Raw genomic sequence first — 66,830 nt, 5'->3', positions numbered from 1 at the left:
TTCCCCAGTCTGACAGGTTTTTGATTTTCATTCTCTTTCCTTGAGTTCTTCCCTGTCGTTTTTTTCTTAACATTTGGATCAAGTAGTTATATTTATATTAAAAAAAAGAAAAAGGAGATTTTTCAGTTTGAAATTTTGAGGAGGGGTACCTACCTCTCTGTTCTGTCTCCTCGGCAGTTCCCTCTTATTTCTGTGGGGGTAAGTGTTTTGTCTTGGTAAATTTTTTCATTTACAGATATTTTCTCTGACTCGGCACTCCGTGCGGCCGTGAGCACCGGCGTCTGCGCACTTTGACTGACTGTCCTGCGGCCCGGCGATCTTTTCTCGGGCCTGGGCGTGCCCGTAGGGAGTCTTTCCCGCCGGCGCCTGGGGACTTCTTCAGCGGGTTGCGAAGGCTATTTCGGCCCCCCCGCGCTGCAAATTACTTTGGCCCCTCCCGTGGCGTTCCTTTCACAGCGGCGGCTCGATGCCGCGCTTTCTTCGCTGCGAGACCTGTGGAGAGCCGGGGTCTCGTTTTTCTAAGGAGGGGGTCTGTCAGCGTTGTCTGCCCGAGGGCAAAGGTGCCGCAAACTTTTCGGGCTTACTCCCGGCGCCCCCCTCCCCCCAGCCCGGGAAGCGCGGGCCGGCCACTTCCTCGCCAGTGGCGGGAATGGCGGCCATTTTAGAGCAGGATTTTGCCGCAGCAAACACGCCGGAGGTAGAATGCTGCCTTCGGGATGTCCCTCGCCTAGCCCGGAGCTCTGAAGGGAGTCTTCCTGCTTCTTTTCCTCGGGAGGTTCCTGCTGCGGGCACGGGCCCCGGCCTGCCGTTTTTCTCCCCGGACTTTATCCTTCAGCTGCATACCGCATATTTACAGGCTCTAGCAGACCCGAAGGGGGCCACAGCAGGCCCACCTCCGACCAAGGTCCCTAAGCTCTTCCCCCCTGGTTCTCAGACCTTGGCTGGGGTAGTCCCGGGGACCTCTTCGGCGCCACCACAGCCTCGAGCTGTGGGAGTGAATTCCCCGACGGGATTGGACCCTTCAGACCCTCCGGATCCGGCGCACGCGGAGGGCCAGGGAGACGGCGACGACCCGCGTGCTTTAAGAATTTTTCACAAGGAGGAACTTGAAGATCTTATCCAACAGGTCCTCCAGGAGCTGGATCTGGACCCTCCACCGGACCCCCCGGCTCCAGTGGCCCCGGCGGTGGCGACATCCTCCAAGAAAGGGGACCCGGTTCTGGCTGCCCTCAGGCCCAGGGCGAAGGCTTTTCCGGTGCACGAGTCTTTTCTTCAGCTTCTTACCGGGGAATGGGACGCCCCAGAGGCGTCATTGAAGGTCTCCCGTGCTATGGATAGGTTGTATCCGTTGCCGGAGGATTTCTTGGCTCTCATCTGATTTCCCAAGGTGGACTCGGCGGTCTCCGCTGTGACAAAGAGAACGACGATCCCGGTCACGGGCGGGACGGCCCTTAGGGACACGCAAGACCGCAAGCTGGAGACGTTCCTCAAGAAGGTGTTTGAAGTCTCGGCCTTAGGAATGCGTGCCGTCATGTGTAGTTCTTTGACTCAGAGGGCCAGCCTACTCTGGGTTCAACAGCTTCTAACGTCTCAACAGTTACCTCCAGAAGAAGCAGCTCAGGCCGACAGCCTAGAATCTGCCATTGCGTACGGGGCGGACGCTCTGTATGATCTCTTCCGTGTCCTGGCGAGGTCCATGGTTTCGATAGTGGCGGCTTAGAGGCTCTTGTGGCTTCGTAATTGGTCTGCGGACGCCTCCTCCAAGTCGAGCCTAGGATCCCTTCCCTTTCGGGGGAAGTTTCTCTTTGGGAACGATTTAGATGAAATCATCAAGTCTCTGGGAGAGAACTCGGTACATCGGCTCCCAGAGGATAGGCAGCGACCTTACCGGGCGTTCGCCTCCAACAGGACCAGAGCGAGGGCGCAGCGGCGTTACAGATCGTACCGACAGCCTGGCTCTCGTGCAGCCCCCAGTAGATCACAGACTTGGTCGCGTTCCTTTCGTGGGCGGCGGCCCGCGAGGGAGGGCTCAGGGCAGGGGAACCCCCCCGCCAAATCTGCCCAATGATGCCAGACTGGCCCACTCCTCCAGCCCGGTCATCGGTGGCCGGCTCACGGAATTCCTCGAGGAGTGGGTAAAGATTACTTCCGACCAGTGGGTACTGGACACCATCCAGCACGGTTACGCCTTGGAGTTTGTCCGTCCGCCAAGAGACAGGTTTCTTTTTTCCCCATGCGGCTCCGATCTCAAAAGGATGGCGGTTCAACAAACACTAGACCGACTGCAGACCATAGAGGCTATTGTTCCCGTTCCCTTCGCCGAGGTGGGCCCGGGACATTATTCCATCTATTTCGTCGTTCCCAAGAAGGACGGTTCCTTCCGGCCCATCCTGGATTTAAAGGAGGTAAACCGGTCACTGCGGGTCAACCGCTTCCGCATGGAGACGCTGCGTTCGGTAATAGCCGCAGTTCACCAGGGGGAGTTTTTGGCTTCTCTGGACCTGACGGAGGCGTATCTGCACATCCCCATTCGTCCAGACCACCGGCGTTACCTACGCTTCAAGATTCTTGGCCAGCATTTTCAGTTTCGGGCCCTACCGTTCGGCCTGGCGACGGCTCCTCGGACCTTCACCAAGATCATGGTAGTGGTGGCGGCGGCCCTTCGAAAGGAGGGTATTCTAGTACACCCCTACCTGGACGACTGGCTGGTACGGGCAAAGTCCTTCTCACATGGGCAGGCCTCGGTGGCCAGAGTTTTGGAGGTACTTCGCTCCCTGGGCTGGGTTGTGAACCTCTCCAAGAGTTCTCTCCTACCATCTCAACGTTTGGATTTCCTGGGAGCGACCTTCGACACTCTGCAAGGCATGGTGTTCCTTCGTTCGGACAAAGCCCTCGCCTTGAGGGAGCACATTCATCAATTCGCTACCTTGTCAGAGCCCACCGCTTGGAATTATCTGCAGCTTCTGGGAATGATGGCTTCCACGATCGACATGGTACCCTGGGCGTTTGCACACCTACACCTGCGCCCGCTACAGGCGTCCCTGCTTTCCCGTTGGAAACCGGTGTCGCAGGAGTATCAGATGATCCTGCCCCTCCCGCCGGCGGCTCGGGACAGTCTCCGGTGGTGGCTGGTCCCGGCCCACTTGGCCCGCGGCGTCTCACTCGAAGTTCCCATCTGGGTGGTGGTGACCACAGATGCCAGTTTCGCGGGTTGGGGCGCCGTCTGCGACCGCAGCGCCACACAGGGGATGTGGTCCCCGGAGGAGGCAAAGTGGCCGATCAATCGCCTGGAGACCAGGGCAGTACGACTAGCGCTCCAGCGTTTTCTCCCTCTGGTTCGGCACAGAGCGGTACGGGTCCTCTCGGATAACGCGACCACCGTGGCTTACATCAATCGTCAAGGCGGGACAAGGAGCGAGCACGTCTCCACCGAAACTACACTCCTGATGGCGTGGGTGGAACTACATCTCTTCCGGCTCGCGGCCTCTCAAATAGCTGGGGTGGACAACATTCAAGCAGATTACCTCAGTCGACAGTGGTTAGACCCGGGCGAATGGTCTCTTTCCGACGACGCGATGGCCCTTCTGATTCACCGCTGGGGAACTCCAAGTCTGGACCTGATGGCGACCGCCCTCAACGCCAAGGCTCCGCGCTTCTTCAGTCGCAGAAGAGAGCGCGGTGCGGAGGGGGTGGATGCTCTAGTTCTTCCGTGGCCGACAGGTCAGCTGCTCTATGTCTTCCCTCCATGGCCCCTAGTGGGCAAGGTTCTTCGCAGGATAGAGAACCACATCGGTCTAGTGATCCTCGTGGCTCCGGAATGGCCCCGTCGGCCCTGGTTCGCAGACCTGCTCCACTTGGCGGTGGACGGACCATTGCGTCTGAGTCGCCTTCCTCAACTCCTACGCCAGGGACCGGTATTTTTCGAGCAGGCAGAACTCTTTTGTCTTGCGGCCTGGCTTTTGAGCGGCGCCACCTCCGCCGTCGAGGCTACCCGGAGGCGGTAATCTCGACGATGCTTAAGGCCCGTAAGCCCTCTACGTCTGTCGCCTATGTTCGAGTGTGGAAAGTCTTTGAGTCCTGGTGTGTCGAGCATGGAGCCCGACCCACGGAGGCAACGGTTTCCTTGATACTTCAGTTCCTACAGGACGGACTGGATAAGGGTCTCGCGTACAATTCTCTTCGAGTACAGGTTGCAGCCCTGAATGTGTTGGTACACACAACGGTCTCTCTGTCTCTTCAACCAGACATCGTCCGATTCCTGAAGGGGGTCAAGCATCTACGGCCACCGGTTAGGGATCCCTGCCCTTCGTGGAGTCTTAACCTAGTTCTCCGGGCCCTGGCGGGCGCGCCCTTCGAACCTCTCCATGGGTCTTCGCTTAAGGATCTCACTATGAAGACGGTCTTCCTCATAGCGATATGCTCCGCCCGTCGCATCTCAGAGCTTCAGGCGCTCTCCTGCAGGGAACCTTACCTGCGCATTTCGGAAGCGGGGATCTCGCTTCGTACAGTGCCATCCTTCCTTCCGAAGGTGATCTCTTCTTTCCACGTGAATCAGACGGTGGAACTCCCGGGGTTCCCTCCAGAGGAGTCTAGGTCTCTTCGTCATTTGGATGTCAAGCGGGTTCTTCTCCATTATTTAGAGGTTACCAACGACTTCCGGGTCTCCGATCACCTGTTTGTTCTCTGGTCGGGACCAAAGAAGGGCTCCGCCGCGTCGAAGACGACCATTGCCCGCTGGATCAAGGATGCCATCTCGGCGGCCTACCTTGGTTCGGGGCAGGATCCGCCTAGGGGCGTCCGGGCTCATTCTACGCGCTCACAAGCGACGTCCTGGGCGGAGTCTCGCTCCGTCTCGCCGCAGGAGATCTGCCGGGCGGCGACATGGAAGTCGCTGCACACGTTCGCCAGGCACTATCGGTTACACCTGGCACCTTCGGGTCCTGGTCACTTTGGCGATCAGGTTCTCCGAGCAGGGCTCTCAGGGGCCCACCCGGTTTAGGGAAGCTTGGGTACATCCCACCGTCTGGACTGATCCTGGTACGTACAGGGAAAAGAAAATTATTCCTTACCTGCTAATTTTCGTTCCTGTAGTACCCAGGATCAGTCCAGACGCCCACCACTCGGGGATTGTGCGCTCCTGCTCGGACTTGTATATGTGACTGTAGTTTCTTCTCTTGTTTCTACTTCCTGTTTTCCGTTTGTTCTTGTTGGGGTTTTTTACAGCTCCTCACAAGTTGCCTGTTACGACCTAGTTTCGGTCGTGCCTGTTTTTTTTACTGTTGATGTTTTCCATATGTCAGGACTCTTGATCCAAATTGTTTTTACTTGCTCTTTTGGGCTTTGCTATTCAAGATACTGAGCTCCAGTAGAGGGTGCACTGCTATATGAGAGGGCGCTCTCGAGCTCTGTTCTGACTCCATCTGCTGGACGGGGGACATAACCCACCGTCTGGACTGATCCTGGGTACTACAGGAACGAAAATTAGCAGGTAAGGAATAATTTTCTTACTGAGCTGCTCTCTCTGTTGGTAAAACACAATATTCACAGTAAAGTGAGGACTTATCTGTATATAAAGTTAAATATTACATGGGGGTCATATTCAGCAGGCAGGTTACTGGACATTTTATCATGTAAAGTTAGCAGGATAACTTGTGCTGTATGATTAGTGGGATAAATGTTCCTCTGAATCTACTTCCCTAAATCTGTGGGTTGGTTACGCTTCCAGCGCTCATCATAGCAGAAAAGTCCTGGAAGCACCGTAAGCATATAAGAGGTTCCCTCACCCCCAGCAGGGCTTCTGCTGCCCCGGGGGAGGGGGAGTGGCTGCAAGGATCTGAGATCCCCCTGGCACATTTAACTCTATGGGAGGGGGCTTGGCGGGGGTTAGGGGGTTTGCACGGCTCAGATTTTGAATATTGACCTGTACACTTCTATATATTTCTTTATAACAAAAACAAATTCCCTTCATCTTTTACATAACTGAGAGTAGAAGAGTGTAAATGATATTTATTATTTCCATAAGAACATAAGAAGTGCCCTGCTGGGTCAGACGAGGTCCATCGAGCCCAGCATCCTGTCTGACAGGGCCAGTCTGGGGCACGAGTACCCGTTCCACCCCACTCATGATTTATAAGTCCCAGTCATATCCCCTTCTCTGCCTTCTCTTCCTCCACAAGTCCCTCTGTAGAATATACTGAGAGAACTCAGAGATTTACATATAAAATGTGTTTCATAGGGCAGGCTTTGCAATTTGAGATTTTGGCAAATGTAAGAGAGAGAATAAATAAGAGATCGGGGAAGACAAGAGAGAACGGGATCAGGACCACAAACAGAGGAAGGAGAAAGGGAAGAGAGGAGCAATCTCTTATCTGTACAGACAGAGTGCAGATCTGCATCTGAGAAACTCCACATTCTGACTGCTAATGATTTAATGCAAACAAATAAAGCAAAAGTAAAAGAGAGAGATTCTTCTACCTCCAAAGCATGTGATCACTTTCTTCAGTTGCTGAGGGTATCTCAGTGGGAAATCCAATCTCAGGTCAGTAGAAACAGCCTCTGGTTTTGGAAACTTTGCTTTCTGACACCTACAGGTAAGAGATTCACTGGGATTATTCTGGGAGAGGTTCAACCCCAGGAGATAGACATGGGACAGGGGGACAGAATGAGATATAACTACAGGTAAGAGAGGCACTGGTATTATTCTGGGAGATGTTCACCCCAAGGAGATAGAGATGGGACAGGTGGAGAGAATGAGATATAACTACAGGTAAGAGAGTCACTGGGCTTATTCTGGGAGATGTTCACCCCCAGGAGATAGACATGGGGCAGGTGGAGAGAATGAGATATAACTACAGGTAAGAGAGTCACTGGGATTATTCTGGGAGATGTTCAACCCCAGGAGATAGAGATGGGACAGGAGGAGAGAATGAGATATAACTACAGGTAAGAGAGGCACTGGGATTATTCTGGGAGATGTTCAACCCCAGGGGATAGAGATGGAGCAGATGGGATCATCCTGATGATGCCAGGGTGAACCCTGTGAGCTAGGATGGGAAAGTTAGTGGAGGGAGGGGTGTACTATTCAGAACAGCTCCTCCACGGACGTTGCTGGAAAAGCCCCCCCCCCTGCTGCTTATAAAAGCGGCTGCATTAATTCTAGCTCTGGCATTCTGGATAAGAGTTAAAGAGAGCAGGAGTGTTTATCTGGAGTTGTTCCCCGGTTTGGGTTCTGGGTTACACAGCCTGAGCCATTACCCAAGTGGGAAGGGGATCAGGGCCTGCGTTGATGCTGGTTCTACAAGAACATAAGACTTTGCCATTATGGGTCAGACCAAAGGTCCATCAAGTACCTGGGAGGGTCCCAAGGAGTAGAGAGATTCCAAGCTGCTCATCCCAGTGAGAAGGGGATTCCTACAGCTCCACCTTAATAATGGTTTATGGACATTTCCTCCAGGAACTTGTCCAAACCAAATCCCACTTCTCCCACCAGTTTACTAATCAATAAGATCCTTTGTTACCCCTCTTATCCCCGTCAAGCTCCATCACCAAAAATATAAATTTCCAACTGCATAGCAAAGATGAGAAAGTAACTTGTACCTGCTCAGGGTGTCCTTCACATCCTAGAGGAGAAACAAAACAGAGATTATTTCTAGCTCCACCCTACAGATCATGAGCAGCTGTTATACACTTTAGGATATTCCATACTCAGTTCTGTGCAATCACATAACTGCCTGTTTATAGAGCAAAGAAACTCCATGCAATGAAAGAGGATCCTCCTTCCTCCTTCTCACAGGCAGGGAGCAGTTTGATGAGGAGCAGGCATTGGGGGCTCCTAATCAGAGCTGCCTGGGAAGGAACAGGAGAGAGGCTGGGACTGAGGGGTTTTCTTATGAGAGCTCCCCTGGAAGATGTAAGGAGAGAGGCTGGGACTGAGGGGTTTTCTTATGAGATCTCCCCTGGAAGATGTAAGGAGAGAGGCTGGGACTGAGGGGTTTTCTTATGAGAGCTCCCCTGGAAGATGTAAGGAGAGAGGCCGGGACTGAGGGGTTTTCTTATGAGAGCTCCCCTGTAAGATGTAAGGAGAGAGGCTGGGAGTGAAGGGTTTTCTTATGAGAGCTCCCCTGGAAGATGTAAGGAGAGAGGCCGGGACTGAGGGGTTTTCTTATGAGAGCTCCCCTGTAAGATATAAGGAGAGAGGCTGGGACTGAGGGATTTTCTTGTGAGAGCTCCTCTGGAAGATGTAAGGAGAGAGGCTAGGACTGAGGGGTTTTCATATCAGAGCTCCCCTGGAAGATGTAAGGAGAGAGGCTGGGACTGAGGGCTTTTCTTATGAGAGCTCCCCTGGAAGATGTAAGGAGAGAGGCTGGGACTGAGGGGTTTTCTTATGAGAGCTCCCCTGGGAGATGTAAGGAGAGAGGCTAGGACTGAGGGGTTTTCATATCAGAGCTCCCCTGGAAGATGTAAGGAGAGAGGCTGGGACTGAGGGCTTTTCTTATGAGACCTCCCCTGGAAGATGTAAGGAGAGAGGCTGGGACTGAGGGGTTTTCTTATGAGAGCTCCCCTGGGAGATGTAAGGAGAGAGGCTGGGACTGAGGGGTTTTCTTATGAGAGCTCCCCTGGAAGATTTATTTATTTAGCATTTTTATATACCGATTTTCCAGTAACAGAATTACTAATCAAGTTGGTTTACATTTTAAACAATAACATGACAGGAGGATGTCTTACAATAAACAGGAAGATTGAACTTGGAAAAAATAATTGGGGTTAACAACATAAAGCTACATCTTTAGTCTTGATCATTTGTTGGCATTCAAATAGAAGCTGAAGTTAGGAGAAAGCTTGGTTGAATAACCAGGTCTTGAGTCTCTTTTTAAATACAATAGGGCATTGCACTAGTCTGAGGTCTGATGGGAGAGAGTTCCAAAGTTTGGGACAGGCAGTTGAGAAAGCTCTTTTACTTAATGTCTTCATCAGTGGGACCTGTAGGTTGTTTCTGTAGGCTTGTCTCACTGGTCTGGTAGAGGTGTGAGGTTGAAGAGGGATCTTGAGCTCGAGTGGGGCGATGTTATGTGTTGCCTTTTGGATTAATGAGAGTGCTTTGTAAAGTATTCTGAATTTAATGGGGAGCCAGTGTAGATTTTTCAGGATGGGTGTAATATGGACTCTTTTGTTTGTCTTGGTTAGAATCCTTGCTGTTGTGTTCTGCAACATCTGTAGAGGTTTTGTGGAGTTTGCAGGGAGGCCAAGTAGTAGTGAATTGCAGTAGTCGAGTTTGCTGAGAATGATTGCTTGTAAAACTGATCGAAAATCTTGAAAATGGAGGAGGGGTCTCAATCTTTTTAAGACTTGTAGTTTGAAAAATCCATCCTTTACGATGTTGTTGATGAAGGATCTGTAATTCATTTGGTTATCTAGTATAACTCCCAGGTTTCTGACTTGTGGGGATAAGGTTAATTGAGAGGTCAGGTTAGTGATAGGTTGTGGGTGGTTTCCATCTTGGGAGATGAGAAGGTACTCTGTCTTGTTTTGATTAAGAATCAGATTGAGACTTGTCAGCAGGTTGTTGATGGCTTGTTGGCATGAGTTCCAGAAGTCCAGAGTTTTATGAAGTGAATCAGTAATAGGAATCAGAATCTGAACATCGTCGGCATATAGGTAGTGGATAAGATTTAGCTTGCAGAGGAGCTGGCAGAGCGGGAGCAGGTATATGTTGAATAAGGTTGGGGAAAGTGAAGAGCCTTGTGGGACTCCCAGGTTGCAGTTGAATGGTTGAGATTCCTCCCTGTTGATCTTATTTATTTATTTATTTATTTCGGATTTTTATATACCGACATTCTCAATATAAGTATCGAATCAGGTCGGTTTACATAGAACAAAACTGTCGCAATAAAGGCGTTACATTAAACAGCGTTTCTTAACATATGAGTAACATATAACATAACATATAAATATAAATAATACAAATTAAATATTACATAGACAATAATAATAACTCGTCAACAGGACGTGGATAAATGTAAGGAATGTTTAAAGCGTGAATAAATATCTTGAATAACTAAAGAGGTAGTCTAAATTGTGATATGTGGGTACATTGACCGTGTTGATGTGCAAAAATCCGAGTGATGCATGAGTTAAATAAGACTGATGCATCAGAGAAGGAGTCTTAAACAGGTGTGTTGTCCAGATCTGGCGTGGTTGGTATATCTTAACCTTATAATGCCTGTTCTGAAGGAAAGATTTGAACCAGTCGAGGGCGACGTCCCTGATGCCAATGTCTGACAGACGATCAACCAGTGTATTATGATTGACCATGTCAAATGCTGCTGTTAGGTCAAGGAGGATGAGTAGACAGGGTTGTTTTTTTTCAAGGTTCAGTAGGATGGAGTCCGTTAATGAGATTAGTAGAGTTTCTGTACTTCGAGCTTGGCGGAAGATGGTTTTAGAGCAAGTGATGAGGAGGTTAGTTGGGATGGAGTCCTGAGGATGAGAAGAAGGTTTTAGTTTTTTTAGAATGTTTTCGATTTCTAGTGATGAGGTCAGCTCAAATTCCCCAAGGCTAGCCTTTTGTGGTGGTATGGCAGCTAGAGGTGTTGAAATCGTAGTATCTTTGTTTTCCTTGGCTTGAGATAATAGGTTTGGGATCTTGTTTTTGAAGTAAGTCGTAAGTTCCTCTGCTTTGCTTGCAGCTATATCATCTGGTATAGACGTCGAGGGGGGTTTGGTGAGGGATGAAACCAGGGAAAAAAGCGCCTTGGGGTCAAAGAGAAAGTGGTGGATTTTTAGTGAGTAAAAGTCTCTCTTTGCTTGAAGGATGGAGATTCTGTATTGATTTAACCCCACTCGTTCCTCGCACATCCACCAGATCCACACGTCCTGCCCTCCAAGGCATACTCCGCTCCCCCTCTATCAAACCCTACAAGCTAAAATATACTATGAATAGAGCTTTCTCCCTCGCCGCCCCCACTCTCTGGAACTCTCTCCCTCCAGATCTCCGCACGGAAACATCCACCCCAAAATTAAAAAAAAACCTAAAAACTCTGCTCTTCCAACAAGCCTACCCTCCCACTACTCCTTCCACATAATGTTTAAACTTTTTCCACAAGTTGTAAATATCCTGTACATATATTTCTTAACTTTTATAAAACCTGTGTTTTATGTATTTTTTGAAATACCTTTATCTCTAATTTTATAGCTACTGTTCCAGGAATTGCCCTGCCTTCCTTTTGTTTCCTGAAACTCTTCCAGTTATACCTTTTAATTCAAATGTTATAATTAATGTTCCATGTAAAGGCTCTGCCTACCTGTTTTGAGTTTCATTGTACACCGATACGATGTGCAAACGGTTGTCGGTATAAAAAAAAAAAATGTTAAAAAATAAATAAATAAATACTGTGAGGTTGGTAGATGATGGGTTTTACGCCAAAGCTGTTCTTTTTTTCTGAGCTCCTGTTTCATGGATTTCAGTTTTGGAGTGTACCACGGTTTTTTGTTGTCTTTGTTTGCTTGAGAGGCTTTAGTGATAGTTGGGCAGGTAGTATCGGCCACTTTTTTGGTGATGTTGGTCCAGGAAGCTACAGCTGAGTCTGCGTCTGTGAGGTCCAGGTGGTTAAGTTCTGCGGATAGGCTATTGCTGAGCGTTTCCTGGCTGCAGAGCTTTCTGAATTGGACCGTGTTGTTCTGCTTTTTTGGGGGGGTAGGTTGATGTATCTTAAGTGTGGTGGTGATGAGCTTATGGTCCGACCAAGGAACTGGTAGACATGTTGAACGGGAGGAGGGAGTAAGGCCGTGGTTAATGAAAATGAGGTCGAGCGTGTGACCTGCTTTATGGGTGGGTTCATTTACTATTTGTATGAAACCCATGAGGTTGAGTGTATCGAGGAAGGTTTCACAACTGGATGAACAAGGAGATGAGTCCACGTGGAGGTTAAAATCTCCCAGAAGTATAGCTGGTGTGTCGGCATTGATGTGTTTCGCTATGCTTTCGATCAAAGGTGATGGGTCTGCTTCCAGGCATCCTGGGGGGGCGTATATGAGACCTATTTGCAGGTGGGAGGATTTAAATACAGCAAATTCTAGAGATTGTGAGGATATTGCAGTCTGTAGAGAGATTCCTAGTTTTTTGTTAGCTGCGAGAAGGAGACCACCTCCTCTTTTTTTCAGCCTGGGGATGGAGAATATGTCATACGCGTGCACAGGGAGTTGGTTGATTGTAGCAATGTCTTCTGGTTTTAGCCAAGTTTCAGTGATCGCACAAAGGTCAGTATGTGTTTCTAGAAGATAGTCATGAAGGAGGTGAGGTTTTTTTTGTAAGAGACTGTGGGGTAGATTTTCAAAAAGCGCGAATAGGCCTACTTTTGCTTGCGCATCAGACTCAAGCAAAAGTACGCCTGATTTTAGTAGATACGCGCGGAGCCGCACGAATCCACTAAAATCCTGGATTGGCGCGCGCAAGGCTATCGATTTTGTATAGCCGGCGCGCGCCGAACCGCGCAGCCTACCCCCGTTCCCTCCGAGGCCGCTCCGAAATCGGAGCGGCCTCGGAGGGAACTTCCTTTTGCCCTCCCCTCACCTTCCCCTCCCTTCCCCTACCTAACCCACCCACCCGGCCCTGTCTAAGCCCCCCCCTTACCTTTGTCGGGGGATTTACGCCTCCCGGAGGGAGACGTAAATCCCCGCGCGTCAGCGGGCCTCCTGCGCGCCGGGACGCGACCTGGGGCGGGTCCGGAGGGCGCGGCCACGCCCCCGGACAGCCCCGGGCCGTAGCCACGCCCCCGTACCCGCCCCCAAAACGCTGCCGACACACCCTCGAAACGCCGCGACGACCGGGCCCGCCCCCGACACGCCCCCCTGCGAAAACCCCGGGACGTACGCGAGTCCCGGGGTCTGCGCGCGCCGGTAGGCCTATGTAAAATAGGCTTCCCGGCGCGCAGGGCCCTGCTCGCCTAAATCCGCCCGGTTTTGGGCGGATTTAGGCGAGCAGGGCGCTGAAAATCCGCCCCTGTGTGTTCAGCAAAGATAAAGTGAATAGTGAGAGGCCCAGCAGTTGGTTCAGGGGCGAGATAATGATAGGGATGAATCTTTTTTGTATAGTGTGTGGTATAGCTTGTTTTTTTGCAGGAGTTCTCTTGATATTATGAATGATGGTGATGGGTGAGGCAGCCATGTTTGCTTTTTGTGGAGGGTGTGTTGAAGGTAAAAATTGTAGGGTGAGCTGAGGGATGTATTGAACCTAGAGGGTGGACTCTGACTAGAAATCTACGAAAGTGCTCTTTGATGGAGAGTATGAATCGAGGTTCGTAGGTCTAGGGAGTAGGGCTGGTGCTGAAGTGAACTATATTTAATGGTACACTGGTCGGATTTGTAACCTACTCGAGTCTTACAGAGATTATCCTGCTGTTGGGAGGAAATGGAAATATGGCCGCCGTGGGAGTGGCGAGAAGTTGCCCTTAACTATCTGCAACAGGTTGCTACGAAGGGCTGCACGAAGGGGCGCACAAAGGGGCAGGCCCCTTTGTCGCGCACGGCGCCTAGCAGAGCCCCGTTTAAAGCCCAGCAGGGCTGGCTCTGATTGCTGGCCGGTGGATGGTGGGCGGGACTCGGCGCGGTTCCTTTTTTATTTTTTTGCTGCTTTCCTTTTTTTCCCTGTTCTGCCGGTGCGGTCGCGCGATCGGGGCTGAGACCGTCCGGGTGGGGGATAGATTTACTGACCTTCCCCCGACGGGGCTTGGCGCCGATCGCGCAGGCCTTCCCCAGCTGAAGCGATCCAGCGAAGAGAGAAGAGAAGAAGATGTAAGGAGAGAGGCTGGGACTGAGAGTTTTCTTATGAGATCTCCCCTGGAAGATGTAAGGAGAGAGGCCAGGACTGAGGGGTTTTCTTATGAGAGCTCCCCTGGAAGTTGTAAAAAGAGAGGCTGGGACAGAGGGCTTTTCTTATGAGAGCTCCCCTGAAAGATGCAAGGAGAGAGGCTGGGACTGAGGGGTTTTCTTATGAGAGCTCCCCTGGAAGATGTAAGGAGAGAGGCTGGGGCTGAGGGGTTTTCTTATGAGAGCTCCCCTGGAAGATGTAAGGAGAGAGGCTGGGGCTGAGAGGTTTTCTTATGAGAGCTCCCCTGAAAGATGCAAGGAGAGAGGCTGGGACTGAGGGGTTTTCTTATGAGAGCTCCCTGGAAGATGTAAGGAGAGAGGCCGGGACTGAGGGGTTTTCTTATGATAGCTCCCCTGAAAGATGCAAGGAGAGAGGCTGGGACTGAGAGTTTTCTTATGAGATCTCCCCTGGAAGATGTAAGGAGAAAGGCTGGGACTGAGGGGTTTTCTTATGAGAGCTCCCCTGGAAGATGTAAGGAGAGAGCCTGGGACTGAGGAATTTTCTTATGAGAGCTCCCCTGGAAGTTGTAAGGAGAGAGGCTGGGACTGAGGGGTTTTCTTATGAGAGCTCACCTGGAAAATGTGTGGCTCTGCTGAGCTTCTACATCAGGAGATGGAGCTGGTGGGCAGGGCTGAGTCTCTCTGTCACTCCCAGGGGTAGCTCAGCACTGCCAGAGACAGTGCTGAGCTACTCCTCAGAGTTACCCTTACTGTTGTAAGGGTAACTCTGTTTTCCCAGGGGAGCTCAAGGCAATCTGGTGCCTGATATGAGAGATGCGATGATGCTTTTCCTCCCCTCCCCTACCAAGCACAATGCAGAGTAAATCACCGAGCGGTCCAAAGTGAAGGGGATATTGATAAGAATATTAGATTTGCCATACAGATCAGACCGAGGGTCCATCAAGCCCATGGTCCTGTTTCCAACAGTTGCCAATCCAAATCAGAAATACCCGGCAAGCTGCCAAACATTATTTATCTATTTATAATATTTGTTATCAGCCCTTTTATAGTTGAGGGCTGGATATAACAAAACCTACATCAACTGAAAATATAAAATAAAAACATGTTTGGCTGATAATAATACAAATAAATTCAAGCCAGAGATCGAACAAGCAAGGAATAAAATGGCTAAAAAGTTTCAAAGGCCAATTTGTAGAAATGAGTCTTGAGGATTCTTTTAAAAGACTTCCTATCTTCATGGAGTGACCCCTAGTTCTTTTACTATCTGAAAGTGTAAATAACCGATTCACATCTACCCGTTCTAGACCTCTCATGATTTTAAACACCTCTATCATATCCCCCCTCAGTCGTCTCTTCTCCAAGCTGAAAAGTCCTAACCTCTTTAGTCTTTCCTCATAGGGGAGCTGTTTCATTCCCCTTATCATTTTGGTAGCTCTTCTCTGTACCTTCTCCATCGCAATTATATCTTTTTTGAGATGTGGCGACCAGAATTGTACACAGTATTCAAGGTGCGGTCTTACCATGGAGCGATACAGAGGTATTATGACATTTTCCGTTTTATTCCCCATTCCCTTCCTAATAATTCCTAACATTGTTTGCTTTTTTGACTGCTGCAGCACATTGAGCTGACGATTTCAATGTATTATCCACTATGACGCCTAGATCTCTTTCCTGGGTGGTAGCTCCTAATATGGAACCTAACATCTTGTAACTACAGCAAGGGTTATTTTTCCCTATATGCAACACCTTGCACTTGTCCACATTAAATTTCATCTTCCATTTGAATGCCCAATCTTCTAGTCTCACATGTGATTTAACTACTTTGAATAATTTGGTGCCATCAGCAAATTTGATAACCTCACTCTTCATATTCCTTTCCAGATCATTTGTAAAGATATTGAAAAGATATTAAAAGATATTGAAAAGCCCACATCTAAGTACAGATCCCTGAGGTACTTCACTGTTTACCCTCTGGGAAAATTGATCATTTAATCCATAGAAACATAGAAATGACAGCAGAAGAAGACCAATTGGTCCATCCAGTCTGCCCAGCAAGCTTCACACTTCTTTTTCTCATACTTACCTGTTTCTCTTGGCTCTTAGTAACCTTTGGTTCTATTTCCCTTTCACACCCACCATTAATGTAGAGAGCAGTGATGGAGCTGCATCCAAGTGAAATGTTAAGTTTGATTAGTTGGGTAAGCGGCAGCATAGCTCTCTGCCGTTGAAGCAGAGATATGCGTGAAGTATTAGTTTTTCTTCTCCCCTGCCGTTGAAGCAGAGAGCTATGCTGGATATGCATGAAGTATCAGTTTTTCTTCTCCCCTGCAGTTGAAGCAGAGAGCTATGCTGGATATGTGTGAAGTATTAGTTTTACTTCTCCCCTGCCGTTGAAGCAGAGAGCTATGCTGGATATGAGTGAAGTATCAGGTTTTCTTCTCCCCTGCCGTTGAAGCAGAGAGCTATGCTGGATATGCGTGAAGTATCAGTTTTTCTTCTCCCCTGCCGTTGAAGCAGAGAGCTATGCTGGATATGCATGAAGTATCAGTTTTTCTTCTCCCCTGCCGTTGAAGCAGAGAGCTATGCTGGATATGAGTGAAGTATCAGGTTTTCTTCTCCCCTGCCGTTGAAGCAGAGAGCTATGCTGGATATGCATGAAGTATCAGTTTTTCTTCTCCCCTGCCGTTGAAGCAGAGAGCTATGCTGGATGCGTGAAGTATTAGTTTTTCTTTTCCCTTGCCGTTGAAGCAGAGAGCTATGCTGGATATGCGTGAAGTATCAGTTTTTCTTCTCCCCTGCAGTTGAAGCAGAGAGCTATGCTGGATATGCGTGACGTATCAGTTTTTTTTCTCCCCTGCCGTTGAAGCAGAGAGCTATGATGGATATGCGTGAAGTATTAGTTTCTCTTCTCCCCTGCCGTTGAAGCAGGGAGCTATGCTGGATATGCGTGAAGTATTCGTTTTTCTTCTCCCCTGCCGTTGAAACAGGGAGCTATGCTGGATATGCATTGAAAGTGAAATATGCATTGAAAGTTACATTAACTATCATCAAATATTGAAAAGCCTAATAATTGGTAATGTCCACAATCAATTCACCTGGTATTTTTTCTTTTAATGAATTTAAACAAGTGATTTCCTATGTCCCCATAAAGCAACCCTAATCATATAACCAATCGTTATAATATGTTATAAAATAATTAATGATGATGAATGATTGTTTCATATATTTAAAGTCACCATCCCGGTGCCATGTTAATGCTGTAATCATTAACAACCAACCACCATCCAAATTTTAATCAATTAACAATTTTTTAATTTTATTTTTATTTTATACTAAAATTGCAATAATGGGACGCAGGAATCACCCGAGTCTTTTTAATGCTAATATTCAACTATGTTGTCTAGATTCCTCTCCGTAACTAGCACTTTTTAAGCATTTATTTTCAAACCGTCAAGTTACCGCCGCCGCTGTTACTTAGCTTTTAAGAATGTCCATCATACTCCCGACTTGCGCAAGTTTCGACGAAATGTCTTCTTCAGGGTGTATTCATTCTCTTTATAACGGTACTCTCTCCGATATTTTATTTCCAAATTTTACGGTGCTCAATTGAGCCTCCGTTGCCATTCAATCTCCTGACGGCATTTTGTAATGCCTATAGCCCATGAACCCATCCCTGTTTTTTTTTGTTTGTTTGTTTTTTCTTTTTTAATTGGGAGATGGCAGCCCTCCATCCTTCCGCTCCGTGAAGGTGGAACACCAACCACTGGCCACTGGCATCCCGCTCCATGAATGCCTCTGTGGCTACTGCTGTTGCAGTTGGACACTGCTGGAGAGATAGTGGACCCTTGGGCCGGCCTACCTAGGGTGACAGGGTAGGCCAGGGGGCGGAGCCACAAGCAGGAGGTGTTCACCCGGGAACCAGGAACCCCCCCGGGAGGAGCCCGTAGGGCACCGGGTCCTCGGGACTCGGAATTGAGACAGAAAGTCCAGGGGCTGAGATAGGCTTAGATCGGGACCAGAGCAAACAGGAAGGATAGGAAGTCCAAGGTACCCGGGAAGCCGGGAACCAGCTGTACAGGGCCGAGGGCCGGCTGAAGGCAGGGCAGCGGGCGGCAGCGGAGTCTATAGCAAACCGGAGGCTGAAGCAGGCTGCAGGCTGAAGTGGAGTCAGAGGCAAACCGGAGGCTGAAGCAGGCTGTAGGCTGGAGCGGAGTCAGAGGCAAACCGGAGTCGGAGGCAGGCAGCAGGCAGAAGCGGAGTCAGAAGCAGGCAGCAGGCTGAAGCGGAGTCAGAAGCAAACCAGGGTCAGAGGCAGGCAGCAGGCTGAAGCGGAGTCAGAAGCAAACCGGAGTCAGAGGCAGGCAGCAGGCTGAAGCGGAAGTCAGAAGCAAACTGGAGTCAGAAGCACGAAACGTGGAGATCACCAGGAACGCAACTAAGAACAACTATGGAGTTGAGAACCTCGTTGCAAGGCAATGAGAGAGAGTTTGAGCGCCAGTTATATCGGGGCTTGGGCGTGGCGTCAGCAGCACAGGCGGGGCCAGGCTTCCGGGAGTTGAGCGTACAAGACGTGCGTCCTCGCGCGTGAGACTGACGAGAAGCAGGCACGTAATGGCGGCCGCCACGTGGAGTGAGAGAAGCCCCCGGGATGCAGAGCGGGCGGAATATTGTGGTTCTTGAAGCGGAGGTAGGCGGGTTTGAGCCCTAAGCGGAGGGAAGCAGTAGAGACCGCAACAACTGCTGCTCCGTGCAGTGTTTTGCTGCCTGCTCTTTATACGCGTCCTCTAGACCTGAAGGATCCACAGTGTTTATCCCACGCCCCTTTAAAATGCTTCACAGTTTTGGACTTCACCACTTCCTCCGGAAGGGCATTCCAGGCATCCACCACCCTCTCCGTGAAGAAATACTTCCTGACATTGGTTCTTAGTCTTCCTCCTTGGAGCCTCAACTCGTGACCTCTGGTTTTGCTGATTTTTTTCTGGCGGAAAAGGTTTGTCGTTGTCTTTGGATCGTTAAAGTTTTTCAAGTATCTGAAAGTCTGAATCATATCACCCCTGCTCCTCCTTTCCTCCAGGGAGTACATATTTAGATTCTTCAATCTCTCCTCGTATGACATCCGATGAAGACCCTCCACCTTTCTGGTCGCCCTTCTCTGTACCGCTTCCATCTTGTCTCTGTCTCCAGAACTGAACACAGTACTCCAGGTGAGGCCTCACCAGGGACCTGTACAAGGGGATAATCACTTCCCTTTTCTTACTCGATATCCCTCTCTCTATGCAGCCCAGCATTCTTCTGGCTTTTGCTATCGCCTTGTCGCATTGTTTCGCAGACTTCATATCATTAGACACTATCACCCCAAGGTCTCTCTCCTGCTCCGTGCACATCAGCCTTTCCCCCCCTATCGAATACAGTTCATTCGGATTTCCACTCCCCATATGCATGACTCTGCACTTCTTGGCATTGAATCTCAGCTGCCATATCTTCAACCACTCTTCCAGTTTCCTTAAATCCCGTCTCATTCTCTCCACTCTCTGTTTCCTCTGCTTTAACCAGTTCGCAATCCACAAAAATATATCGCCTCCTATCCCATGACTTTTTCATTTTCTTAGAAGCCCCTCCTGAGGGACTTTGTATAACACCATCTGAATATCCAAATACATCACATCTACTGTTTCACCTTTATCCACATGTTTATTAACCCCTTTAAAAAAAATATAGGAGATTTGTGAGGCAAGACTTCCCATGGGTAAATCCATGCTGTGTCCCATTAAACCATGTCTTTCTATATGCTCTGTGATTTTGATGTTTAGAATATTTTCCACTATTTTTCCTGGCTCTGAAGTCAGGCTCACCTGTCAATAGTTTCCTGGATCGCCCCTGGAATTGTTTTTAAATATTGGGATTGCATTGGCCACCCTCCAGTCTTTAAGTACAATGGATGATTTTAATGATAAGTTACAAATTTTAACTAATAGATCTGAAATTTCATTTTTTTAGTTCCTTCTGATCCCTGGGATGCATACCATCTGGTCCAGGTGATTTGCTACTCTTTAGTTTATCAATCTGGCCTACCATATCTTCTAGGTTCACAGAGATTTTGTTCATTTCATTTGAATCATCACCCTTGAAAACCATTTCGGGAACCAGTATCTCCGCAACATCGTCATTAGTAAACACAGAAGTAAAGAATTAATTTACTCCTTCTACAATGGCCTTATCTTCCCTAAGAGCCCCTTTATCCCCTCGGTCATCTAAAAGTCTAACAGACTCCCTCTTAATTTTCCTGCTTCGGATATATTTTAAAAAGTTTTTATTATGAGTTTTTGCCTCTATTGCCAACTTAATTTAAAATTCTCTCTTAGCCTGCCTTATCAATGTTTTACACTTAACTTGACAATACTTATCCTTTTTCCTGTTTTCTTCACATTGATCCTTTTAACAATTTTTGAAGGACTTTTTTTTGGCTAAAATAGCCTCTTTCACTGTGCCTTTAAACCAAGACAGTAATTGTTTGGTCTTTCTTCGACATTTCTTAATGCGTGTAACACATTTGGACTGTACTTCTAAAATGTATTTTGTAACAATGTCCACGCCTGTTTTATACTTTTAACTTTTGCAGCTGCACCTTTCAGTTTTTTCCTATTTTCCTCATTTTATCAAAGTTTCCCTTTTGAAAGTTTAGTGTTAGAGCTGTAGATTTACTTATTTTCCCCCTTCCAGTTATTAGTTTAAATTTGATCATGTTATGATCACTATTGCCAAGTGGCCCCACCACCGTTACTTCTCTCACCAAATCCTGCATTCCATTAAGAATTAAATCTAAAATAGCTCCCTCTCTTGTTGGTTCCTGAACCAATTGCTCCATGAAGCAGTCATTTATTCCATCCAAGAACTTTATGTCTCTAGCAAGTCCTGATGTTACATTTACCCAGTCAATGTTGGGATAATTGAAATCTCCCATTATTACTGTGCTGCCAAATTGGTTAGCTTCCCTTATTTCTCTTAGCATTTCATTGTCCAGCTTATCATTTTGTCCAGGTGGATGGTAGTATACTCCTAACACTATACTCTTACACACACGAGATTTCTACCCATATAGATTCTACTGAGCATTTAGTCTCTTGCAGGATCTTTATCCTGTTGGACTCTATACCCTCCCGGACATAAAGTGCCACACCCCCACCAAGTTGATCCTTCCTATCATTCCGATATAATTTGTACCCTGTTATAGCACTGACCCATTGGTTATCCTCCTTCCACTAGGTCTTGGTGATGCCAATTATGCCAACCTCATCATTTGCTGCTATACCCTCTAACTCTCCCATCTTACTTCTTAGACTTCTGGAATTGGCATACAGACATTTCAAAGTGTGTTTTCTGTTTGTTTTAACAACCTGCTTTCCAGTTGTTTAGGATAATTTGGAAATCATTAGCTGTGACCGCTGGAGTCCTTGCCCTGGGGCTGCGGGATAGGATATGTAGATGATGCTTCCGGTCCTGTTCTGGTGGAAGGGGTGCAGACCTCTGGAAGCATGGATCGCTCGCTGTGACCTCTGGAGTCCTTGCCCTGGGGCTGCGGGATAGGATATGTAGATGATGCTTCCGGTCCTGTTCTGGTGGAAGGGGTGCAGACCTCTGGAAGCATGGATCGCTCGCTGTGACCTCTGGAGTCCTTGCCCTGGGGCTGCTGGATAGGCTATGTAGATGAGCCTTCCGGTCCTCTTCTGGTGGAAGGGGTGCAGGCCTCTGGAAGCCTGGATCACACCCTGTGGCCTCTGGAGTTGTTGCCCTAGGGTTGCTGGATAGGATATGTAGATGAGGCTTCTGGTCCTTTTCTGGTGGAAGGGGTTCAAATCTCTGGAAGCCTGGATTTTGCCCTGTGACCTCTGGAGTCCTTGCCCTGGGGCTGCTGGACAGGATATGTAGATGATACTTCTGGTCCTCTTCTGGTGGAAGGGGTGCAGGTCTCTTGGAAGCCTGGATCGCACCCTGTGACCTCTGGAGTCCTTGCTCTTTGGCTGCTGGATAGGATATGTAGATGAGCCTTCCGGTCCTCTTCTGGTGGAAGGGGCGCAGGCCTCTGGAAGCCTTGATTGCTCGCTGTAACCTCTGGAGTCCTTGCTCTGTGGCTGCTGGATAGGATATGTAGATGATGCTTCTGGTCCTCTTCTGGTGGAAGGGGTGCAGGCCTCTGGAAGCCTGGATCGCACCCTGTGTCCTCTGGAGTCCTTGCTCTGTTGCTGCTGGATAGGATATGTAGATGAGGCTTCTGGTCCTCTTCTGGTGGAAGGGGTGCAGGCCTCTGGAAGCCTGGATCACAGCCTGTGACCTCTGGAGTCCTTGCCTTGGGGCTGCTGGATAGGATATGTAGATGAGGCTTCTGGTCCTCTTCTGGTGGTAGGGGTGCAGGCCTCTGGAAGCCTGGATCACTCGCTGTGACCTCTGGAGTCCTTGCCCTGGAGCTGCTGGATAGGATATGTAGATGATGCTTCAGATCCTCTTCTGGTGGAAGGGGTGCAGGCCTCTGGAAGCCTGGATCACAGCCTGTGACCTCTGGAGTCCTTGCCTTGGGGCTGCTGGATAGGATATGTAGATGAGGCTTCTGGTCCTCTTCTGGTGGTAGGGGTGCAGGCCTCTGGAAGCCTGGATCACTCGCTGTGACCTCTGGAGTCCTTGCCCTGGAGCTGCTGGATAGGATATGTAGATGATGCTTCAGATCCTCTTCTGGTGGAAGGGGTGAAGGCCTCTTGAAGCCTGGATCACACCCTGTGACATCTGTAGTCCTTGCCCTGGGGCTGCTGGATAGGATATGTAGATGAGGCTTCTGGTCCTCTTCTGGTGGAAGGGGCGCAGGCCTCTGGAAGCTTGGATCACTCGCTGTGACCTTAAGGGTAATTAATGTTGTACTGGTCTGGTGATAACACCTGATGTGATGCTTAAACAAGTTCAAAGTAAGAGATTCAGTTATATTCAGAGAAAGAGACCCCTAGGGTAGGAAAACTGATTCTTCAAGAACTAGAGATCTAGGGGGCTTGGAGGTGCCTAATTTTCAAAGCTGTTTTGTGGCCTCTCTTTTGAAATCTTTACAGGAAAGGCCTGTGGAATCCGCACTCAAACAGTGGCAAGAACTGAACAAGAATTGCTGGAGACGTCCCCTCAGTGGCTCCCCTTGCTTATTTGGTAGAGCGAGAGACCCGAGATGCTTGTCCAATCTATTCCCGATGTCACTAAAGATCTGGGACAAGGGTGGATTGCAGGAAAATATCAGCCCGGGGGATTTCATTCAAAACCGACCCACAAGATATCTGTCTGACTCACTTGTGGATTTTCCCTGCAGCAGTGTTTCAACATTTCCCAAAAGCTCGCCAAACTGACCCTCATAGGTAGATCATGTGACCTGGAGCCTGGAAGATCTGAGCCAAACAATCTCCAACATAAATGTCACATTTTTCCTAAATAACTAAGTCGTAGAATACACCCTAGACCAGAGGTGTGAGCAAACGGAGCTGCGGGACCTCTTCCATCCATGCAATCAGTTGCCATCCGCCCACAAGTCTGGTTCCCTCCCTCATAATTATATCTTGCATTCCTCATCTGGGATTAAAGTCCTTTGTCAACCAATCAGCTCATGAACCAGTTCCCAAGTAATGTGACAGCCACACTGCCAGCCAGGGTCAGACACACACACAGTCTCTCAGTCACAGACTCTTGCCCTCAGTGTACGGGTGTGTGATAGAGAAAGTGTGTGCATGGGTGTATTTCTGTGTCAGGGAGAGACACCCACAGCCTCACTCTCTCTCTGAAACACACATTCTGTCATTGTACTGCTGCTGCTCATCTGCTCACACAGTGAGCACCTCTGCTTCAGTACTGCCACATGATTATCTAAAAAGGTTTTGCTCGCTGCCAGCACTCACCCTCTCCCTTTCTCACCCTCACTCCAGGAGACTCACTGTTTCCACAGCCAGTTTACCCTTTCAGGAGGAAAGCCCAGCCTGCAGATGCCTCCCCAGCATTGCATCGGCACTTCCTCTTGGCTCACTCCATCCCTTTTTGTGACTGTAGCTCGCCTCCACTTCTCCATACCCCCCACCACCATTCCAGTGCATTCCCATTGACTGAGTGCTACAGAGTCTGCTGCTTTTATAGCTCCCCAGGCTCGGCACTGCCTACCTACTCTGTTACAACAGGCCCTAAAACACCAATACACCTGATATTAGAATAACAGAACAAGCCAAGCTGTTATAGATCCCTACGCTAGCAGAATACCTCATCTCAGTCACACATGCAGAATAGACAGACCCTCACCAAACACAGAATAAAGAGACAATAAAGCTGAACTGAAAACATGCAAACAAAAACTGAATTGGAAACTATAACAAGACAGACTCCGTATGCAGTGCAACGACAGAAAAACAAAAACATCACCATTCCTCATTAAACATCAAACAAAATCAAGATATGATAATAGTAAACCAATATTTATAAAAACAATAAATATCTCAAAGCAGCTGATGAATAGAACATTGAATGATTAAAAATATATAGCACTGGAAAATTAAAACAAAAAACAATCAGTAAAGTATTTCCAACCAGCAGACGCATCAAACGACACCCAATAATTAAAACTAAGGCTATAAAAAATCCTCTGCTCTTCATACCTGGGATCTTTAGGCTCCAGTCACCCTCAGATTGTCATGGATTAGTCAGGGATAAGAGATGAGCACAAACTTTCTCCTCTCTCTTATATATACACACTCTCTAACATATATGCTCATTCTCACACAGACTCCCTTATATTTTCTCTCATACACACGCTCACTGTTTTAAATAGTCCTCTTGCTCACACAAATGCTCATTGGCGTGCTCGATCTCTCTCACTCACATACGTGTTCACGGCTCACTCAGGCATGCTCACTCATGCTCTGGAAAACACAGTAAGCCTGACTATTATGCATTGCAACAATGGAAAAACAGAAACATCATTCCTCAAACAACATTAAGCAATAAAGTAAGAAATATAGAATATCATTCATAATATTAAATCAATACTAAAAAAAAGAATAAATATGTCAAGCAGGCAACATCCATCGAACATCAAGCAATTATCATAAGTTTTTTCTAATATTTCCCAAACATAAAATATTTCAAACAGCAGACACATGAAATAACCCCCCAAATTTAAAATAGGATAAAAAATTTCTAACTCTCCAAACTTCCCTACACAGCTATAATGATGAAATAAATAATGCCAAAAAGAACTTCTATGCTAAGAAGATCCACCAGTACCATTTCAATCCTAGAGCTTTATTTGATTATGTCACCTCGCTTACCAATCTCACACCAAATATCATCCCAGAAGAAGAAGCCAAAACTAAATGCGAACAACTAGCAACGTTCTTCGATGACAAAGTCAACAAACTGATGACACATTTTCCCTCCATCCCTTACACACCCCAAAGCAATTATTCCATACACACAAGTAACCTCTCCGCAAACCTTACAGTATTTGAACACACAATGGCAATGGAAATTGAATCTTTACTCAAAAAAGCCAGACCCTCATCCCACCCCTCTGATACCATTCCTACAAAATTTCTCCTCACTATCCCTGATTTTAATAGCCCTTCCTATATCGAACATTATCAGTGCATCCATTGATTCTGGTCTTGTACCAAACCCACTAAAACAAGCCACCCTTAAACCCACTCTAAAAAAACCTAAGCTTGACCCGTCTGACCTCGGCAATTACCGTCCCATCTCCAATCTCCCATTTATTGCCAAAATCCTAGAAAAAACCATCAACCGCCAACTCAATGACTACTTAGATGAACCCCAGATCCTGTCTCCTTCCCAATATGGCTTTCGTAAACTACATAGCACAGAAACCCTTCTTCTGTCACTTTCTGATTACCTTATCAAAAGCCTTGATAATGGGCAATCCCATCTCCTAGCAATCCTAGATATTTCAGCTGCATTCGATACGGTTAGCCATCAGATACTCCTTCAGTGACTTTGCGAGATCGGAATATCTGGCCTTGCTCACAATTGGTTTACCTCGTACCTTAGTAACCGAAATTATAAAGTCAAAATTGCCAACCACGAATCTAAGGAAATTCCCCTGAGGTAAGGAGATCCCCAAGGCTCCTCACTTTCATCCACACTATTTAACATTTACCTTTTACCCCTCTGCCATCTCCTCTCCAACCTTAAGCTTCCACACTATTTGTACGCCGATGATGTACAAATCCTCATTCCTATAACAGACTCCATTCCGAAAGCCCTTGACATTTGGGACGCCACTCTAACTTCAATCAATAACTTCTTAAATAGCATCCAACTTGCCCTTAATACTACAAACATGGAATTCATGGTCATATCACCTCCCACCCCCTTACATACTATGCCCACAACACCTAAATTCTTGCCACACACCCAATTTCCCCACCAAGTCCGGGACTTAGGAGTCATTCTTGATGACCATATGACTTTCAAAAAATTTATTATCGCAATTCTCAAAGAATGTTTTTTCAAGATCCATACACTCAAAAAACTCAAACCTCTACTTCACTTTTCTGACTTCCGCACTGTTTTACAAGTCATGGTCTTTTCTAAAATTGACTACTGTAACGCACTTCTTTTAGGCTTACCTAAAAACTGCATCCAACCGTTACAAATCCTACAGAATACTGCAGCTCGTATCCTTACCAACACTACCTCAAAGGAACATATTACCCCTATTTTAAAGGGATTACACTGGCTCCCCATTCACTTTCGCATACAATACAAGACACTATCACTCATCCACAAAGCCCTCCACAATCCTGAAATGAAATGGCTCACTAACTCATTACAATTTCAAAAATCTAACAGACCAACTAGAATTCTATACCTTGCCACATTGCAGACCCCCTCTCCCAAACTATTTATCCTCGCGCCCTTTCCTTAGCTGGCCCCATATTATGGAATTCCATGCCCACTGAATTACGTCTTGAATTATCTCCTAAGATATTCAAACAAAAACTCAAGACATGGTTATTCCCTCGAGCCTACACATGATGCCTTCTCGCGTTTCTACACCCCTCATCTGCCCTCTCTTCTCCCTTAATAAATATCCTCTTTCAATGTGCCACCCCATCTCGCTCCTCTGCTCTACCTTTGTACCCTAGATAAACCCTCAAATAATCGCTAATTTTTGCTACTTGTGCCCTTTTCACCGTCCTTATGCTTTCCCTTAGTTGCATCGCCTTCCCCCGCCTCTTTATTTCAAATTTTATTTCTTCTACCCAGCCCCCCCCAGGTTTGCTCCCGCTAACTCAAGGTATACAATCTCCAGAATGTAACTAAGCGCCCTACTCTGATTGAACTTGGAATATTTTGTTTTACAGTTAATAATATGCAACGTATATCCTGCTAATCTTCTTCATTTTAATTCAATTTACGATTAATTCAAGTTTAACCTGCAAATTGTTAATGGTTCATTGTTATTTATTGATATTTATTGTTATTGTTTAATGTTCTTTGTAAAAAACCTCGGTCTTAACTCCCAGACCTGGGCAATTCTGTTTGTTTCTTGTAAACCGGACTGATTTGTATTGTATACAGGAATTCCAGTATATAAAAATTAAAATAAATAAAATAAATATTTGATACTGCTATAATTTTGCTTTATTTAAGTTATATCACTGTATTATCTCTTTCGCTTTATGTAAATGCCTGCAACTATTATGATATTGTTTTGTGTATAACGCTCCGGCGTAAGTCTTTGTTCTCTGTATACCCTGCCCCCAGGTTTCCTCCTGCTAATGCAAGTTATATTTGTTACTACTGTAATGTTGCTTTATTTAAGTTATAGGACAGTATTAGCTTTTTTGATTTATGTAAATGCCTTCAACTATTATTATATTGTTTCATGTATAACGCTCCGGCGTAAGTTTTTGTTTTCTGTACACCAACGCGATATCTCTGATGAGCGGCGGTATATAAAAATCATTAAATAAATAAAATAAATAAATACCTGGAATCATTTGGTTTCCAGTCACCCACAGATTTTTGTGGATTGGGGTGGGGACCTCACAATCTTTACTTCTCTCCAGCTCCCCAACAGACACACATGCTGTCACACACACAGGCTCTCTCTCACTCACATATACGCTGTCACATACACAGGCTCCATTACTCTCTCTTACACACACACATACACACACACACACAGTCTCAGGCTCTCACAGACACATACATGCCCTCTCAGTCTGTCAATCATACGCAGTCTCTCACACATACACAGGCTGTTACTGTCTCACACACACCCAGTCTCAGGCTCTCACAGACACATACAGGCCGTCTCAGACTGTCAATCATACGCAGTCTCTCACACATACACAGGCTCCATTACTCTCTCTTACAAACACATACACACAGTCTCAGGCTCTCACAGACACATACAGGCCCTCTCAATCTGTCAATCATACGCAGTCTCTCACACATACACAGGCTCTGTTACTGTCTCACACACACAGTCTCAGGCTCTTACAGACACATACAGGCCCTCTCAGTCTGTCAATCATACGCAGTCTCTCACACATACACAGGCTCTGTTACTGTCTCACACACACCCAGTCTCAGGCTCTCTCAGACACATACAGGCCCTCTCAATCTGTCAAACATATGCAGTCTCTCACACATACACAGGCTCTGTTGTACGTTTGTAAACATGCAGGCTCTCTTGCACACACACACACACACGTGCAGTCTCCCTCTCATACACACATATAGCTTTCAGGCTTCCCCTTCCTCTGGCCTTCCCTTTCTCGACTGAGGGATGGCAGCGCTGCTCCTCAATGCTGGAAGGCAGGTGGAAGAAGGTCACTGCTACACGCGGCTCCTGTAGGGTGACCAACATTTCCACAGACCTGAACTGGTCACTTGAAGACTGGGGGGGAGAGGTCAGAAGGTGTCCTTCCCCTCCCTCTCATTTGCATATATGTGATCCCACTCCCCGTGAACCATACTGAGGACCCTCCAGTTCCTGATATGTTTGCTTTCTCCCTCACAAATGTCCATGTTCTTTCTCTCACACACACAATCTCTCTCCCTCCTCACTCATACCCATGATCTCATCTCTCTGTCACACACACACATACTCTCTCACATACACATTCTCTCTCCCTCCTCACTCATACCCATGATCTCATCTCTGTCACACACACACATACTCTCTCTCCCTCTCTCATACACATAAATTTATCTCCCACTTTCTCCAACTCACATACATCCTCTCTCACTCTCTCATACACACATGGGCTGCCCTCCTCACTTTTTTCCTGACTGGGGCATTACCAATGTAGGAATGGGGAGAGAGGGGCAGGGGAAGCTGAAGAACAGAGAAATACTCCCCTCACCCCCCAGCAAAGGGGCAACTTTATCTGGAGGGAGGTCAGAGCTGGACTCTAGATAGGAGGACAGTGGTGCACAGGTCGATTGCAGCATAGCAAGGCCCCGTGTGTAGTTAGCAGGTAACAGCACAAATGGCCACAGTTGTGGCACCAGCACGTACTCGCATGGACAGAGGGGAAATCTCCATTGCCTGCAAGGTGGGGAGGAGAGGGTCTCTTTTTGGGCCACCTCCATGCAGGACCTCTTCACAGCAGGAAGCTGGAAAAATCACCTGATCAGAGCGACCGGCCCACGGTGGGATGCCCGATCCCACGACAGGCCAACCCGCCCCTGATCTGGGATCCTACAGAGGAAAGTCAGGAGTTACTGGAAGATGCTCCCTCTGTCTCTGATTTGTTATAATAAAACCTCTCGCAGGACTTACGTCCCAGCTTTCCAAGAGCCGGGACAAGCTGGGGCTCTCAAGACTTGGCTTATTCTTCCAGGAGAGATTTACACTTTACACAATTGTCTGCAAAATATCAGCAGCCAACCACTGATTGCTCCGGTTCTATTCAGATTTGCTGTTTCTTCAATCAAAAGGAGCATTTTTAAGTGGCTGAAAATTCTCCTGAGTGAATGCAGCCAAGACCAAGATCTGATTCCTGATCTTACACAATTATAATATCAAGTAATCCTGAAAATCTCCCTGTCTGCACCTATGCACATAATTATTCCTACCTCAGATTCCCACTGATTTATCTGATGGGTTTAGCCTGCCTTATGTATCACTACAGCTGATATTCAAAGGGAAATGATTATTTTAGGGTTTTTATATTGTAAGTGAATCCCAGCAGCCCTCATGGCAGATCTGTAACTTCCTTAGAAATCTCTCTGAGCTGTCACCTTCAGTAACTCTGCCGCTGGCTGCTGACTCTTCTCCTCTATCTCGGAGATCAGGAGCTTGATGGAGGAGCTTTGCTCTTCTAGCCGGGTCACATTTTCCCCGATTCTCTGCAGAATCTTCTTCTCTTCCTTCTCCAGTCTGGAGAGAAGGATCCGCTTCTCCTTAGTCAGAAGCCGCTGTATCTCCTCAAAGTCAGACTCAACCCTCCGTCTCTTGATCTCTGTCTGGCTCTGCATGGAACAAAGAGATGGAAATCTCAGTAACACGGCCCTGGTTTAGGTGCACAGAGCTCTGGATGCAGCTCCTGCAATGAACAAGGAATCTCTGCTGTTCCCAGAGCCCTCCTGAGCTTTGTGTCACCCGAGGATCCACCACCAGAAACTGCGTCACAGCTCTCAGGAGTCAATCAAAAGCTGCAAATATCAAATGCTTACATCAGAGGAAAGTTATCTCTCACTTCACACGTGGTTAAGGGGTAAATGTACATCCTGGAGTGCAACTGGTTAAAAAGCATCAGGCCCCAGGTATCCCTGGCCTCTGAGGGAGAGAGCAGAAATGATCCCCAATCTGCCTGTCCTCAGCTAATAAGCACCAGAAATACTCCCAGGCCTCTGTAACAAGGCAGGATGGATCCTAGGATCCTCTGATTGATCTGGTTCAGGGCACTGATGAGACACAGACACCCACCCTCAGCTCCTCAGCTCTCCTCTCCTCTCTGGATTTAAGCTTCAGAAAATCTTCCAGCTCCTTTCTCAGAGGCTCCAAGTGCGTTTAGATTTTATTCTGTGAACAATAAACATCTTTTGTTTGAATTTCAATATTATTTTTTAAGAAAGAATTTCCACATAAAGAGTACATGTGAGATAATATCACCAACATACATTTAAAAAGAAGACTGATTTATGAATGTGATAATAAAGATTAGGGATGTGAATCGGGCTTCGGACGATTGAAAATACTTTCAAAATCGTCAGAAATCGGGGGCTCCCCAAAACGATAAGAAAACCCCACAATATTGTTCGTGGGGGTTCTCTTATCGTTTTGGGGGAGGGCGGGAAAAACGGCACACCAAAACAATCCCTAAACCCACCCCGACCCTTTAAAACTGACCCCTTAGCTTCCCCCACCCTCCCGACCCCCCCGGGCTGCCACTAATAAAAATGGCGCCGATGGCCTTTGCCCTTACCATGTGGCAGACGACGGCCCGTAAGTGGGAGATCGCTCCCGGGACCCCCACTGGACCACCAGGTACCTGTATGGGGATTTACAGGTACCTGTAAAATGTTTTTGGGGGGTTCGGGAGGGTGGGGGAAGCTAAGGGATTAGTTTTAAAGGGTCGGGATGGGTTTTTTGTTTATCGGCTTGGGCGCAGCCGATAAACAAAACCGCGATTGGGCCGGACGAAAAAAAAAACCACGATGTGAATCGGAACCTTGTATTCCTGAACAGCCTCCTGTATGGGGATCACGGTGTGAGATCTGTGACCCGGGGACACACTGTGATAATAAAGATACTGACACACACCTTGTATTCCTGCACAGCCTCCTGTATGGGGATCACGGTGTGAGATCTGTGACCCGGGGACACACTGTGATAATAAAGATACTGACACACACCTTGTATTCCTGCACAGCCTCCTGTATGGGGATCACGGTGTGAGATCTGTGACCCCGGGACACACTGTGATAATAAAGATACTGACACTCACCTTGTATTCCTGCACAGCCTCCTGTATGGGGATCAGGGTGTGAGATCTGTGACCCCGGGACACACTGTGATAATAAAGATACTGACACACACCTTGTATTCCTGCACAGCCTCCTGTATGGGGATCACAGTGTGAGATCTGTGACCCCGGGACACACTGTGATAATAAAGATACTTACACACACCTTGTATATCTGCACAGCCTCCTGTATGAGGATCACAGTGTGAGATCTGTGACCCCGGGACACACTGTGATAATAAAGATACTGACACACACCTTGTATTCCTGCACAGCCTCCTGTATGGGGATCACGGTGTGAGATCTGTGACCCCGGGACACACTGTGATAATAAAGATACTGACACACACCTTGTATTCCTGCACAGCCTCCTGTATGGGGGTCACGGTGTGAGATCTGTGACCCTGGGACACACTGTGATAATAAAGATACTGACACACACCTTGTATTCCTGCACAGCCTCCTGTATGGGGATCACAGTGTGAGATCTGTGACCCCGGGACACACTGTGATAATAAAGATACTGACACACACCTTGTATTCCTGCACAGCCTCCTGTATGGGGATCACAGTGTGAGATCTGTGACCCCGGGACACACTGTGATAATAAAGATACTGACACACACCTTGTATTCCTGCACAGCCTCCTGTATGGGGATCACAGTGTGAGATCTGTGACCCCGGGACACACTGTGATAATAAAGATACTGACACACACCTTGTATTCCTGCACAGCCTCCTGTATGGGGATCACAGTGTGAGATCTGTGACCCCGGGACACACTGTGATAATAAAGATACTGACACACACCTTGTATTCCTGCACAGCCTCCTGTATGGGGATCACAGTGTGAGATCTGTGACCCCGGGACACACTGTGATAATAAAGATACTGACACACACCTTGTATTCCTGCACAGCCTCCTGTATGGGGATCACAGTGTGAGATCTCTGACCCCGGGACACACTGTGATAATAAAGATACTGACACACACCTTGTATTCCTGCACAGCCTCCTGTATGGGGATCACAGTGTGAGATCTGTGACCCCGGGACACACTGTGATAATAAAGATACTGACACACACCTTGTATTCCTGCACAGCCTCCTGTATGGGGATCACAGTGTGAGATCTGTGACCCCGGGACACACTGTGATAATAAAGATACTGACACTCACCTTGTATTACTGCACAGCCTCCTGTATGGGGATCACGGTGTGAGATCTGTGATCCCCGGGACACACTGTGATAATAAAGATACTGACACACACCTTGTATTCCTGCACAGCCTCCTGTATGGGGGTCACAGTGTGAGATCTGTGACCCCGGGACACACTGTGATAGTAAAGATACTGACACTCACCTTGTATTCCTGCACTGCCTCCTGTATGGGGATCACAGTGTGAGATCTGTGACCCCGGGACACACTGTGATAATAAAGATACTGACACACACCTTGTATTCCTGCACAGCCTCCTCTATGGGGATCATGGTGTGAGATCTGTGACCCCGGGACACACTGTGATAATAAAGATACTGACAAACACCTTGTATTCCTGCACAGCCTCCTCTATGGGGATCACGGTGTGAGATCTGTGACCCCGGGACACACTGTGATAATAAAGATACTGACACACACCTTGTATTCCTGCACAGCCTCCTGTATGGGGATCACGGTGTGAGATCTGTGACCCCGGGACACACAGTGATAATAAAGATACTGACACACACCTTGTATTCCTGCACAGCCTCCTGTATGGGGATCACGGTGTGAGATCTGTGACCCCGGGACACACTGTGAGAATAAAGATACTGACACACACCTTGTATTCCTGCACAGCCTCCTGTATGGGGATCACGGTGTGAGATCTGTGACCCCGGGACACACTATGATAATAAAGATACTGACACACACCTTGTATTCCTGCACAGCCTCCTGTATGGGGATCACGGTGTGAGATCTGTGACCCCGGGACACACTGTGATAATAAAGATACTGACACACACCTTGTATTCCTGCACAGCCTCCTGTATGGGGATCACGGTGTGAGATCTGTGAGCCCGGGACACACTGTGATAATAAAGATACTGACACTCACCTTGTATTCCTGCACAGCCTCCTGTATGGGGGTCACGGTGTGAGATCTGTGACCCCGGGACACACTGTGATAATAAAGATACTGACACACACCTTGTATTCCTGCACTGCCTCCTGTATGGGGGTCACGGTGTGAGATCTGTGACCCCGGGACACACTGTGATAATAAAGATAGTGACACACACCTTGTATTCCTGCACAGCCTCCTGTATGGGGGTCACGGTGTGAGATCTGTGACCCCGGGACACACTGTGATAATAAAGATACTGACACACACCTTGTATTCCTGCACAGCCTCCTGTATGGGGATCACGGTGTGAGATCTGTGACCCCGGGACACACTGTGATAATAAAGATACTGACACTCACCTTGTATTCCTGAACAGTCTCCTGTATGGGGATCACGGTGTGAGATCTGTGACCCCGGGACACACTGTGATAATAAAGATACTGACACTCACCTTGTATTCCTGAACAGTCTCCTGTATGGGGATCACGGTGTGAGATCTGTGACCCCGGGACACACTGTGATAATAAAGATACTGACACACACCTTGTATTCCTGCACAGTCTCCTGTATGGGGATCACGGTGTGAGATCTGTGACCCCGGGACACACTGTGATAATAAAGATACTGACACACACCATGTATTCCTGCACTGCCTCCTGTATGGGGATCACGGTGTGAGATCTGTGACCCCGGGACACACTGTGATAATAAAGATACTGACACACACCTTGTATTCCTGCACAGCCTCCTGTATGGGGATCACGGTGTGAGATCTGTGACCCCGGGACACACTGTGATAATAAAGATACTGACACACACCTTGTATTCCTGCACAGCCTCCTGTATGGGGATCACGGTGTGAGATCTGTGGTCCCGGGACTCTCTACAAATAACACAGATTGGTCTCTGATCCTCTTCACAGAACAGCTTCAGCTTCTCCTCGTGCTCCTCACACAGATTCTCCTCTTTCTCTCTCACTGAGCTCTCAGAAAGCTTTTTCGCTATTTCCGTCACATTTGCCAGCTGCCAGTTAGGCCTGAGGTTCCTCTGCTGGGAGGTTTTCCTGCACTGGGGACAGGGGACGTTTGTGTCTCTCCCCTCCCAGGTCTGAGTGATACAGGAGCGACAGAAGTTGTGTCCACAGTCTAATGTCACCGGATCTGTAAAATAATCCAAACAGATGGGACAGGAAGCTTCATCTCCTAGACTCTCAGTGAGGTTTGCAGCAGCCATGGCTCTTGCAGGATAGAAAAGTAAGCTTTAGGTTTCACTTTCCTGTGCTGACCCGTGATTTCTTTATCAGTAGGGAGTGTCTCTCTGGGACAGGAGGTTTATAGCTTTCTGCTTTTCTGTACTTGTTTTTGTTAGGAATTGTTGACCCTTGGCCGGAGGTGGGGTTGACGCTACCTCAGGGGTTGGGCCCCGCAGGTCCCCGCCGTCGGGAGGCGAGGCCGGGAACAGAGGCAGACAGGGACTTCGCCAGTACCGGCCCTTGTTCCCCGCAGGTTGAGCCTTTGGGTGCCGGGGCGGCTGGAAGCAGAGAGGGTCAGAGAGATAAGGTTCAGTCCAAGACCGAGATACTCTCGGAGGGAGAGGGAGAGAAAGCCTCAAGGGGTGAAATGCTACCGCAGTTCTGAAGACAGTAGAGCAGGACCGCGTGGGACAGGCCCTGAGAAGAGGAAGTGCAGGAGCAGAGGATTAAACAGTGGTAATGCTGAAGCAGGACTAGAGCGGGGGAAGCACAGAGACAGGGTCCCAGGTGTAGAAGAACAGAGACAGGGTCCCAGATGTAGAAGCGCTGAGCCAGGCCCCGAGGAGCGGGAAGCACAGAGACAGGGTCCCAGATGTAGAAGCAATGAGCAAGCCCCGAGGAGCGGGAAGCACAGAGACAGGGTCCCAGATGTAGAAGCGCTGAGCCAGGCCCCGAGGAGCGGGAAGCACAGAGACAGGGTCCCAGATGTAGAAGCGCTGAGCCAGGCCCCAAGGAGCGGGAAGCACAGAGACAGAGTCCCAGATGTAGAAGCGCTGAGCCAGGCCCCGAGGAGCGGGAAGCACAGAGACAGGGTCCCAGATGTAGAAGCGCTGAGCCAGGCCCCGAGGAGCGGGAAGCACAGAGACAGGGTCCCAGGTGTAGAAGCGCTGAGCCAGGCCCCGAGGAGCGGGAAGCACAGAGACAGGGTCCCAGATGTAGAAGCACTGAGCCAGGCCCCGAGGAGCGGGAAGCACAGAGACAGGGTCCCAGATGTAGAAGCGCTGAGCCAGGCACAGAGGAGCAGGAAGCACAGAGACAGGGTCCCAGATGTAGAAGCGCTGAGCCAGGCACAGAGGAGCAGGAAGCACAGAGACAGGGTCCCAGATGTAGAAGCACTGAGCCAGGCCCCGAGGAGCGGGAAGCACAGAGACAGGGTCCCAGATGTAGCAGCGCTGAGCCAGGCCCCGAGGAGCGGGAAGCACAGAGACAGAGTCCCAGATGTAGAAGCGCTGAGCCAGGCCCCGGGAAGCACAGAGACAGGGTCCCAGATGTAGAAGCGCTGAGCCAGGCCATGAGGAGTGGGAAGCACAGAGACAGGGTCCCAGATGTAGAAGCGCTGAGCCAGGCACAGAGGAGCAGGAAGCACAGAGACAGGGTCCCAGATGTAGAAGCGCTGAGCCAGGCACAGAGGAGCAGGAAGCACAGAGACAGGGTCCCAGATGTAGAAGCGCTGAGCCAGGCCCCGAGGAGCGGGAAGCACAGAGACAGGGTCCCAGATGTAGAAGCGCTGAGCCAGGCCCCGAGGAGCGGGAAGCACAGAGACAGGGTCCCAGGTGTAGAAGCGCTGAGCCAGGCCCCGAGGAGCGGGAAGCACAGAGACAGGGTCCCAGATGTAGAAGCACTGAGCCAGGCCCCGAGGAGCGGGAAGCACAGAGACAGGGTCCCAGATGTAGAAGCGCTGAGCCAGGCCACGAGGAGCGGGAAGCACAGAGACAGGGTCCCAGATGTAGAAGCGCTGAGCTAGGCCCCGAGGAGCGGGAGGAGCGGGAAGCACAGAGACAGGGTCCCAGATGTAGAAGCACTGAGCCAGGCCCCGAGGAGCGGGAAGCACAGAGACAGGGTCCCAGATGTAGAAGCGCTGAGCCAGGCCCCGAGGAGCGGGAAGCACAGAGACAGAGTCCCAGATGTAGAAGCGCTGAGCCAGGCCCCGGGAAGCACAGAGACAGGGTCCCAGATGTAGAAGCGCTGAGCCAGGCCATGAGGAGTGGGAAGCACAGAGACAGGGTTCCAGATGTAGAAGCGCTGAGCCAGGCCCCGGGAAGCACAGAGACAGAGTCCCAGATGTAGAAGCGCTGAGCCAGGCCCCGGGAAGCACAGAGACAGGGTCCCAGGTGTAGAACCAATGAGCCAGGCCCCGAGGAGCGGGAAGCACAGAGACAGGGTCCCGATGGGAAGAACAGGGATCCGTAGAGCAGGAACAACAGGTCCGGGTACTGGAGGAAGCAGCAGAAAGGAACCAGGGATCTCGCTGCTGAGTCGGTTAGTGGTGGAAGGAGGCAGTCCTTAGATGTCCCGGGCCAGGATGTCATCAGGGGGAGATGAATCTGCAGTTCCCACGATTGGCCCTTTAAAGGGATGACAGATGGCGCGCGGGTGCCTAGGAAGGCCCAGGGTTGGAACGTGGTCGGCGCCATCCCAGCCGCTACGTGGAGCACAGGGAGCCGGGAGGAACGCGGCGGCAGCCACTGGTCACAGCCACGAATGTACCGGGAGTAGAGGGCCAAGCATGACATGAACTGAGTTTAGCCACAGGCGGCCACGGCCCGTGGGCAGAACAGTTTAAATGCGCTCAGCTATTAACGCCTGCTCCATTTTGCATGTGGCGAGCGCTATCAGATTCACTCCACATTGGACGCGCGTTGAATATGCGCTAATCCCCTTATTGCATTAGGGGATTGATCAGCGCCTGTTCCACCCGCGTCCATCTGCAGGTTGTACAGTGTGCATCAGCTCTCTCTTAGTCCTGTGCAGTGCTGCCAACTCCAACACGAAGAAAAACACCCGATCCACTGTGAAAAGTCTCAGTTTGGTTAAAAAGTACCTAAAACTGCAGTGTGAAAAATGAACAGGGGAAGGAGGGATTGTAAATTGATTCAATGCTCATTACCTTTAAAATCTTAAGAATCTTTCACTCTCCTTTGCTTTAGCTCACGTCTATCAAAAGAAAAAGAGATTTGTGCCCCACTGCTGCCCTGAACAGAGTCAGGAAACATCACCAGGCTGCAGTCCAGGATTGTAATGATAGGGGGGGGTGGAGGGGGGGTGTTTTATGTCCAGGAAGGGAGAGAGTCCCACAGGATAAAGTTCATACAAGAGACTAAATGCACAGGTGAATCTTTATGTATTCTATACAATGCACAGATATCTTTACGGGGAGCTCCAGGTGTAATGAAAAGGTATATTTAGGTAAATGCACAGGTGAATCTTTATGTATTCTATACAATGCACAGATATCTTTACGGGGAGCTCCAGGAGTAATGAAAAGGTATAATTTAGGTAAATGCACAGGTGAATCTTTATGTATTCTATACAATGCACAGATATCTTTACGGGGAGCTCCAGGTGTAATGAAAAGGTATAATTTAGGTAAATGCACAGGTGAATCTTTATGTATTCTGTACAATGCACAGATATCTTTATGGGGAGCTCCAGGTGTAATAAGGTATAATTTAGGTAAATGCACAGGTGAATCTTTATGTATTCTGTACAATGCACAGATATCTTTATGGGGAGCTCCAGGAGTAATGATAAGGTATAATTTAGGTAAATGCACAGGTGAATCTTTATGTATTCTATACAATGCACAGATATCTTTACGGGGAGCTCCAGGTGTAATGATAAGGTATAATTTAGGTAAATGCACAGGTGAATCTTTATGTATTCTATACAATGCACAGATATCTTTATGGGGAGCTCCAGGTGTAATGAAAAGGTATAATTTAGGTAAATGCACAGGTGAATCTTTATGTATTCTATGCAATGCACAGATATCTTTACGGGGAGCTCCAGGTGTAATGAAAAGGTATAATTTAGGTAAATGCACAGGTGAATCTTTATGTATTCTGTACAATGCACAGATATCTTTATGGGGAGCTCCAGGTGTAATGAAAAGGTATATTTAGGTAAATGGCTGCATGACACCCAGAACAGTTGATATATCACATGCCCCGTACAGAGCTGGTGTAGGCTGAATACGTGAGCCCAGCAAATAGGTGGCGCTGCGGGGAACGCTACGGCCACACCATCTGATCATGAAACATGACAAAGTGAGGGAAAGCTTCTGCAGTATCCCGGTGTGTGGGGCGTTATTGAAAGCCCATCCAGACTCACAGAAAGGGAATGGGTCACCTTTCTCTATACATGCAGTGTGCCAGGCTGCATGCTGGGAATACGGCAGTGATAAGTACGAGCTGTAAATATTCATTATGTACTGTGACTCTCCAGGCTGCACAACACACACACAGGCATGGACCCTGTGATTATACAAGCTGCCACCATAAATACTAAACGGCCGGTGAAAGGTGGCTTGACCAAGGTGCACATCAACAGCACCTGAGGCCCAACCCTTGCTGTGGTGCTCAGCACAGGCTGAGTCACTACACCAGATAGTAGCAAACAGATATTATTAAACTATGGCCACTGCCACACCTCTGCACATTCACCCAGTGCATTCACAAGTGATGTAAATATATACTGGGTCACTGTCAGAGGGCCATGAGCTGCAGACAGCTGCCACTATCTCAAAGCACAGAAAGGATTATTATTTTAATACACACAACAAGTGACCGAGTGGCCAAGGTGCCCTCATCTATGTTAGCAGTACCCAGTACAGGCTGCTGTCCCGTCACAGAGACTTTGTCCAACCGTACTCTGTTAATGGCAAGCATCGGTCACAGCCATTTGTCACATAAAGGTCATGGCTGATTGCCTGAAGGGCCAGAGAATGGTTTAACACACTGAACAGAGAAGCTTGGCACAATGCCAACATGTTAAGGACATGTTAAGTCCTTAATGATGTTAAGTCCTTAATGATGTTAACATGCCAACATGTTAAGGACATGTTAAGTCCTTAATGATGATACATAAGGCCTTACATAATATCGCTCCACTCAATTTAACATTTCAAATTCAGCTACACACATCAGTGAAACCAACTAGAAGCGCATATCAGTACAGACTAACCACACAACAGGCGAAATCCTCCCTCAGGAAACGTGCTCTATCCACAGCGGGCCCTTCTCTCTGGAACTCGCTCCCTCCGGACCTTCGCCTTGAACCGTGCCACGCTACATTTAAAAAGAAACTTAAGACTTGGTTGTTCGAACAAGCTTTCCCATAGAACTAATGAGCAAGAAAAAAGGCATTTCATATCCTCCGTATCTTCCCCAGCTTATATTATATACCTTTTCTCAAATTAACTATTTTATGTTTATTTATGTTTATTTATGTTTTCTCAAATTAACTATGTTCAAATGTTCAATGTAAACCGCTAAATGAAGCGATAGTTACGGTTCCTTAGCGATAGTTTTGGTTCCTTGTAAACCGGGGTGATATGTATACTATACAGGAACCCCGGTATATAAATTCTTTAAATAAATAAATAAATAAATAAATAATCTAGCATGATATACACCTGACACTTGTGGCAGCAGTACTCCAAGCAAATGAGAATGGAGAACATCTGAGAATGCCTGATGAATCTTTCTGGTTCACTTGAGCACAGTTAGGGTGGTGAGAAAGCCATATAGGCCATCTGGAAGCGGATTCACCGGGGGGAGGCTAAGGCAGGCCCCCGGAACCTGAAACATCCAAACAAGGACAGGCAAAGGGAACTAGGTGGATGACGCAGGAGTATTTGAGAATTAGGATGAGATGAAGACCCTTAGAGAGTGGATAGATGACAGAAAGGTTAAAACTCAGGATGAAGTGGAGTCCGGGTGACACTCCTAGCAGGTTCCAGGTGGAGTAGAGGCTTCAGTGACCCAGAGCAGTGGTGCCCTGGCAGGTCCACTGCAAGCATGATCCACTGGTGGGAGGCTAAGGTGGACCTGGAACCAAGGACAAGACTTCCAAAGAGAGGCGCCGGAAGAAGTGGATGCCTGGAGGCGAACATCTGAAGATAAACATATCAGGATAATATGAAGACAAGGACATCTGGAACATCTGAAGACCATGACGTTAGGTCATCTGAAAATGAAGACATCTGAAGGCAGGATGAACTGGAATATCTAGAGACGAGGGTATCAGGGGCAAGTAACAACGAGGACATCAGGAACATCTGAAGGCGAAGACATCAGGAATATCTTAAGACGAAGACATGGGATCCGACGAGAGACCAGAAATCACAGACAAAGACAAGACGAAGGACCAGGAACCGTGGACAAAGACGACAAGGGAATTCCCATGAAGAAGAAGCTGGAGATGAAGAGAAGTCCAGGAGCGGAATGGCTCCTTGTGAAGGTCTTGGAGAACTGGCAAAGGGCCCTTAAATAGGGCAGAAGTGGAGACACCATGGATGTCATCATAAAATGGGGCCATGGGGCTACTTCCACCTTGGGCCCTTTAAGAGGCATAGGGAAGCGCGGCCGCGCACCTAAGGCAGGACCACGGAGAGCGGCGTCCATGCCACGGAGGAGGAGGCTGGAAATGGCACTAGGCTGCAAAGCAGGGCCCAGCGTCAGGGGCGGCTTCCTGCTGCAGGAGAGGAACCAAACAGCAGCTCCAAGGAGTAGAAGGAACAATGGCAGCAGCCATCAGGCCACGAAGGAGGAAGCTGTGGTCATTGGCCTCCTGGCCGCAAAGGCAAGAACGGCAATGGCGGCTGACCTGCTGTGGAGCAGGATGTCGGCTGCGGCCTCCACACCGCATAGACACATGGCGGTGGCCTCCTGGCCGAGAGAGACAGTGTTGGGAGACTGGCGGCGGAGAGGTGAGAGGCTGCTTGCGGCTAGGCCCGTGAGCAGAATCGTAACAGCACCCCCTCCTCAAGGGACCCCCTCAAGTCTTCTTCTCAGAGACTTGGAGGGTTTGATGAACTGGAGATGGAATTCCTTGGTGGAGGGACTGAAGTGATGAAGTACACAAAGCCACATCTTGAAAGTCAAGGAATGCAGAAATCTTGGCACTGGATGTGACAACCTGGCGCAGGCACATCCTGCAGGTCATTTGGAACCAAGAAAGTAAAGCCAACATTGCAGTGGGAAGAACAGAGATGGCTGGCGCCTCATGCGGGTCGTAGGCAAGACAGAAATCTCGGAGAAAAAAAAAGTTGAGAAGAAAAACTTTTCTGGATACAAAAAACTCTTGGAAGTCCAAAGTATGGGCCCATGACAGCAACACACTCACTGGACACATGGCCTTTGCAATATGTTGTGTGAGTGCTATGGAGAGGTCCCAATTCCAGAGAGGTCAGTGTGCCCTTAGACCATGGCGCGACTGCAGAGGAGCTCCGAGGAAGTGCTGAGGCAGGCGAGACCTATCTGAGCACAGGCGGACAGGCTGAAGACCAGGAGCTCTGACCTCTGCCAAACCTGAACGCATCAGAAGAGACCCAGTAACGCAAAGCTGGTCTCTGGGGTAGCCCTCCGGCCACTTGATAGCCCTTTTGGACCTGCCGTCCGGAAGTGGCAGATGCGACAGGACGGACAGAGGTCGAGGATAGGCGATGGTACTGGAACAAGAAGAAGACACTTGGTCGGGCGAAGGTACTTGGCAAGAAAGCAAGGCTGAGGCAAGGCTCAGACTTCGGATGAAGAGGGAATCCGGGTGGCTGTCATAACAGGTTCTGGTCGGAATGAGGGCTTCAGTGTCCCAGCATTGATGATGCCCTGGCAGGCCATCTGGAAATGCATCCGTCGGGGGGAGGCTAAGGCAGGTCCCTGAAACCTGAAACATTTGAACAGCAAACGGCATCCTGCAATTCCCACAGTATTGTTAGTCAGACCTGCATGCTTGGCTGTTTTATCTTGCCAGGTTATTTTGTTTGGATACAGTTGAATCTTCCTTGCTATGCCCTGCACATTTAACTACTGCCAGCTCAAGAGGCATAAGAACATAAGAACATAAGAAAATGCCATACTGGGTCAGACCAAGGGTCCATCAAGCCCAGCATCCTGTTTCCAACAGTGGCCAATCCAGGCCATAAGAACCTGGCAAGCACCCAAATACTAAGTCTATTCCATGTAACCATTGCTAATGGCAGTGGCTATTCTCTAAGTGAACTTAATAGCAGGTAATGGACTTCTCCTCCAAGAACTTATCCAATCCTTTTTTAAACCCAGCTACACTAACTGCACTAACCACCTCCTCTGGCAGCAAATTCCAGAGTTTAATTGTGCGTTGAGTAAAAAAGAACTTTCTCCGATTAGTTTTAAATGTGCCCCATGCTAACTTCATGGAGTGTCCCCTAGTCTTTCTACTATCCGAAAGAGTAAATAACTGATTCACATCTACCCGTTCTAGACCTCTCATGATTTTAAACACCTCTATCATATCCCCCCCTCAGTCGTCTCTTCTCCAAGCTGAAAAGTCCTAACCTCTTTAGTCTTTCCTCATAGGGGAGCTGTTCCATTCCCCTTATCATTTTGGTAGCCCTTCTCTGTACCTTCTCCATCGCAATTATATCTTTTTTTGAGATGCAGCGACCAGAATTGTACACAGTATTCAAGGTGTGGTCTCACCATGGAGCGATACAGAGGCATTATGACATTTTCCATTTTATTCACCATTCCCTTTCTAATAATTCCCAACATTGTTTGCTTTTTTGACTGCCGCAGCACACTGCACCGACGATTTCAGTGTGTTATCCACTATGACACCTAGATCTCTTTCTTGGGTTGTAGCTCCTAATATGGAACCCAACATTGTGTAACAATAGCATGGGTTATTTTTCCCTATATGCATCACCTTGCACTTATCCACATTAAATTTCATCTGCCATTTGGATGCCCAATTTTCCAGTCTCTTCCTGCAATTTATCACAATCTGCTTGTGATTTAACTACTCTGAACAATTTTGTGTCATCTGCAAATTTGATTACCTCACTCGTCGTATTTCTTTCCAGATCATTTATAAATATATTGAAAAGTAAGGGTCCCAATACAGATCCCTGAGGCACTCCACTGTCCACTCCCTTCCACTGAGAAAATTGCCCATTTAATCCTACTCTTTGTTTCCTGTCTTTTAGCCAGTTTGCAATCCACGAAAGGACATCGCCACCTATCCCATGACTTTTTACTTTTCCTAGAAGCCTCTCATGAGGAACTTTGTCAATCGCCTTCTGAAAATCCAAGTATACTATATCTTCCGGTTCACTTTTATCCACATGTTTATTAACTCCTTCAAAAAAGTGAAGCAGATTTGTGAGGCAAGACTTGCCCTGGGTAAAGCCATGCTGACTTTGTTCCATTAAACCATGTCTTTCTATATGTTCTGTGATTTTGATGTTTAGAACACTTTCCACTATTTTTCCTGGCACTGAAGTCAGGCTAACCGGTCTGTAGTTTCCCGGATCGCCCCTGGAGCCCTTTTTAAATATTGGGGTTACATTTGCTATCCTCCAGTCTTCAGGTACAATGGATGATTTTAATGATAAGTTACAAATTTTTACTAATAGGTCTGAAATTTTATTTTTTAGTTCCTTAAGAACTCTGGGGTGTATACCATCCGGTCCAGGTGATTTACTACTCTTCAGTTTGTCAATCAGGCCTACCACATCTTCTAGGTTCACCGTGATTTGATTCAGTCCATCTGAATCATTACCCATGAAAACCTTCTCCATTACGGGTACCTCCCCAACATCCTCTTCAGTAAACACCGAAGCAAAGAAATCATTTAATCTTTCCGCGATGGCCTTATCTTCTCTAAGTGCCCCTTTAACCCCTCGATCATCTAACGGTCCAACTGACTCCCTCACAGGCTTTCTGCTTCGGATATATTTAAAAAAGTTTTTACTGTGAGTTTTTGTCTCTACAGCCAACTTCTTTTCAAATTCTCTCTTAGCCTGTCTTATCAATGTCTTACATTTAACTTGCCAATGTTTATGCTTTATCCTATTTTCTTCTGTTGGATCCTTCTTCCAATTTTTGAATGAAGATCTTTTGGCTAAAATAGCTTCTTTCACCTCCCCTGTTAACCATGCCGGTAATCATTTTGCCTTCTTTCCACCTTTCTTAATGTGTTGAATACATCTGGACTGTGCTTCTAGAATGGTATTTTTTAACAATGACCACGCCTCTTGGACATTTTTTACTTTTGTAGCTGCTCCTTTCAGTTTTTTTCTAACAATTTTTCTCATTTTATCAAAGTTTCCCTTTTGAAAGTTTAGCACGAGAGCTATTTATTTATTTAGACATTTTTAGATACCGGTATTAGTTGTGGACATCATACCGGCTTAAAAATGCAGGCCAGCACAAAAATAAAAGCCAAAAGTTTGTTTAGCATGCACAAAATGTGGTTTATGTGCATAAAACATGGTTTGGGCACATTGTTGTTGCATAAAACATGGTTTGTGTGCATGAATTTTGCACTCTGCACACACAACGTAAGTTAGGTGCACAAAAGCTGTGCACACAAAACATGAGTTAACAGCGTTAGTAAGAGTTAAAAGCCCAGTACTTAGTAAAATTGGGAAATACTCTCACAAGTCAGGCGCACATACCCACCAAATTTTAAAAGCCGCCAAGATGCCTGCGTATCTCCCACTGCCCACATCTCAAAAGTTTTCAGAAGGGGGGGTGGGGGCAGGGCGTGGGCATGGGCGTGGTCTGGGCATGGGCATTTTGGGGTGTGGCCAAGAGATGTGTGCGTACATACTTACGTGCCTGGGCGCGCGCCCGGATCCCCTGCTAGGGGGGAGGTGTAAGTTAAAAAAGAAAAAGAAAAAGCCATTTCTGACAGGTTTAAAGGGTCTGGGGTGAGTGCAGACCATCAAACCAGGAGGATTTGGAGGCTTCTAGCTAGTAACTGGGCAGACTGGTGGACGAACTGGTGCAACTGGCGATGGCGTGGACGTGCGCCCCTTTTAAAATTCCCCGATTTACGCAGCAGAATCAGAATTTGGGCGGCTCGGCACGAGCCTATTTAAAATGAGGGGCGCAAGTGTAGTTAATAAGAAACAGACAAGCTTTGAAATCGCTGCGTTCCCCGGGCACGTGCCGACGCCCGTGCGCCAAGGTGCGCCCACCTGCTGGTTGGAAAGTTACCATTTCAAGAGCACACGTTGGCTCATAAAGGTTGTGCACACATCATGTGCACACATCATCGAGCGCCGGTAGGCCCTTTTAAACAGACCTACCTAGGCGCGGACCCTCCCTTCGGCCACGCGGCCAGCACAGCTTCTCCTCGCTGCCTCCACCGCGATCAGCGGCCGTGACCCATCGGGGTCCCTGGAGGCCCACCTCGGCCTTGCCGTCCCTGACCGCAACCGCCGCCCGGACGACCCCGAGGCCCGCCCAGCGCCGACGACATCATCGAGCGCCGGTAGGCCCTTTAAAACAGACCTACCTAGGCGTTGCGCGCCTGCGTCGCGCAACTAAGGAGCTGGCCCCTTAGTGCGCCCCTTTGTGCCACCCCTCTGAGCCACCCTTCCCTCCCTCCCTGATCCCCCCCAACTCACAAGGTCAGCAGCCCCCCCAGGCACCCTTCCACCCTATCTCCCTCTCCCAATATCCACCCCACACCCCTCTCCATACTGGCCCACGAAACCCGCCCCCGCTCTTCACAGATATTTGCTATGCCATGCACTCCCCCCTCATCCCACCCCCCCCCCCCCCGCACTTGCCTCCCCCACAATAGACCCCTCCTCCCCTCACACACCAGACGCCTCACCCCCATCCCTACCAATCACAAAATCCATCCCACCTCCCTCTCTATATTAACCCTACTGCTTGTCAACACACAGTCCATCTCCAAAAAAATTCCCATTATCCATGACCTCATAACTGACAATCACCCAGACATCCTCTGCATCACCGAAACATGGCTCAAACCCACTGACTCCGCCCTAATCAATCAACTTCCACACTCTACCTACAACATTTTCCCGCTCCACAGACCCAAGAAAAAAGGAGGTGGCCTCCTCCTCATCGCACGAAAGGATCTCAACCTCTCAAACATCCCCCTCTCCCCCACACACCCCCTCGAAATAGGGCTTTTTAAATCCAAAAACCTCCAAATCCTTCTCCTATATGCCCCCCCCCCCCCCCCCCCAACTGCCTCGGTCAAAACCTCTCTACCCTCATCGAGACCATCTCATCCCAAATTGACCTTGACCTCCCAGCAATAATTCTAGGAGATTTCAACCTCCACTTCGAAGCCTCCCCGATGCAACCACAATGCAAACTCCTCCTAGATACCTTGAATGCCATGGACTTCAAGCAAATAGTCCACTCTCCAACACAAAAATCAGGACACACCCTTGATCTGATTCATCAACAGCAAAATCATTACTTCCAACTGTCCCTCAACCACCACCGCCATCCCATGGTCAGACCACAGACTCATCCAGACCACACTCCACCTCACCAATCACCACCCCTCTCCAAACAACTCCAAAAAATACATCAGCTTCCAGAAGCCGTACCCCAGCGACATCCTTGCCGAAGACCCCTCCAATGCCCTAACTACACTTGAACTCAGAGACCCTGACACAGCCATCAACTCTTGGATTGACATCAACTCCAAACTCTCCAATTCAAAATGCCCAACTATCACCAAAGCTATTCCCAACAGCAACTCCCACAACACCCCATGGTACACCTCCGATCTCAAAAACACCAAGAGACTACTACGTCAAGCCGAAAAATCCTGGAGAAAACAACCCACCCCTTCGCACCTTGATAGATTCAGGACGCTCCTCTACATCTACAGAACCGACACCGACAATGCCAAACGTGAATTCTTCGGGAAAAAAATACATCAACATCAACACAACCCAAGAACCCTCTTCAACTTCGTCTCCAAACTGACGCAACCCCCCCCCCCCCCTTCACCCCCTCCACAGTCGACAACACAAAGACCTGTGAAGATCTTGCCCAATTCTTCTTTGATAAAGTCAACAATCTCATAAATCCAAACCTGCACACATCCGACGAAATGCCTTCTCAGAACCACGAAGCACCATCTACCTGGTCCAATTTTGATCTCATCGCCTCCACTGAAGTAAAAAAGATCATCCAGAAAATCAACCCAGCCCTTCACCCCATGGACTCCATTCCAGTCAAGTCTCTCAAACTCATCCCTGACACCATCGCCAAACCTATTGCCGACATAATAAATACTTCACTCGAGCAAGGCACTTTCCCAGAAGCACTGAAATGTGCCATCATCAAACCCATCCTCAAGAAACCACATCTCGACCCCGCCAATCTCTCCAACTACAGACCTATCTCAAATCTCTCGTTCATATCCAAGATCATAGAGAAACACGTCAATCTCCAACTCTCAGAACACCTTGAAACTCATGACATCCTATACCCCACCCAACACGGCTTCAGAAAATCCCTCAGCACCGAAACACTGCTACTATCACTCACCGACACAATCTTAAGAGGCTTTGATGCCGGTCAATCCTTCCTACTCATCTTACTTGACATCTCTGCGGCCTTCGATACTGTAAATCACAACATACTCACCACTCGCCTGAAGGAGATTGGCCTCACCGAAACAACCCTCAGCTGGTTCCGATCTTACTTATCCAACAGATCTTTCAAAGTTCACTTCAACAACAGCGAATCTGAACAATTCCCCCTTCCCCACGGAGTACCTCAAGGTTCCTCCCTCTCATCCACCCTATTCAACATATACATGCTCCCCCTCTGTAAACTCCTCACCAGTCTGGACCTCACCTACTTCATCTACGCTGACGACGTCCAGATTCTCCTCCCCGTCAAAGAAAACATAACCAACACCATCTCCCTCTGGACCTCGCTCTCCCTCCAAATATCAAATCTCCTCACATAGATATCACTCACCCTCAACCACAAAAAAACCGAAATCCTCTACTTATCAAACAAAAACCCTCCCAACTCTAGCTTAAACTGCCCCCCCCAACCAGCCACCCTCCACCATTTCCAACAAAGTCAGAGACCTTGGCTTCCACATAGACTCAACCCTCAACATGAAGAAACACATCAACCTGACAATCAGAGAAGGCTTCTACAAATTAAAAGTCCTCAAGAAGCTCAAACCTCTTCTTTTCCACCACGACTACCGCACAGTACTCCAATCCCTCATACTATCGAAGCTTGACTACTGTAACTCACTCTTCCTCGGTCTACCCACCTCCACCACCAAACCACTTCAACTACTCCAAAACGCCGCAGCCAGATCCCTCACAAACATCAATCGAACATCACACATCACCCCCACTCTAAAAGCACTACACTGGCTCCCCATCTCCCACAGATCTCAATACAAAACCCTCACCATCTTACACAAAACCATCAACAACCAAAAAACCAAATGGACAAAAAACCCTCCCCAACTACAGCTTAGCCAAAAATGCCTACGTTCCCAAAACACAGGTCTCCTGGCCATCCCACACACCAAATTTGCTCACCTTACATCCACTAGGCAGCGCTCCTTCTCAGTAGCCGGCCCAACCCTCTGGAACCAACTACCCTCTCACCTCAGACTGGAACCCTCTCTCCCAACTTTCAAAAAACATCTGAAAACATTTATTTATTTATTTATTTATTTAAATTTCTATACCGATATTAGTAGGGACATCATATCGGTTTACATCAAAACCAAAAAGGTTGGAAATTACATAAAACAGGTAGGTGGGGGGGGGGGATAGGAACTATAGAAGCAGAACAGGAAGTACATAGGAACAGGCTACTCAGAGAGTGGCACAGCAGTTCAAACTAAGCAAAACTAAGCAAAACATTTGTGGAAAACAAAACAAATCAAATAGAACTTTATACAAGATTCGTGTTGGGCAGGGGAAAAGTTTATATCAAGGGTGAGGGGGATAGTGTTCTTGATGGGCAAGTTGGGTGGCCGTGGGAAGAGTTAATCTTGGTAGGCGTGTGCAAATAGCCAGGTTTTTAGGTTAGCTCTAAATTTGGAGCTGCAGGTCTCGAGCCTGAGGTTGGGAGGTAACGAGTTCCAGAGGGTGGGTCCAGCGATAGATAGGGCTGTTCCAGAAAGCCTACCAACCAGCGACCTAACTCCTTTAAGGTTGCAATGTATACAACTAAGGCATAACTACCCACTTTATATAAAATCCCCCCCAATTGATCCTCATTTGTTACTATATATAATCTCTGCCTCGCTGCTCCACTATGCATCTCTGTCAAACTATTCCTATGCATGTATTATAGTTCCCACCCCCTAATGTTCTACTGTTACTATGTACTATACGTGATTTAATGTTACTATGTACTATACGTGTTTTAATGTTACTATGTATTATTCGTATTATACGCATCTATTTATAGTTACAAACCCCTAATGTTCTAGTCTTACTATGTTCCTAATGTTACAATGTAAAACAATGTTACAATGTAAAAACAGCTTGACCCCGTCGTGCTTTTAACCTGTTATTATATGAACCGATGTGATGTACCCCAATGAATGTCGGTATAAAAAAGCAAATAAATAAATACATAAATAAATAAATGTTTTAAGAGAATAATTTACAACTGAAGAAATATAAGATCCTCTCAATACAAATCAGAGGCATCTGTCCATCAGCTACACATTTTGGAATCCTATCGAAAACACTTTTTAACACATGTGCAACAGCTATAAAGAACAATTAATGCCTACTTGCATTTACAAATATATGCCTAATAAAATGCTGATCAATACAAACCTCCTCCCAAAGGACATCCATTTACTATGCCCAATTAAAAAAATGTCTCCTAAAACATACATTGCAACCATACGTGGTGTCACATTCCCTCGCCATACATTCTTCAACATCAAAGCACACTGAGTATGTATAGCTCACCCAACGTTATCCACCAAAGGACATCCATTTACTATGCCCAATTAAAAAAATGTCTCCTAAAACATACATTCCAACCATACGTGGTGTCACATTCCCTGGCCATACATTCTTCAACATCAAAGCACACTGAGTATGTATAGCTCACCCAACGTTATCCACCAAATGACATTCTGATATGAATATATTCCCAGCACGATATCAGGATCCAACACGTTTCGCCATTATATGGCTTCTTCAGGGGAAACCACAATGTTACAATGAATATATATCTTACATGCCCTTAATAAAAGTTGTTTCAAAGCGTCTTCAATGTCCTCCTGGGTTCCCTCACAATTCTCATAGCCTCAGTTAAGACATAAATGATCTGGGATCAAAAGATCTTCATAAACCTGAAGTGAGGTAACACCGTAGATTGTATTCATTCCATTTATGCTGCCGCTTGAAATCCAAATCTGAGTCGGATAATTACTGAAAAGGAAACCAAACCCAACATTTACCTGTTGCCCAACTCTTAAAAAATGAAGATATCGCCAATTCCATAATCCCTCCTCCTGCTTGAAATGTCTGGCTCCTTTCTGTCAGTGCTGTAACGTCCCAATGATACGGCACACCGTACCATATTTCTCTGTAAACTGCTGACAGCGTCGCGATCCAGAGCACCTCAATGCCACAGGGCACGTGCAAAATACAAGGCACTATGTACTATGAGGTCTGTAAATATTTTCTAGTAATGGCAGATGGGGTTTTAGAAGTGTATTCTTGATTACGCAGAACGTCTTGCTTATATTTTGTTGAGAGAACGTGACACGTATGGCTGGAATGCATGTTTAGGAGAAATGTTTTAGCTGGGCACAGTAAATGTAGCTAATTTTGTATTGATGAGCATTGTATTAGGCTTATATTTATAAATGTAAGTAGGCATTTAATCTTCTTTATAGCTTTTGCACGTGTCAAAATGTATTTTGGATGCGATTAAAAAATATATATAGAAATGCTGCACAGATGCCTCTGTTATGAGCATAAATGCCAAACATAGGACCCCAGCACCACAAGCTCCAGGTTCATCCCCACAGACTTTCACACCATCTTGGACCAGGAGTTACATTTCTAGCACAAAGAAAGCACGGGCAAAGTCAAGGCACCTCTCTGCGCTGGGGGTCGCTTTGTGCTAAGCTGTGCGCACATTGTTTGCTACACAGGAAGTGAAGTTCTGTGTACAAGAATGTGTGCAGGATCCCTCGCTGACGTGTGCACCCGGCCTGGCACACGTTATCACACTGGAGCCAATATTCGGCAGGATTGCGCCAGCCCTGGGCAAAGTCAAGGCACCTCTCTGCGCTGGGGGTCGCTTTGTGCTAAGCTGTGCGCACATTGTTTGCTACACAGGAAGTGAAGTTCTGTGTACAAGAATGTGTGCAGGATCCCTCGCTGACGTGTGCACCCAGCCTGGCACACGTTATCACACTGGAGCCAATATTCGGCAGGATTGCGCCAGCCCTGGGCAAAGTCAAGGCACCTCTCTGCGCTGGGGGTCGCTTTGTGCTAAGCTGTGCGCACATTGTTTGCTACACAGGAAGTGAAGTTCTGTGTACAAGAATGTGTGCAGGATCCCTTGCTGACGTGTGCACCCGGCCTGGCACACATTATCACACTGGAGCCAATATTCGGCAGGATTGCGCCAGCCCTGGGCAAAGTCAAGGCACCTCTCTGCGCTGGGGGTCGCTTTGTGCTAAGCTGTGCGCACATTGTTTGCTGCACAGGAAGTGAAGTTCTGTGTACAAGAATGTGTGCAGGATCCCTCGCTGATGTGTGCACCCGGCCTGGCACACGTTATCACACTGGAGCCAATATTCGGCAGGATTGCGCCAGCCCTGGGCAAAGTCAAGGCACCTCTCTGCGACGGGTGTCGCTTTGTGCTAAGCTGTGCGCACATTGTTTGCTGCACAGGAAGTGAAGTTCTGTGTATAAGAATGTGTGCAGGATCCCTCGCTGACGTGTGCACCCGGCCTGGCACACGTTATCACACTGGAGCCAATATTCGGCAGGATTGTGCCAGCCCTGGGCAAAGTCAAGGCACCTCTCTGCGACGGGTGTCGCTTTGTGCTAAGCTGTGCGCACATTGTTTGCTGCACAGGAAGTGAAGTTCTGTGTATAAGAATGTGTGCAGGATCCCTCGCTGACGTGTGCACCCGGCCTGGCACACGTTATCACACTGGAGCCAATATTCGGCAGGATTGCGCCAGCCCTGGGCAAAGTCAAGGCACCTCTCTGCGCTGGGGGTCGCTTTGTGCTAAGCTGTGCACACATTGTTTGCTACACAGGAAGTGAAGTTCTGTGTACAAGAATGTGTGCAGGATCCCTCGCTGACGTGTGCACCCGGCCTGGCACACGTTATCACACTGGAGCCAATATTCGGCAGGATTGCGCCAGCCCTGGGCAAAGTCAAGGCACCTCTCTGCGACGGGTGTCGCTTTGTGCTAAGCTGTGCGCACATTGTTTGCTGCACAGGAAGTGAAGTTCTGTGTATAAGAATGTGTGCAGGATCCCTCGCTGATGTGTGCACCCGGCCTGGCACACGTTATCACACTGGAGCCAATATTCGGCAGGATTGCGCCAGCCCTGGGCAAAGTCAAGGCACCTCTCTGCGACGGGGTGTCGCTTTGTGCTAAGCTGTGCGCACATTGTTTGCTGCACAGGAAGTGAAGGTTCTGTGTATAAGAATGTGTGCAGGATCCCTCGCTGATGTGTGCACCCGGCCTGGCACACGTTATCACACTGGAGCCAATATTCGGCAGGATTGCGCCAGCCCTGGGCAAAGATGCCTGTTTTGTCTGGAGCACGCCCCAAATGCAGCTCTAGTAGGCATAAACCTGACTTACAGGAGGGACCACTGAGAGAAGGGGATGGCCCGGCGGCTCTAGATTTGATTCCCAGGTCAGGTTTTCTGGGTCCCAGGCCAAGCTTGAGGACGCCACAGAGGCCGCACTTGTGGGGGAGAGGATCAGTCCTCGTGCAAAGGTGACACCTAGTGAATAGCTTTCGGGTACCGGAAGGAGCCCTGGTGAGGGGCCCCCAGCCAAGGGCTATTGCTACAATAACTGGAATAAAGTAAACTGGGAGGGGAGAAAATCCCCAAAGAGACAGAAATGGCACTAAATCCCATCTCTGGTTCTTTTTTTTTTTTTTATAGATAAATAATTTTTTTATTGGCAATCATGGCATATACAACACAAACAAGAAATTTAACAATCAGTACTGAACGAGAAATATACAGCAAATAAGCCCTATCGGGCCAAATTACTTCGAAATATGATTGACCAATTTAGAAACAGTCCCCAATCCCACCCCCCACACAACTGGGTATGTATTAAAAGAGGTAATGATATTGATGAGAGAGGTATGGAACTCCCGGACATGATAGGGAATATTTATACAATAAAAGATTGCAACTAAAGAGAGGTACAGAGAATTGGTAAAAGCTACAAAACATGAGATAGCTTATAGGAAAATTAGTTTCTTACCTGATAATTTTCGTTCCTGTAGTACCAAGGATCAGTCCAGGACACCTGGGTTGTGACTCCGCACCAGCGGGTGGAGACAGAGCAAAACTTGTGGGCGGAGCCATATATAAGCCCCTGTGCCAGTCACAGCCCCTCAGTCATACGTAATGTCAAAGCAGCAATGCAACCAAGTAACAAACTGGCTAGAAAAATTCAAACTAACATCGAAAAACTCCAACTTGAACTGGGCTCCCCAACCGGGAGAGCTAAAACAAGCGAACAGCAGAACTTAAGAAATTATGAGCGGACTCTCCGTTACTGTAGCGAAGCCCTGCGGGTGGGATCCTGGACTGATCCTTGGTACTACAGGAACGAAAATTATCAGGTAAGAAACTAATTTTCCTTTCCCTGTACGTACCAGGATCAGTCCAGGACACCTGGGATGTACCAGAGCAAACCTACCGAGGGTGGGAAGCAGAGAGTCCCGCTCGGAGTACCCTCTCTCCAAATCCCCCGGAATCGGTAGCCCGGACATCCAATCGGTAATGCCTGATAAAGGTATGCATGGACTTCCAGGTAGCCGCCCTGCAAATCTCCTGAGGCGATACCTGTGAAGCTTCTGCCCAGGACGCAGCCTGGGAACGAGTCGAATGAGCCCGAAGACCCAGCGGAAGCGGCTTACCCTTTACCAAGTACGCTGAATCAATAGCCTGTTTAAGCCAACGCGCAATCGTTGTGCGGGACGCTGCGGCTCCTTTCTTTGGCCCTGAGAACAAAACGAACAGATGGTCGGTTACCCGGAACGGATTAGTAACCTCCAAATAATGAAGAAGAGACCTTCGCACATCCAGCTTTCGCAGTTCTTTGAACTGGGGATCAGTGGACTCCCCGACCGTGAAGGCCGGTAACTCCACTGACTGATTGACGTGAAAAGACGACACCACTTTAGGAAGGAAGGAAGGAACCGTCCTCAAGGATACTCCGGAATCGGAAATCCGCAAGAACGGTTCCCTACAGGACAGCGCCTGCAATTCGGAAATACGCCGAGCAGAGGCAATTGCCACCAAAAACACCGTCTTCAAAGTAAGGTCCTTAATAGTTGTACGCTTCAATGGCTCAAAAGGAGCGGAGCTTAGAGCGGAAAGAACCCAGTTAAGGTTCCAAGACGGACAGGGGGGACGCAATGGAGGACGGAGGTGTTTTGCCCCTCGAAGAAAACGGGCAATATCAGGATGAAGAGCCAGGGAGGTTCCTTGGACCTTACCCCGCAAACAACCAAGAGCCGTCACCTGGACCCGTAGCGAACTGCACGCCAAACCTTTGGTCAGACCGGCTTGAAGAAACGTTAGAATATCTGAGACTGAAGCAGAAAAGGGATCCAACCCTCGCTGCACGCACCAATCCTCAAAAACCGTCCAGACCCGGACATAAGCAAGAAACGTAGACTGTTTCCTGGACCTCAGCAAAGTAGCTATCACCGCGTCTGAGTAACCTTTTTTCTTCAGACGATTCCTCTCAAAAGCCATGCCGCGAGACAAAAGTGATCCGCATCCTCCAAACAGACGGGGCCCTGACGTAGGAGCCCCGCGAACCCCTGGAGACGAATGGGTAATGACACTGACAACTGGATGAGATCTGCGAACCACGGACGACGTGGCCATTCCGGTGCCACCATGATCACATGGAACGGGTGCAACTCTATGCGCCGAAGAATCTTGCCTATCATCGGCCACGGGGGAAACACATAAAGAAGTACATCCGTCGGCCACGGAAGTACCAGCGAGTCGACGCCTTCTGCTCCCCGTTCTCGACGCCGACTGAAGAATCGTGGAGCCTTCGCGTTGTGCCATGTGGCCATGAGATCCATGTGAGGAACTCCCCATGTCCTGCAGATGAGCCGAAAGGCTTCGTCCGCCAACTCCCACTCTCCGGGATCGAGGTGATGACGACTTAGAAAATCTGCCTGTACATTGTCGACCCCGGCAATGTGAGAGGCTGCTATGTTGCTGAGATTTTGTTCTGACCAGGTCATCAAGAGCTGTGCCTCCGCAGCCACCTGTGGACTCCGTGTCCCTCCTTGTCGATTGATGTAGGCTACGGTGGTTGCGTTGTCCGATAGTACTCGGACCGCCTTTCCGCTTAGTAACGGTGAAAAGGCTTGAAGAGCTAGGCGGACCGCTCTGGTCTCTAGCCGGTTGATAGACCACTGTGTTTGAGACGCTGTCCATAGCCCCTGGACCGACCTTCCTAGGCAAACTGCTCCCCAGCCGGAGAGACTGGCATCCGTGGTCACTACCGTCCATTTGGGTACCAGCAGGGACACTCCACAAGATAGATGCTTGGAGTCGAGCCACCAGTGGAGGCTGGATCTCGCTTGGCCCTCGAGTGGAAGAGGCAGGAAAAACTCCTCCGAGACCGGCCGCCATCGGGATAGTAAGGACGACTGCAACGGCCGCAGATGAGCGAACGCCCAGGGAACCAAGGCTAGAGTAGAAGCCATCGAACCCAGGACTGTCAGATAATCGCAAACTCGAGGAGTGTGAAGAGAGAGCAATCGCCGCACCTGAGACTGCAGCTTGTCCCTGCGTTCCTGGGACAGGATCACTTTGCCGTGCCTTGTGTCGAATAGAGCTCCGAGGTATTCTAGGGTCTGAGTCGGTTCCAGTTGACTCTTGCTGAAATTGACCACCCAGCCTAGAGACTGTAACACCTGGAGGACTCTGGCAACTGCTTGCTGACACAGAGGCTTGGATTTTGCGCGAATCAACCAATCGTCCAGTTAAGGATGAACCAGGAGACCTTCTCGGCGTAGGTGTGCCGCTACTACCACCATCACTTTTGTGAACGTGCGAGGAGCGGTCGCGAGACCAAACGGTAGCGCCCGGAACTGAAAATGTCGCCCCAGAATGCAGAACCGTAGGAATTTCTGGAACTCCGGCCGAATTCCCACGTGCAGGTACGCCTCCGTGAGGTCCAGAGAGGCCAAGAATTCGCCCGGCCTTACCGAAGCAATGACCGAACGAATCGTCTCCATCTTGAAGTGAGGAACACGTAGGCATCTGTTTACGCCTTTGAGGTCCAAGATCGGCCTTGACGTGCCGTCTTTCTTTGGGACTATGAAGTAAATGGAGTAACGGCCTTCGCCGCGCTGATGGATCGGGACCGGAACGATAGCTCCCAAGCTTTCCAAGCGCCGGATGGTGTCTAGCACTGCCGCCTTCTTGTCCGGAGCTTTGCAAGGAGAGACTAGGAATTTGTCTGCTGGAATTCGAACAAAATCTAATGCGTAACCGTGTCTTATCACGTCGAGGACCCACTGGTCCGACGTAACCCTGGCCCAATCCTCGAAAAACAACGTTAACCGTGCCCCGACATTTGGGATCTCGTGCAGAGACTGAGGCGAGGATTGGGCCGACCGCATTTCATTGCGGCCCCTTGTGACCTCCCGCGGCCGAGGTTCCTCCCTGTTTGCCGAACCGCTTTCCTCGAAAGGATTGCTGCCACTGAGGAGTCCGAGAGGAAGAAGACCTGTACGAGGGACCCGAGGAACGTGGTGGACGTGATTTTCTGGAACCACGGAACCGTGACCTGGAGGAGAAGGAGGACCGCGGTCTGTACTTATCCTCGGGCAATTTAAACGCCCTGTTCTCTCCTAGGGAGACCATTATGTCATCCAACTCTTTGCCAAACAGTAGCTTGCCTTTGAAAGGCAATGCTCCGAGGTGAGCTTTAGAAGAGCCATCCGCTGACCAGTTCCGTAACCACAAAAGGCGACGTGCCGAAACGGATGCCACCATGGATCTGGCAGAGGTTCGCAATAGATCATGTAGAGCATCTGCTCCATACGCTATTGCCGCCTCTAGTCGATCAGCTTGAGACGCCTCCTCCGGGGATAGACCAGCATTCGCCTGAATTACTTGGGCCCAGCGCAGGCTAGCCCGCATTGCAAAGTTAGTACAGATGGCGGCCCGCACCCCTAGGGCGGAAACCTCAAAAATCTTCTTAAGCTGTACTTCCAGCTTCCTGTCCTGGATATCCCTGAGGGCCGTCGCTCCCGTAACCGGGATGGTAGACCTCTTTGTCACCGCCGAGACTGCCGAGTCCACCTTCGGAAATCTGAGTAGGTCCAGTGCATCTTCAGGGAGTGGATATAATTTATCCATGGCCTTACTAACCTTCAGTCCCAGTTCTGGAGTATCCCATTCTCTAAATAAAATATCGGTCGAAGAAAAATGAAAAGGAAAAGCCACTGCCGGTCCTGTGAGACCTAGCAGAACCGGATCCATGTTGGCTTCCTGACGGACCCCCACTGGCGGAGCCTCAATTCCTAGTTCCTGAAGAATGGCCGGAATCAAAGGGGTCAGCTCCTCTCTACGAAAGAGGCGGACCACTTTGGGATCATCCCCTTCCACGGCCTGAGCACCTTTGCTCGCTCCGGGCTCAGAGAGGCCGTCCGCCGCTGTTCCATCGGCCCCCTTCAGGGGCTCTTCAGCGGAATCCGTATCTGTTGCAGTAGAAAAATCTGACTCCGAGTCCTGAGGGACGCCCCTCAGAGGCCGCTTCCCTCGCGGGGGATGACGAGCGGATCCGTCAACTTCCTTAGTCTTCCTTTTCTTTGGGGCGTGCTGGCCAGAACCCCCCTCAGGGGCCCCTCTACGCCTGCGTTTACTGCGCTTAAACTTAAGAACTTTGCGCAGAAGAAGTGCAAAATCTTCAGAAAAAGAACTCGAGTCTGAAAAATCGGGTCCGGAGCCCTCCCGGGACTGAGACCCCTCCGGAGCGACCCCCCCAGCACGACCTGACTGCGGAGAAAGCGCGGGAGGCATGGCAGAATTTCCTGCCGGCTCCCGAGAAATTTCCCTGCCTGTGGCCAAAATGGCCGCCACTCCCGCGCTGAGTGGGAAAAGATCTTGCTTGTCAGTGAGGACACTGGCAGGCGGTGGTGAACGCGCGGTCCGAGAACGGGCCCCCCGAGACGCCCCCGACGAGCCTTCTTCACCCGGGATACACGAGGCACAGAGGCCTTCCCTCGAGAGACGCGCGCGCGCCGAGCCGCAGGCCCGGCAAGCAGAGCCTCGGGGCATAGCGGCGAAAAACGCGGGAACAAAAGCAAAAAACGGCCTGACAGAAAAAATAAAAATTTAAATAGAAAATAGCACCCCTTTGCGACCTGCGCCTCCCCCCCGACGAAAAAGGAGCGGCAGCGCTAAGTAGCAGAGAGCCGGCACAAGAAAACAAACAAAAAAATTTAAACTTTTTTTTTTTTTTTAAATTTCCTACCGCTTGTCGCTGTCCACGGTCCTGAAGCCCTGTTGCAAGAGGGGTGAGTGAACCGGGCTCCCCGGTGTCACCCCTTGCGCTGCTACTAGTAAGCCGGGTCCTCGACCCTAGCAGCGGCCTCAACCAGGGGGGGGGTGGTCCCCTCAGAACCTCGCAACCCCCCTGGGAGGCAGGGCAGACAGGACACCACTCACTAAAAACAACCAAATTTAAAAGAAAATTAAATTTAAGAGAGAAAAATCTGAAAAAAACCTGACTAACTACAATAATCAGTGCAGGCAGAGGCTGTGACTGCACCTGCACCACCTGCTGGAGACAGAGTAAGACTGAGGGGCTGTGACTGGCACAGGGGCTTATATATGGCTCCGCCCACAAGTTTTGCTCTGTCTCCACCCGCTGGTGCGGAGTCACAACCCAGGTGTCCTGGACTGATCCTGGTACGTACAGGGAACAACAAATATATGCATTCAAGAGTTGAGAAGAGCTTGCTCATCTAACCATGCGGTATACGCTCCCCATATTTTACCAAACGCAGCCATCTCTGGCTCTGACTGAACTAGCAAGCTAAAGGCACATAAGAACCTAAGAACCTGCCATACTGGGTCAGACCAAGGGTCCATCCAGCCCAGCATCCTGCTTCCAATCCAGGCCACAGGAACCTGGCAAGTACCCAAACACCAAGAAGCTCTGCTGCGTTACTGTAAGAATAATGTTCAAAGCTTTTTACGAGTAAACACAGCATAGGGAGGAGCTTGCAGGTCCAGCAAACTACACAGGGAACTGGAAACTTGCCCCATGTCACTAGGTTACATCACCTTTCCATATATTTAAAAAAATTCCTCTTTTTTTTTTTTTTTTTTTAAATACTGAACTTGAAATGTTAAAGTACTGCACAGTTTCCATATAAGTGATCTCTTCTTTCTTAAAAATAAATGGAGATCCACAAATCAGTCTGCAAATGAACTAACAAAAAACCAACCAAACCAACCCCAGGAAAGAAAAGAAGGATTTCTAATAATCCTGTCATCAGCATGGAGTCCTCTCTATCGCTGGCAGTGATAGAGATGGTCACTGAATGCAGGAGGGTCCTTCCTTAACACTCTTCCTATTATTCATCCTTTCTTCAAACCCGGTTTTCTGCCTCCACATAACTGGACGTCCCCAGACGTTACTGCGTCTGACGGTGCTCGTGTGCAGGGACGTGCCCTAGGTGGTTAGGAGAAGACCTCTCCTGATGACCTGACCGGCCATCTGCTGGGCTTTCTGTAACGAGGGGGGGGGATGGGAGAAGGTAGTTCCACCTCTGCTCTCTGACACTGAATGGGATGGGGGGGGGGATGGGAGAAGGTAGTTCCACCTCTGCTCTCTGACACTGAATGGGATGGGGGATGGGAGAAGGTAGTTCCACCTCTGCTCTCTGACACTGAATGGGATGGGGGGGGGGGGATGGGAGAAGGTAGTTCCACCTCTGCTCCCTGACACTGAATGGGATGGGGGGGGGGGATAGGAGAAGGTAGTTCCACCTCTGCTCCTGACACTGAATGGGATGGGGGGGGGGGGGGATAGGAGAAGGTAGTTCCACCTCTGCTCTCTGACACTGAATGGGATGGGGGGGATGGGAGAAGGTAGTTCCACCTCTGCTCTCTGACACTGAATGGGATGGGGGGGGGGGATGGGAGAAGGTAGTTCCACCTCTGCTCTCCTGACACTGAATGGGATGGGGGGGGGGGGGATAGGAGAAGGTAGTTCCACCTCTGCTCTCTGACACTGAATGGGATGGGGGGGGGGATGGGAGAAGGTAGTTCCACCTCTGCTCTCTGACACTGAATGGGATGGGGGGGGGGGGGGGAGAAGGTAGTTCCACCTCTGCTCCCTGACACTGAATGGGATGGGGGGGGATGGGAGAAGGTAGTTCCACCTCTGCTCTCTGACACTGAATGGGATGGGGGGGGGGGATGGGAGAAGGTAGTTCCACCTCTGCTCCTCTGACACTGAATGGGATGGGGGATGGGGGATGGGAGAAGGTAGTTCCACCTCTGCTCTCTGACACTGAATGGGATGGGGGGGGGGGATGGGAGAAGGTAGTTCCACCTCTGCTCCCTGACACTGAATGGGATGGGGGATGGGAGAAGGTATTTCCACCTCTGCTCTCTGACACTGAATGGGATGGGGGATGGGAGAAGGTAGTTCCACCTCTGCTCCCTGACTCTGAATGGGATGGGGGGATGGGGGATGGGAGAAGGTAGTTCCACCTCTGCTCTCTGACACTGAATGGGATGGGGGGGGGGATGGGAGAAGGTAGTTCCACCTCTGCTCCCTGACACTGAATGGGATGGGGGATGGGAGAAGGTATTTCCACCTCTGCTCTCTGACACTGAATGGGATGGGGGGGGGGATGGGAGAAGGTAGTTCCACCTCTGCTCTCTGACACTGAATGGGATGGGGGATGGGAGAAGGTAGTTCCACCTCTGCTCTCTGACACTGAATGGGATTGGGGGGGGATGGGAGAAGGTAGTTCCACCTCTGCTCTCTGATACTGAATGGGATGGGGGGGGGATGGGAGAAGGTAGTTCCACCTCTGCTCTCTGACACTGAATGGGATTGGGGGGGGGGGGATGGGAGAAGGTAGTTCCACCTCTGCTCCCTGACACTGAATGGGATGGGGGATGGGAGAAGGTAGTTCCACCTCTGCTCTCTGACACTGAATGGGATGGGGGATGGGAGATGGGAGAAGGTAGTTCCACCTCTGCTCTCTGACACTGAATGGGATGGGGGATGGGGGATGGGAGAAGGTAGTTCCACCTCTGCTCTCTGACACTGAATGGGATGGGGGGGGGATGGGAGAAGGTAGTTCCACCTCTGCTCCCTGACACTGAATGGGATGGGGGATGGGAGAAGGTATTTCCACCTCTGCTCTCTGACACTGAATGGGATTGGGGGGGGGATGGGAGAAGGTAGTTCCACCTCTGCTCCCTGACACTGAATGGGATGGGGGATGGGGGATGGGGGATGGGAGAAGGTAGTTCCACCTCTGCTCTGACACTGAATGGGATTGGGGGGGGGGGGGGGATGGGAGAAGGTAGTTCCACCTCTGCTCCCTGACACTGAATGGGATGGGGGGATGGGAGAAGGTATTTCCACCTCTGCTCTCTGACACTGAATGGGATGGGGGATGGGAGAAGGTAGTTCCACCTCTGCTCCCTGACACTGAATGGGATGGGGGATGGGAGAAGGTATTTCCACCTCTGCTCTCTGACACTGAATGGGATGGGGGGGGGATGGGAGAAGGTAGTTCCACCTCTGCTCTCTGACACTGAATGGGATGGGGGGGGATGGGAGAAGGTAGTTCCACCTCTGCTCTCTGACACTGAATGGGATGGGGGATGGGAGATGGGAGAAGGTAGTTCCACCTCTGCTCTCTGACACTGAATGGGATGGGGGGGGGGGATGGGAGAAGGTAGTTCCACCTCTGCTCTCTGACACTGAATGGGATGGGGGGGGGGGATGGGAGAAGGTAGTTCCACCTCTGCTCTCTGACACTGAATGGGATGGGGGATGGGAGAAGGTAGTTCCACCTCTGCTCTCTGACACTGAATGGGATGGGGGATGGGAGAAGGTATTTCCACCTCTGCTCTCTGACACTGAATGGGATGGGGGGGGTGGGAGAAGGTAGTTCCACCTCTGCTCTCTGACACTGAATGGGATGGGGGGGGATGGGAGAAGGTAGTTCCACCTCTGCTCTCTGACACTGAATGGGATGGGGGGGATGGGAGAAGGTAGTTCCACCTCTGCTCTCTGACACTGAATGGGATGGGGGATGGGAGAAGGTAGTTCCACCTCTGCTCTCTGACACTGAATGGGATGGGGGGGGGATGGGAGAAGGTAGTTCCACCTCTGCTCTCTGACACTGAATGGGATGGGGGGGGATGGGAGGAGATAGTTTCACCTCAGCTCTCTGACACTGAATGGGATGGGGGGGGATGGGAGAAGGTAGTTCCACCTCTGCTCTCTGACACTGAATGGGATTGGGGGGGGGGGGATGGGAGAAGGTAGTTCCACCTCTGCTCCCTGACACTGAATGGGATGGGGGATGGGAGAAGGTAGTTCCACCTCGGCTCTCTGACACTGAATGGGATGGGGGATGGGAGATGGGAGAAGGTAGTTCCACCTCTGCTCTCTGACACTGAATGGGATGGGGGATGGGGGATGGGAGAAGGTAGTTCCACCTCTGCTCTCTGACACTGAATGGGATGGGGGGGGGGGATGGGAGAAGGTAGTTCCACCTCTGCTCCCTGACACTGAATGGGATGGGGGATGGGAGAAGGTATTTCCACCTCTGCTCTCTGACACTGAATGGGATGGGGGGGGGGGGATGGGAGAAGGTAGTTCCACCTCTGCTCCCTGACACTGAATGGGAAGGGGGATGGGGGATGGGAGAAGGTAGTTCCACCTCTGCTCTCTGACACTGAATGGGATGGGGGGGGGGGGGGGGATGGGAGAAGGTAGTTCCACCTCTGCTCCCTGACACTGAATGGGATGGGGGATGGGAGAAGGTATTTCCACCTCTGCTCTCTGACACTGAATGGGATGGGGGATGGGAGAAGGTAGTTCCACCTCTGCTCCCTGACACTGAATGGGATGGGGGATGGGAGAAGGTATTTCCACCTCTGCTCTCTGACACTGAATGGGATGGGGGGGGGATGGGAGAAGGTAGTTCCACCTCTGCTCTCTGACACTGAATGGGATGGGGGATGGGAGAAGGTAGTTCCACCTCTGCTCTCTGACACTGAATGGGATGGGGGGGGGATGGGAGAAGGTAGTTCCACCTCTGCTCTCTGATACTGAATGGGATGGGGGGGGGATGGGAGAAGGTAGTTCCACCTCTGCTCTCTGACACTGAATGGGATGGGGGGGGGGGGGGGATGGGAGAAGGTAGTTCCACCTCTGCTCCCTGACACTGAATGGGATGGGGGATGGGAGAAGGTAGTTCCACCTCTGCTCTCTGACACTGAATGGGATGGGAGATGGGAGAAGGTAGTTCCACCTCTGCTCTCTGACACTGAATGGGATGGGGGATGGGGGATGGGAGAAGGTAGTTCCACCTCTGCTCTCTGACACTGAAAGGGATGGGGGGGGGGATGGGAGAAGGTAGTTCCACCTCTGCTCCCTGACACTGAATGGGATGGGGGATGGGAGAAGGTATTTCCACCTCTGCTCTCTGACACTGAATGGGATGGGGGGGGGGGGGATGGGAGAAGGTATTTCCACCTCTGCTCTCTGACACTGAATGGGATGGGGGGGGGGATGGGAGAAGGTAGTTCCACCTCTGCTCTCTGACACTGAATGGGATGGGGGGGATGGGAGAAGGTAGTTCCACCTCTGCTCTCTGACACTGAATGGGATGGGGGGGGGGATGGGAGAAGGTAGTTCCACCTCTGCTCTCTGACACTGAATGGGATGGGGGGGGGATGGGAGGAGGTAGTTTCACCTCTGCTCTCTGACACTGAATGGGATGGGGGGGGGGATGGGAGAAGGTAGTTCCACCTCTGCTCCCTGACACTGAATGGGATGGGGGGGGGGGGATGGGAGAAGGTAGTTCCACCTCTGCTCTCTGACACTGAATGGGATGGGGGATGGGAGAAGGTAGTTCCACCTCTGCTCTCTGACACTGAATGGGATGGGGGGGGATGGGAGAAGGTAGTTCCACCTCTGCTCTCTGACACTGAATGGGATGGGGGGATGGGAGAAGATAGTTCCACCTCTGCTCTCTGACACTGAATGGGATGGGGGGGGGGGATGGGAGGAGGTAGTTCCACCTCTGCTCTCTGACACTGAATGGGAAGGGGGGGGATGGGAGAAGGCAGTTCCACCTCTGTTCTCTGACACTGAATGGGATGGGGGGGATGGGAGAAGGTAGTTCCACCTCTGCTCTCTGACACTGAATGGGATGGGGGGGGGGATGGGAGAAGGTAGTTCCACCTCTGCTCTCTGACACTGAATGGGATGGGGGGATGGGAGAAGGTAGTTCCACCTCTGCTCTCTGACACTGAATGGGATGGGGGATGGGGGATGGGAGAAGGTAGTTCCACCTCTGCTCCCTGACACTGAATGGGATGGGGGGGGATGGGAGAAGGTAGTTCCACCTCTGCTCTCTGACACTGAATGGGATGGGGGATGGGAGAAGGTAGTTCCACCTCTGCTCTCTGACACTGAATGGGATGGGGGGGGGGGGGGGGATGGGAGAAGGTAGTTCCACCTCTGCTCCCTGACACTGAATGGGATGGGGGATGGGAGAAGGTATTTCCACCTCTGCTCTCTGACACTGAATGGGATGGGGGGGGGGGATGGGAGAAGGTATTTCCACCTCTGCTCTCTGACACTGAATGGGATGAGGGGGGGTGGGAGAAGGTAGTTCCACCTCTGCTCTCTGACACTGAATGGGATGGGGGGGATGGGAGAAGGTAGTTCCACCTCTGCTCTCTGACACTGAATGGGATGGGGGGGGGATGGGAGAAGGTAGTTCCACCTCTGCTCTCTGACACTGAATGGGATGGGGGGGGATGGGAGGAGGTAGTTTCACCTCTGCTCTCTGACACTGAATGGGATGGGGGGGGGGATGGGAGAAGGTAGTTTCACCTCTGCTCTCTGACACTGAATGGGATGGGGGGGGATGGGAGGAGGTAGTTTCACCTCTGCTCTCTGACACTGAATGGGATGGGGGATGGGAGAAGGTCGTTCTTTACATTACTCATTCTGTCCTTCCCCCCCCTTTCTTTTATTGTTTTACTTCCTAGGTGCAGGGAAGCGGCCGTACAAGTGCTTGAGGTAAGGGGGGACTCGGGAGGTGTCACTGGAAGGTGAACCCCCCCTATTATTTTTGCTTCCTCACCCTGTGTTGCCCTGTCTTCTGGTTTTCTGGTGTTGCCTGTCACAGTCCCGTTGTTTCATTTACTTTTCTCTTCCCCTTAGTTGGGAGTCAGCAGGGCTCCCATTGCTTTTTCCTGCTCCCCCGCTGCTGCTGGAGCCTCTTCTAATTAGTTGCTAGGCAACAGCTCCCTGAAGCCCCGCCCCTCCCTGTCCTCACCTCCCGTTCTCTTCCCCTTAGTTGGGAGTTAGCAGGGC

The 66,830-nt window shown here is 49.3% G+C and overlaps 1 protein-coding gene across 1 annotated transcript; it reads right to left on the bottom strand.

Moving 5' to 3' along the window:
• Positions 1-6,140: 6,140 nt before the first annotated feature.
• On the bottom strand, positions 6,141-35,190 carry LOC115081595 (E3 ubiquitin-protein ligase TRIM39-like). Its single transcript, XM_029586016.1, has 5 exons — positions 34,760-35,190; positions 30,106-30,336; positions 7,597-7,619; positions 6,475-6,584; positions 6,141-6,181 (listed from the first exon to the last, which is right to left on the bottom strand). Exons 1-5 carry the CDS (start codon positions 35,171-35,173, stop codon positions 6,141-6,143), a joined length of 819 nt encoding a protein of 272 aa, XP_029441876.1. The 5' UTR covers positions 35,174-35,190.
• Positions 35,191-66,830: the final 31,640 nt, after the last annotated feature.

This window comes from Rhinatrema bivittatum, unplaced genomic scaffold, assembly GCF_901001135.1.
Source record: "Rhinatrema bivittatum unplaced genomic scaffold, aRhiBiv1.1, whole genome shotgun sequence".
Lineage (NCBI taxonomy): Eukaryota > Metazoa > Chordata > Amphibia > Gymnophiona > Rhinatrematidae > Rhinatrema > Rhinatrema bivittatum.
This window is presented reverse-complemented; position numbering and strand designations above follow the sequence as displayed.

Bases quoted from the DNA above. Each gene is read 5' to 3' on its own strand.
- LOC115081595 (XM_029586016.1), bottom strand. From the start codon at position 35,173: ATGGCTGCTGCAAACCTCACTGAGAGTCTAGGAGATGAAGCTTCCTGT. The intron at 6,585-7,596 runs GTACAAGTTACT...TCTTACCTGTAG, and splicing joins GTGAAGGACACCCTGAGCAG to GTGTCAGAAAGCAAAGTTTC. The intron at 6,182-6,474 runs GTAGAAGAATCT...TATATTCTACAG, and splicing joins AGTGATCACATGCTTTGGAG to AGGGACTTGTGGAGGAAGAG.